The 69,507-nt window shown below is 34.3% G+C and overlaps 8 protein-coding genes and 1 non-coding gene across 20 annotated transcripts in view; 2 read left to right on the top strand and 7 right to left on the bottom strand.

Moving 5' to 3' along the window:
* Positions 1–720, bottom strand: part of LOC133286553 ((+)-neomenthol dehydrogenase-like) — a 3,218-nt gene extending 2,498 nt beyond the window's left edge. The window contains exons 1-2 of the mRNA XM_061483984.1: positions 575–720; positions 1–30 (exon numbers count right to left, since the gene is read on the bottom strand). The exon at positions 1–30 is cut by the window's left edge and continues 217 nt beyond it. Coding sequence (XP_061339968.1) covers positions 1–30; positions 575–594 — 50 coding nt within the window. The 5' untranslated portion in view covers positions 595–720. The remainder of the gene's footprint in view (positions 31–574) is intronic.
* Positions 721–1,359: 639 nt separating this feature from the next.
* On the bottom strand, positions 1,360–3,895 carry LOC133286551 ((+)-neomenthol dehydrogenase-like). 3 transcript variants are annotated; one of them, XM_061483982.1, is made up of 5 exons: positions 3,771–3,895; positions 3,348–3,594; positions 2,716–2,757; positions 2,454–2,627; positions 1,363–1,897 (listed from the first exon to the last, which is right to left on the bottom strand). In XM_061483982.1, exons 1-5 carry the CDS (start codon positions 3,788–3,790, stop codon positions 1,520–1,522), a joined length of 861 nt encoding a protein of 286 aa, XP_061339966.1. In that variant the 5' UTR covers positions 3,791–3,895; the 3' UTR covers positions 1,363–1,519. The 3 variants fall into 3 exon arrangements, with proteins under 3 accessions (XP_061339967.1, XP_061339966.1, XP_061339965.1); XM_061483983.1 differs by lacking the exon at positions 3,771–3,895 and having other exon boundaries at positions 1,360–1,897; positions 2,710–2,757; positions 3,348–3,742; XM_061483981.1 differs by lacking the exon at positions 3,771–3,895 and having other exon boundaries at positions 3,348–3,740.
* A 3,252-nt stretch (positions 3,896–7,147) lies between these two features.
* LOC133286495 (NAD-dependent malic enzyme 59 kDa isoform, mitochondrial-like) lies at positions 7,148–19,296 on the bottom strand. Of its 3 annotated transcripts, XM_061483911.1 has the most exons (19): positions 19,024–19,296; positions 18,184–18,280; positions 17,882–18,000; positions 17,622–17,789; positions 16,696–16,824; positions 16,143–16,203; positions 10,932–11,035; positions 10,760–10,843; positions 10,534–10,640; positions 10,271–10,373; positions 9,848–9,955; positions 9,606–9,671; positions 9,376–9,448; positions 9,197–9,283; positions 9,001–9,055; positions 8,834–8,905; positions 8,258–8,320; positions 7,755–7,869; positions 7,148–7,507 (listed from the first exon to the last, which is right to left on the bottom strand). In XM_061483911.1, the coding sequence occupies exons 1-19, from the start codon at positions 19,141–19,143 to the stop codon at positions 7,436–7,438; spliced, it is 1,803 nt and encodes a 600-aa protein (XP_061339895.1). In that variant the 5' UTR covers positions 19,144–19,296; the 3' UTR covers positions 7,148–7,435. The 3 variants fall into 3 exon arrangements, with proteins under 3 accessions (XP_061339895.1, XP_061339896.1, XP_061339897.1); XM_061483912.1 differs by lacking the exons at positions 17,882–18,000; positions 18,184–18,280; positions 19,024–19,296 and having other exon boundaries at positions 17,605–17,729; XM_061483913.1 differs by lacking the exons at positions 17,622–17,789; positions 17,882–18,000; positions 18,184–18,280; positions 19,024–19,296 and adding an exon at positions 14,316–14,439 and having other exon boundaries at positions 16,696–16,820.
* Positions 19,297–30,964: 11,668 nt separating this feature from the next.
* LOC133286513 (LEAF RUST 10 DISEASE-RESISTANCE LOCUS RECEPTOR-LIKE PROTEIN KINASE-like 1.2) lies at positions 30,965–38,059 on the top strand. Its single transcript, XM_061483933.1, has 3 exons — positions 30,965–31,067; positions 36,943–37,182; positions 37,305–38,059. The coding sequence occupies exons 1-3, from the start codon at positions 30,965–30,967 to the stop codon at positions 38,057–38,059; spliced, it is 1,098 nt and encodes a 365-aa protein (XP_061339917.1).
* Positions 38,060–38,858: 799 nt separating this feature from the next.
* LOC133286527 (uncharacterized) lies at positions 38,859–42,833 on the bottom strand. Of its 2 annotated transcripts, XM_061483947.1 has the most exons (3): positions 42,752–42,833; positions 42,451–42,647; positions 38,859–39,107 (listed from the first exon to the last, which is right to left on the bottom strand). In XM_061483947.1, exons 2-3 carry the CDS (start codon positions 42,625–42,627, stop codon positions 39,030–39,032), a joined length of 255 nt encoding a protein of 84 aa, XP_061339931.1. In that variant the 5' UTR covers positions 42,628–42,647; positions 42,752–42,833; the 3' UTR covers positions 38,859–39,029. The 2 variants fall into 2 exon arrangements, with proteins under 2 accessions (XP_061339931.1, XP_061339930.1); XM_061483946.1 differs by having other exon boundaries at positions 42,451–42,785.
* LOC133286555 (small nucleolar RNA snoR135) lies at positions 40,548–40,691 on the bottom strand. The gene has a single exon (XR_009748144.1). It is a non-coding gene; the product is annotated as a small nucleolar RNA snoR135 (small nucleolar RNA).
* A 2,169-nt stretch (positions 42,834–45,002) lies between the features above and the next one.
* Positions 45,003–45,735, bottom strand: LOC133286540 (NAD(P)H-quinone oxidoreductase subunit S, chloroplastic-like). The gene has a single exon (XM_061483972.1). The coding sequence runs from the start codon at positions 45,621–45,623 to the stop codon at positions 45,138–45,140; it is 486 nt and encodes a 161-aa protein (XP_061339956.1). The 5' UTR covers positions 45,624–45,735; the 3' UTR covers positions 45,003–45,137.
* A 641-nt stretch (positions 45,736–46,376) lies between these two features.
* On the bottom strand, positions 46,377–50,908 carry LOC133286530 (uncharacterized). 6 transcript variants are annotated; one of them, XM_061483955.1, is made up of 7 exons: positions 50,834–50,908; positions 49,302–49,643; positions 49,117–49,210; positions 48,770–48,891; positions 48,451–48,600; positions 47,399–47,491; positions 46,377–46,614 (listed from the first exon to the last, which is right to left on the bottom strand). In XM_061483955.1, exons 2-7 carry the CDS (start codon positions 49,626–49,628, stop codon positions 46,561–46,563), a joined length of 840 nt encoding a protein of 279 aa, XP_061339939.1. In that variant the 5' UTR covers positions 49,629–49,643; positions 50,834–50,908; the 3' UTR covers positions 46,377–46,560. The 6 variants fall into 6 exon arrangements, with proteins under 6 accessions (XP_061339939.1, XP_061339936.1, XP_061339941.1 ...); XM_061483952.1 differs by having other exon boundaries at positions 50,742–50,905; XM_061483957.1 differs by having other exon boundaries at positions 49,302–49,609; positions 50,742–50,905.
* Positions 50,909–52,456: 1,548 nt separating this feature from the next.
* On the top strand, positions 52,457–57,541 carry LOC133286498 (digalactosyldiacylglycerol synthase 2, chloroplastic). Of its 2 annotated transcripts, none has more exons than XM_061483915.1 (5): positions 52,457–52,556; positions 53,681–54,058; positions 54,443–54,709; positions 56,171–56,520; positions 56,781–57,541. In XM_061483915.1, the coding sequence occupies exons 2-5, from the start codon at positions 53,777–53,779 to the stop codon at positions 57,259–57,261; spliced, it is 1,380 nt and encodes a 459-aa protein (XP_061339899.1). In that variant the 5' UTR covers positions 52,457–52,556; positions 53,681–53,776; the 3' UTR covers positions 57,262–57,541. The 2 variants fall into 2 exon arrangements, with proteins under 2 accessions (XP_061339899.1, XP_061339900.1); XM_061483916.1 differs by lacking the exon at positions 52,457–52,556 and adding an exon at positions 52,611–52,692.
* Positions 57,542–69,507: the final 11,966 nt, after the last annotated feature.

Genomic DNA, 69,507 nt, shown 5'->3' with positions numbered 1-69,507 from the left:
CCTTTGTTTGCCCCAGTAACAACAGCATACCTGAAAGCAAAAACCAATAACAATTCCATCTGATGCTACAAATTATGCAAACTGTTATGGACTAAATTCATATCCTAATCATATCTCCAAGTAAAGATTAGAGTATATCCAAAAAATATTTCAAGAGAATCTCAACAACACGATATAGAGGAAATCAAGAGATAAGATCCCTTGATCCTATCAATCAAGGCAAATATCATACTAACTACTGGGAGATCTGACCAGCCCAAACCCAAGAGGTAACCCTCGTAAATAAAAGGCTAAAGATCTAGGTACATACTTTTTGACCTATTTATTACTATTGTCAATACTGTGCACATACCCATGTCTTGGCTACACGACTATTGCTTATGTGCAGTGATTAAAACAGTATCTCTTTCATAGGTACCTCTAAGCGCATACCTTACAGTATAGGACCTAACACAAACATACACACAAAAAGTAAAATTGAATCTTTGCATGTGGAACAATGGTGTGTAGGAATAGTGTGGCCCCAGAAAAATTGAAGAAAGCACAGTCTAATTAAAAGTGGTGTAGTACTAACCTTAATTTTGCCTCTGCCATAGATGGTGAAACTCAATGAATATGTAGAGGAGAGGGATAGATATTGGATGATAAATATAAAGTAGTGGTGTAGTTTTGGTGTCAAACGTAGTAAGTAAATTGGGTTAATATATGTAGAAATTTGGAGTAGCCGCCACAACAGTGAGGAAAGAGAATACAAACATCCAATCAATGTTCCACCTAATCTCGGATTGAGATTCCTAGATTATTATGTTTGCAATCAGTGATATTTAATTTTAACATAAATTACACTAATGTATTAATGGATATTATGCTAGATAGTGAGTTTGTTTCTTATTTTCTTGTTATATATATTTTTTTTCTCTTTTCTGTTTTCCTAAATAAATGAGAATCATAGTTAAAAAAAAGTATACATAGGTTTATTTATTTGTTATTTTCTAAGAAGTATCTATCCACCCTGTATACTACTAGAAAATGGATTTGTTTGCTATGAAAAATAATTATTGTTTTGTTTTGATATTATTGCAAGAAAATTTCAGTATATTAAAGCTATTTGATGAAATTGAACAATTAATAATTGAATTTTAGTATTGGATTCTAAAATTCTTGTTTTAATCTTCTTGTGATGTGACAGCAAAAGATTTGTTTTAGCAAGAAGTTATGTGGGTCGGTTCCTCTCCATTGACAGATAGATGAGAAGGCCTTACAATTTATTGGAATTGATTTGTGAAATTTCTTAACTGAGGAAGGGTTATGTCATGTTCTAAAACAAGTTAAGTCCATAAAACATTGCAAATAGGAGTAACATTGATAACGCGAAGCTGAATTATGGGAGAGATATAAAGGTCCAACGTGCAAATATTCCTCCACAATTTACTATGAAGATAAATTTACTCAGCAAGAGGCACAAACTGTGAAGTTTTTATTCTTGTATCTTGCATGGTCCTAATACATTTGAAATCATTCAAAAGTTTGACACTTGTTGCATAATAAAGAAGAGGCCAGAAGGGGAACCATCAGGAAGCAGTGCCAATCTCACAACACTAGCAGCACCTTGGTCAACGGATAAGATGCCAGTGTATCTGTTTATGTCTGTTTTGACAAAACCAGGGCAGACACAATTAATGCAGAAATTTGGATGCTTCTTGGCTAGAATCCTTGTGTAAGAATTCATGGCTGCTTTTGAGACCCTATATGCAGACAGGTTGGTTGGCCAACCTTTGTTTTCTATTGAACCTTCTTTGAAGTCTATGATAAACTCTTTCAGCACCTCATCTATTCTCTCTTCTGTAAGATTTTCAGCATCATCAAGCACCCCTTTAGCCCATTCGTATGATATGTTCTGAACCACAACAACAACAACAATTTTGCCAATGTTAAGAATGCAATGTAAAATCATATTTCAAAGGACAAACCCCTCAATGCACAAGGCTTCTCAACTTCAAGAAGTTGGGGTTATTAAAATAATTGGACCTGACTCAACCCCAAAAGCTAGCTTGTGAAGTGAGGATTTCTCAATCATTATAAAGGATACTTAGCCCATATCTATCTTAATACCCCCTGTAATGCTCAGGACAATTTATCTGGAGCAGGATTATAAGCCCCTCCCTCATGCCCAAGAAAGGTTATTTGCCCAGTGGAAGTGGGGGGATAGCTTTGATACCGTATCATGAACAACTCTTCTAGTACCTCTTATAATGCTTGAGCAATCCTCACCTTACAAGCTAGCTTTTGGGGTTGAGTTATGCCTAGGGTTGATGGTTGATTATACGCAATCTTATCCTCGCATTTTTGCAAAAAAAATTATTTCTTTTATAACAGCTCCAAGACTCACCCTCCATGTAAAATCATATTTCAAAAGACTTAAAATTCAAAGAAAAGTTTTGGCACTCTTGTACCTTTAATAGCCCTGCTTGGGAGGAAACATTAACAATCCTAGGTGAATTGGATAACTGGAGAAGGGGAAGAAATGCCTCAATTGTTTCCTTAGCACCATAGTAGTTTGTTGCTACACACTTTTCAGCCATCTCATAAGTTTGAGTCAGTTTGTCCCAGTAAATTGTTGATCCCACCTGCATTCACATACAAGAAACTCAAAGCTTTAATAGAGGCTTCACATAGATCAATACTCCCACACTGTAGACAAATATGCACACTGACCATTTCATCCAGATTGACACCATTGATTCCTGCATTGTTCACCTACACAAGAATTTGGAATTCTTAAAAAGTTAAAATGGTTCATTCATATAAGGATAACAAAGAAGATGATTTCTAAGCTACACCCTTTACTTTTTGGGGTGTATTATAAGTTTATAACTAGAGTAGTAAAACATATGTTCACCTACACAGTCACAATGAGCCAGATACTCTTATAACTTATAAGCATGTGGGGAAATTATCCCAAGTACTCTTATGTTTTCTGTAGAGTAATGACTAAGTATAAATATTGATCAACCATAAGATGAATTGTTAAAGACAGATAGAGAAATGGGTACTAAATAAGATTTTTAAGTAGAGTTATAGGAAAAAATCTTGGGTACACAAGTGTACCACTATAGATGTGCACCAGATAAATAGTAATAGAGAATCATACAGTATTTTTCATGATAACTGCCTAGTCCTATTAGGAAAATGCACAATCCAAGTGGTGCAAAATTTATACACAGGACTCCCTTGTATTTAAAATTACAATTCATCAAATTGCCTTTTAGCTGAAAAAAGAGAGTAAGAAATTGAAAATGAATTCCAAAGTTCAGAATATTCAGTATTATATATGCATGTCTTATTACCAAGATATCAAGTCTCCCAAATTGGGTCTTAACAAACTCTACTAGTGAGGCAATACTTGCAGGGTCAGTCACATCAAGCTGGTGAAAAATCACAAGGTCAGAGAAACCACACTCTTTCAATTTCTGAATGGCTTCATGACCCCTATTCTCATCTCTGGCTGTGAGCACCACCTTGACTCCATTTGAGGCCAACTCTTTAACAGTCTCAAATCCTATCCCTTTGTTTGCCCCAGTAACAACAGCATACCTGAAAGCACAAACCAATAACAATTCCATCTGATGCTACAAATTATGCAAACATTGTAACATACACAGAAAAAGTAAAATTGAATCTTTGCATGTGGAACAATGGTGTGTAGGAATAGTGTGGCCCCAGAAAAATTGAAGGAAGCACAGTCTAATCAAAAGTGGTGTAGTACTAACCTTAATTTTGCCTCTGCCATAGACGGTGAAACTCAATGAATATGTGGAGGAGAGGTATAGATATTGGATGATAAATATAAAGTAGTGGTGTAGTTTTGGTGGCAAAAATAGTAAGTAAATTGGGTTAATATATGTACAAATTTGGAGTAGCCACAAAAGTGAGGAAAGAGAATACAAACATCCAAAGAATGTTCCACCTAATCTCGGATTGAGATTCCTAGATTATTATGTTTGCAATCAGTGATATTTAATTTTAAGATAAATTACACTAATGTATTAAGGGATATTTTGCTAGATAGTGAGTTTGTTTCTTGTGTTATTAACATGAGTTTTTTGTTTTCTTGTTATTTTTTTCTTTCTCTTTTCTGTTTTCCTAATTAAATGAGAACAATTAAGTTAAAAAAAAAATCTTAGTTATCAATAATTTAACCGAGGGGACATAAAAAAAACTCTTTCCATACCAGATATATGTGTCATGTACATGGTACGATGTTCAAATATAATAATTTGTTTATTAAATTCTTATTTTAATCATTTAAAGATATATCTATTGTCATTTAAATTTTCAATTTTTTTAATAATGATTTAACTATTTAATCATGCAAAATAACATCACCTTCCTTACGTTTTAATTGACCTAAAAATAGTTAATTTGCATCCAATGCAACTAATTAATTGCTTTTGTGATTCTTACACGTGTCTTTCTCTTCCAAATGACAATCTCTCTTTCTTCCCTTATTTGAATCAAAGCTTTTAAGCTCATCCTTTGATGGCAACAATCATGCACATGGATTTGGATCCACGATAACAAAAAAAAAAGTATATAATTTTTAGGGAGAAGTATTTGTTATTATAAATGATATAAAATTATGTCATTTTAAGAGAGATAGACACAAGAAAATATTTTTTTATTTAAAATTTAAATTAAAAAAAATCACTCATTTTCTCTTCCATGATTTTCATTTCTTGTGTCTATCTCTCTTAAAATGACAAACACCAAACTCTAATTTTTAAATGAGTGGTTGTGATCAAATAACATGATCACATAATTACTTTTCATATAAGGATCCAAATCTCATGCCCATAAAAGTGGTAATATGGGTCGAACGCAACGGGAAGAGTCCCTATTGGTTGTGGGTCAAAATGGGTCAGCAGTGGGTTGTGGCAGGTTGGCCTGCTGGGTCAATTTTTTTTTTTTTACTATTAATTAGTATTTTATTTGTCATTAAATTCTTATAATATCCAAAAAAAATTATTTTAGTACTCTCCTAAAAAATATCTGACTAGATATTAATATTCATTTAAAGTTGAGATTGAAAAAAATTAAAGAAATATAAAATGAAATTTAGTAATATTAAAAATTTGTAAAATATAATTTGTTCTTAAAATTTAATTATTTTATATTTTTAAAATAGCAATTTGACGGGTTGATCTATCAATCCATCAACCCACGTAGGGTGGGTTGAATTTTTGAACCCAAATTGAAATGCCGGTCAATCCACCCCACCTTATTTTTAAAGGAAGTTGATATTGGATTGGGGTGTGCCATATTGCCACCTCTACATGGCCATACACAAAGATGCCCGCAATCTTTATATGCAGTAGAACTACACGAAAATGAAACCTTCCAACATGCCACAATTATTGCTGCTTTTCATCTTGTTATACCTCCCTCTCTAACAAGCACCATCATCCTCTATTTTTTCAACTTTTAGAGACCCCACGCAGCAATCATAAGTCATGACAACCTGACCTACCCATTGGCGGCCGAATTTATGGAACACTGACCAAAATGTCACTGTTTACCAAGTTTTTTACCTAAATGTCATGCGAACAATGTTATTTCTCAATGTGCCACGGGGACAAGTTCGCTATCCGGTGTAGCGAACTCGGTTTGCTGACGTGTCACATTTCTAGTGGACACCAAGTTCGCTACCCAGTGTCGCGAACTTCAAATTTTTTTTTAACTTGGTACTTGTTATCCACTAAAAAAGTGACAAGGCAGCAAATCGAGTTCGCTACACAGGGTAGCGAACTTGCCCCAGTGGCTGATTGAGAAATAACACTGTTCGCGTGACATTTAGATAAAAAATTTGGTGAACAGTGACATTTTGATCAGTGTTCCCCTATTTATTGAGTTAGGATTAACAAAATTTTAAGTGGACTTAACACTAAATTTTATCAAAAAAACTTAGTCAGAGTTATTTAATCAAGTTAAAAATGTGACTAATTTTTGAATTTTAACGTAGACTAAGACCCCACCCTGCCCCTTAAGTGACTCCACCTACCCATCTTTTTTTTAGTTTTAGTATCAAGTTGAGGCGTCAACAATTTATTTTTAGTAAATTACTTTTAATGAACTTCCACTTGTGAAATCAATAACTAATGAATACTTTTTGGATTTTTTTTTCTTTTTTTCTATGTTTTTATTAACAATTAAAGAGAAAAATATTTTTCCTGCAATCGAAATAAAGTTGTCTTCTACCACTTTTTGGGATTTGAGAATAAAAATTAATGGTATTTTAAAAATTTTACTTTCTTATATTGTGAAATTTACTAAAATATCCTTTGTTCTTATTCCAAAATTTTGTGAGCGATATTAGTAACAAAATATACTTCACGTTATTAATAAAGTCCGATATAGTTGATAAATGACTCAGTACTTTAAATATATTGACAGGAATTCGATCATTGACCATGTGTATGAAAAAGACTTTGTAACTAGAGGCAAAATTAAAGAATTAATCTTTAACTATTAGCTGGGGATACCAGAAAAATCAAAAGAAAAAATATACTTCACTTTTATTCTAAAAATTTTAAAATGACATCATTTTGAGTTGTAACAGATAATTTTATATCCTGTTGTAAAAGAAACATTAATCTAATAATTAAATAATATATTTACTACCGAGTAATTTTTAAACACTAACATCCATCAGTTCTTTTTTTTTTCTCGTAAAATACAGATTTAATAAATCTGACTGTTCAACCATGTAATACTATCTTGATAATCATGCACATTAAATTTTAGATAAATTAAACATTTATAAACTTATAATCTTTACTTATATATATTTCAAAAAATACCAAACATTAAAATGAAGTCACGGGAAAATATCAACTAATTTTGAAGATTTATAAAACTTTATAAACTTTATCTACTGAATAAGAATTTCCTTCTTAACGAGTGAATTGATGAAATTAACGTTCGTAAAAAATATTAAACAATGTAAATATAACAGAACTTACTTCTGAAGGAACTAAATCTTCAATTACACACACACACAAATATACTGACTAACATAATTTTTTATTCACTTTTGGAAAGAAATATTTATTAACGTAAATAATAATGTAACAATCCGTGAATTGCACGGTTGTAATCACTAGTTAGTATGAATAAGTAACCACCTTAATGCACATAACACTAAAGAGAAATTAATAGCGCGTAACTGTCTATAATACTAGTGGAGCTTCTAAAGAAAGAACCAAGAAATGTTAAATCCAAACCCCATTATACTGACAATTCATGACTGCAACAAATGGAGACATCTCTTTACCCTTCTTCTCACTATTTGAAACTTTGCTAGTTATGAAATGCTAAGATTATAAACAAAAATAGTAAACGGCTTGGATGCAGCACTTTGCAAGGCCTTCACAAAAGTTTATTTTTCATGAACAAGGGGACAATACTCAGGGTACCACATATTGTTTCTGACGTACTCAACAGTATCCTCCTGCAACCAAAGCAACAACCATAACAGCAGCAGAATATAAGTGAGACCAAGGTAGCATTGACTTGTTACAAACCATAGCAGAAAATATGGGGTCTAGTAAATTTTGCAATGTTTAGATGCCAACTGAAACTGATTTTTATCATGGACAGTTCACTCTCTCCTGATGGCATGCAAACTATACAAGCTACTCAAGCAGAATATGTAATGTATTATGTATCATCACTGAGTAATCTGAAATTTTACATACTTTTGACATGTACCCAAGTTCTTTGCCTCCTACATCACCGTGTCCTTCAGCCAGATTTTCTGCAACTGCCGCACGTAGAACAGCAGCCCCAACCTCTACCGTAACATTTCGTATACTGCAGGACCAAGTAGCGTCAATCAGAGAAGGTCATAATATCAACTACTGAGAACTATTTATTATATTCCAACATAATAAAATACACAGACCATCTTTTCTTATAACAATCTTGGTTACATGTCTTCTTAATCATACTATAAAACATTATATCTTGGGAAAAGGCTGAACATCTTTGATAAGGGATGAGTAAACCAAAGCTATACTTTAAATATTTAGTACCAAACTCACATCCAAATCCTAAATGCATTCAGATAATCGGGTTTTGCGTGGCTAAACAAATAGAATTAGAATTTTATTTCTCGTAGTAGTTCAAATAGGTGCTAGGGAAAATGAGAGCCAGGAGGGAACGAATATCAAATGATAGCAAGAAAAAAAGGGAAAATTACCAATCAGTGGATGGATACAAGATTCCCTTTTGGATATCTTCCTCTGTCATGTATGAAGCAAGGCTGTGAGGATGACAGCATGTTAGTAATTTATTTAAAAAGGCACTGAGTGGCATCCCATTAGAGGGAAAGTTAAAATGGGCAATGTAATCCAAAAATAATAAATAAAGTAATAAGCTTTTCACAATATAACTTTTAGAATAAATGTGCAGAAGATAAGTAGTGTAGAGCCTATGGCAAGTTCAAGGGACTAGCATGTATGTTAATCTCGTTATTTACTACTAAACATCAAACAAAATCCACACCATATTGTGCACGTGCATTAGTGGTCTACAAAAAAGAACTGCTCAAACATCAAGACACAAAAAGAAAATATTTCAAAGAAAGGAGGTAGAAATACAGATAAAATGATTAGAGAACATGTAAGACAAGGTCAAACTGCTCGATTGAAATGCCTAACATCAGAGCAGCCCTACAAACATCAAAGAAGATAATTTGATAAACTTCTACTGATGCCAGGTCTAATAGCTTTTGGTAGAACAAAAGAAGCAAGTGTCGAAATCAACATGAATGTACCATTCAGCTGCCGCCTGCAACATTCCATCTGTTATATGACGAGCACCTGAAAGCAATGTTCCCAAACCAATCCTGAAATGAAAGGTTACGATAGAGATTATGCCAATGTTTCCACTGAGAGGCATCATGATTCATGAAGAAATATAAGCCACAAAGTCACACCCTACCCTGGGAACAGGTACATGTTGTTGGCTTGATTTACATGGCCAACTTTTCCATTTCCTGTGCACAAATTCATTTGGAGGTCATGGAAAAACAAATAAAATAACAGATCAATCAAACTATATACCAACAAGATTCACCCTATAAATACTGGAAAAGAAACTCCAAAACCAATAAATCATACTATGAAGAGGTAATTACCAAGATCTACATTTTCAAAAGGGCTTCCACTTGCAAACACTATATTTTCTCCAGCATGATTAAAAGCATCAATAGCAGTGCACTCAGCTGTCCCAATGATAACAAAACAAATGTCAAAATGAAAAACATGTAGATTATTAAGCAATTGTGAGTGCTTAATGAGCCTTGTACACACAAACCATTCATGGTGGGATTAGACATGGCAAAGATAGCAGGTTTTGTTGAAACAGATTCTCTCATTGCCTTAAGCACCTGAGTTGAATCTCAACCATTAAAATGAAGAAACCCAATGACAGTAAAATGCAGGATGCAGGGCCTAAAAGATGTCAAAAAAGACATTTTCAAGCATGCCTATTGCATTTAATTATAGATCATACATCACTGAGGTAAGAGTATTAAAGGTAATTACCTCCTCATTGAAAACACCACCCACCCCAGACAATCCAAGGAGCACATGTGGCTTAACCTTCTTAACCTAAAGATCATTAGGCTCAATAATTAAAGCATGGACATCAATGAGTATGCATAATCTTGAAAATTAGCTTCATGTAAGTATCCTCTTATAGAAAAATAATTGTTTACAATATCATAAACATAATTAACCAACTAAACCCAATGGAGTTTTCCTCAAACAAACTCTGTAGCATTTACCACTTCAATTATACTAGCACCCTCTGCAAGCCCTTCGAGGTCTCTTGTGTTTTTAGCAAATGGAACTGCTGCTGGATCTAGATTGCTCCTTTCTGTCGTGACAAGACCCTGCATTCAGGTATAATGTCATTATTAATAGACTTAAATGATGTATCATATCAACCATTGAGTCACATACATACGATGAAATAACAGAATCCAAAAAAGGATGTCAGAAAGCATATACGGATTAAGCCATCAACCTTATATTTGAAGACAAATTAAGACACGGAATTTGATGATAAGAAATGATAATATTTGGATTACAAAAAGTTGAGTCAAAATCATGAGGGACTGAATCAAATATTATTATGAACACGAATTGGTTTTTGAGTGCTGCCACTTAAAGCACTAACAATGCAAGTACAGACAGTGGAAGCATACATTTTTGTCAATTAAAAAAAATTGACTTTTGGCAGCTGTTTCACTGCACCCTGACATCCTTGAAACTGTCTGCACAGCCATGTTAAGAACACCAAGTCCTGCACTGCAAGCCAGGCAAGAAAATATCACGTAAGGCACAACTGGATAGTCTTTTGGCAGTGATGTCAAGGCAGAAAGTAGCAATAATAAGGAGGAGCATGATAGAACAATAACACGCACTGGACACCCAATAAAGATTACATCACAATTAGTTTTGCAGGTACCTCCCAGCTCCAACCACAACTATCTTTTGTTTCACAAAATCAGACAATGGTTGACCTTGGGCTCTTACAGTTCCCAATAGTCCGGCAAGTGCAACACCAGCTGTGCCCTATTAGACAATGGAAATGACGGAAAATTGAAGTTTCAGCAGTTACTTCAAGAACACAGCACATCACATAACACCTTGAAGATATTTAACATTAACAAAATATAATATCACTTTCTCACCTGTATATCATCATTAAACATGCAAAACCTTTTGCGATAGCGTTCCAAAGTTTCAAAAGCCCACTTCATTTGGAAATCCTCAAACTGATAAAATTAGCCAATTATCCAGTTACTAAATTAGTAAAATCTAAACTGAACATTGAGAACAACATGCTCTAAAAGAAATGCAAACCTGCACAATAGCCTTAGGCCATCGAGCATGAACAGCTTCCATGAATTCATCCACGATTGATAGATACTCTTCACCTTCCAACCTAGGTTGTCGAACTCCTAAATCTGTCACATGAAAATCATGTCAGATTACAGTAACTTTCATGATTTCAACTAGGAGGAATAAGCATGTTAGCTTTCTGCATGCTCAAGAGATCAAGAATTTCAAAGTAATTAAAGAATCCCACTGCAACACATCAAAAACCTTGGAGCAGAAGCTAGTCAGATATACTCAACCAACAAGAGCGGAAGAGCCGTTATCTACAAGGTTATGTTACTCAAATGCAACCTATTGAAAAGAAGTTTTTTGTATATTGATCTTGAATAATTTACATGAGTGAGTATTTATACAAGAAAGAATCGCTAAGAATGACTGAGCGATGACTAAGCGATGACTAATCAATCCTAATCACAATCAATTCTAATCAATCACAATCAATCCTAATCAATCATAATCAATCGTAATCAATCCTAATTAATAGGAAATAAAAACGGAAACATGTTTGAATTCTGATTTTCTACACTCCCCCTCAAGTTGGGAGGTAAATATTGATCATTCCCAACTTGCCAATCAAGTCTTCGAATGTTGGACGGTGTAGGCCCTTGGTAAGGATATCTGTCGTTTGCTCTTTGGTTGGAACATATATCAAACGCACACTTCCATCATCTAATTTTTCTTTGATGAAGTGACGATCAACTTCCACGTGCTTTGTTCGATCATGATGCACAGGATTTTGAGCAATGCTAACAGCTGCCTTGTTGTCGCAATATAGTTTTATTGGTAGAGAATATGAAATCTTCAACTCTTGAAGAAGTCTTCTCAACCAGATTCCTTCACAAACTCCATGAGCTAAAGCTCGAAATTCTGCTTCAGCACTACTTCTTGCAACCACTGTTTGCTTTTTGCTTCTCCAAGTAACAAGATTTCCCCACATATAGGTGCAATAGCCTGAGGTAGATCTCCTGTCTACTGATGAGCCTGCCCAATCTGCATCAGTGTAGATTTCAATTGTCCTTTTATACCCCTTTTTAAAGAATAATCCTCTTCCTGGAGTATTCTTGAGGTATCTAAGCACCCTATAGACTGCACTAAGATGTTTCTCCTTGGGTAAGTGCATGAATTGACTAATCATACTCACCGCAAAGGCAATGTCAGGACGCGTATGAGATAAGTAGATTAGTTTACCAACCAATCGCTGATATTGTTCTTTATCCACCTCATTCCCATCTTCAATACCTAACTTGGTATTAGGTTCCACAGGTGTCTCAGCAGGTTTACACCCTAACATTCCTGTTTCCAACAAAAGATCTAGAACATATTTCTTTTGTGTTAGAGTGATGCCTGTTTTGCTCCTAGCAACTTCCATACCAAGGAAATATTTGAGAGTGCCAAGGTCTTTGAGTTCAAATTGAGCTGCTAGAAATTTCTTCAAGGTGTTCAATTCCTCAATATCATCACCTGTAAGAATTATATCATCTACATATACAATAAGAATAGCAATTTTACCATCCTTAGAGTGTTTGTGGAAGAGAGTATGATCAGTCTGTGCTTGAATGAAGCCTCTTCTTTTGACTGCTTGTGTGAATTTGTCGAACCATTCTCTGGGAGATTGTTTCAATCCATATAGAGACTTTTTTAGTTTACACACTGATCCATTTCCCTTTTCAAAACCAGGTGGAGGATCCATATAGACTCCTTCATGTAAGTCACCATTTAGGAATGCATTCTTCACATCTAACTGTTGCAGAGGCCAATCTAGATTGGCAGCAAGAGATAAGAGAACTCGGATGGTATTGACTTTAGCAACCGGAGCAAAAGTCTCATGATAATCTATCCCATGAGTCTGAGTGAAACCCTTTGCAACCAATCTTGCCTTGTATCTGTTGATGCTATTATCTGCATTGAATTTTATTGTAAACACCCATTTGCATCCTACTGCCTGTTTTCCTTTGGGTAGGGTCACTATCTCCCAAGTTCCATTTCTTTTTAAAGCATTCATTTCTTCAAAGACAGCATCCCTCCATTTTTGATCATTAAGAGCCTCATGTATATTTCTCGGTATCTTTGTACTATCCAACATAGTATTGAAAGCACGAAACCCTGGGGACAACTTTCCATATGAAATATGATTAGAAATAGAATGAGTAGTACAAGATCGAGTACCTTTTCTGAGAGCAATGGGCAAGTGTAGATCATTTTCACCATGACACTCAAGTATTGGGGTGCTGGAACTAGAACATGGTTCAAAATCCTGGCAGTGTAGAGGCTCTGGGTTATTCACACTTTGAGGAGGCTTTCGCCTGCTATAAACTTGTCCCCATTTTGAGGAGGCTCTTGATGGTGAGGATTATGTAGCTCCCCCTGTTTCCAAAAGTAGAGGTAATACCGTGGCATCAGTAGGTTCCCATGACTGGTCTTCATCTACTCCTATAGACTCCCCTTGAAGAGAAGTCGAGGGGAAGAAAGGGTCATTCTCAGAAAAAGTGACATCCATAGAGACAAAGACCTTACGAAGAGAGGGTGAATAACATTTATAGCCACGTTGAGTAGGAGAATAACCAATAAAGACACACTGAAGAGACTTAGGATCAAGCTTAGACCGTTGATGGGAGGGAATATGGACAAATACAACGCAACCAAATAACTTGAGAGGTAAGGAGGAGACACCTCGGAAGGAAGGGAAGATACGAACAAGACTAGAAAGAGGAGACTGAAATTTCAGAATGCGAGATGGCATTCGGTTTATCAGATACGAGGCAGTGAGAACTGCCTCTCCCCAAAGATATTTAGGAACACTCGTGGTAAACATAAGAGCCCGAGCAACTTCAAGGAGATGTCGGTTTTTTCTTTCCGCAACTCCGTTTTGTTGGGGTGTGTCAGGACACGAGCTTTGGTGAAGGATGCCATGTTGGGAAAGATATTCTCCAAGAATAGAGTTAAAATACTCTTTGCCATTATCTGTACGAAGAATTTGTATAGCAACTTGGAATTGGGTTTGAACCATGGCATGAAATTTTTTAAACACGGATGCAGCATCGGACTTATCCTTTAGAAGATACACCCAACAGACTCGAGAATGGTCATCAATGAAGGTAATGAACCATCGAGTACCTGAAATATTTTTAACACGGGCTGGACCCCATATGTCACTATGAATTAAGGAAAATGGGGAAGAGTCATGGTGAACTTTAGAGGGATAATGAGCACGAGTATGCTTGGCAAGTTGACAAATATCACAAGAAAACAAACTTGGACTTTTATTAATAAATAAGTTTGGCAACAACTTCTGAAGATAAATAAAATTTGGATGGCCTAGCCTACGATGCCACAGCATAACATCATTACATGAATCAAAAGGAAACATAGAGTTTTTTTCTACGAAAACAGCTTCATGAGTCACATCCTCCTCAAAGTAGTAAAGTCCACCATCCTCTCTAGCACTGCCAATCATCCTCTCCGAGTCTTGTTCCTGAAAAACACAACCATGTGGAAAGAATTTAGCAAAGCAATGCAACTCAGAGGTGAGCTTGCTAATGGAAATGAGATTACAAGTCAGAGAAGGAACATAAAGAACTGATGTCAAAGTAATCAGCTCAGAAAGTTTAATGGTTCCGTGTCCCGCAATCTGGGAAAAACTGCCATCGGCGATCTTGACCCGAGAAGGTTCAGAATATGGAGTGTATGAACAAAACAAGCCAAGATTACCTGTCATATGATCAGAGGCTCCAGAATCAAGGATACAATGATTTTGACTATCAACATGGAAAGTTGTACCTTGCTGGACCACATGACTAGTGGCCTTAGGAGGTTGAGTCAAAAATCTCTGAAGTTGTTCAAACTGAGTCTTGCTAAGAAAGACACCATCAGAGTCAGAGGATGCATGAGGCTCATCAACCTTGTCATCAGTAGAGACCTGATATGCACGACCTTTATTTTGTCCTTTGGGCTTCCAATTTGCAGGTTTCCCGTGGATTTCCCAACATTTCTCACGGGTATGACCAATTTTATTGCAGTGGGTGCACCATGGACGACCATCTCGTTTTGATTCTCCGGAGGAACGGTCAATGGTACGGTTGGCAGCTAATGCAGACATATCATCAGACTTATCAAGCGACTCCTTTTCTCCCAGCATAACTCTTCCGCCTCCTCATCTGCCCCAAATTCTCAGTCCTCTGGAGACAACTTAGGTTTGCAGATCACCAATCACCGGTTGAACGGTAAGAATTTTCTGCAATGGTTTCAATCAGTTAAGTTGGTCATCCGGGCAAAGGGTAAGATGGGCTATCTTGAGGGAAGAATTAAGAAACCTACTGAGAATTCTCCTGATTATGACGATTGGGAGATTAATAATTCCTTGGTCATGGCTTGGCTGACTAATTCCATGGAACCACAGTTTGAGGAAGCCATGAATAGAAAGAGAAGGGTTGACCGTTGATGAAAAATCAAGTTTTGTAAATTTTTGATCTGACCACTGGAACAGGAAGGGGAGAAGCCGGCGAGAAGGTCTGTGTAGGTCGCGGCGGAAAAAGACGTTGGGAAGGCGGCGCGTGGAGCTCACGCGCCGGAGACTGGCCGCGCGTGTGACGGCGCGTGGCGGCGCGTGCGGCGGTTGACGGCGATGGGTCCAACGGCGGTCGACTCGTCAGATCCTTCTGAGTCGAATGGTCACCTCACTTTCTTGATCGGAGGTCAGTAGACTAGGTTTCTGTGTTGGACAGATTCAAGGAGGTGTTTAGGAGGTGTTTGACGGTGATGGAAGTGTTTGGATGGTTATTTCAGATTTGAATTAGGGTAGGAACGAACCCGCTCTGATACCATATTGAAAAGAAGTTTTTTGTATATTGATCTTGAATAATTTACATGATACAAGAAAGAATTGCTAAGAATGACTAAGCGATGACTAAGCGATGACTAATCAATCCTAATCACAATCAATTCTAATCAATCACAATCAATCCTAATCAATCATAATCAATCCTAATTAATAGGAAATAAAAACGGAAACATGTTTGAATTCTGATTTTCTACACAACCACATAATCGAGGATGCTAAAAAACATAGAGATCTTCCTCAATTTACAAAGCAAACATGTCCCCATTAAATGAAAAAAAACAAAGGACAACTCTGGAAATAAGCAAACGAAAGATCTAACAGAATTGAGTTTTACTTACAAAGCCGATCTTCAAGTAGCTTTTGATTGTTTGTGCCAACATCTAACATAACTGGAAGTATCTGCCACAGTTGGAAAAACAACATACATTATAAGTTAAACCATAGTTACTGACCTTACCAAGTCACATTTTATTAAAAAGGAAAAAAGAAATATTAAAATTAAAATATTATTCAAAACCAATAATTGTAAGTTTAAAAAAGTCAAAATTTTCATGAACACATTTTCAGCTCATTTATTGATTTCCCAGGTAACCACGAGAAACTTACAAATATAAAACATAATGAAAATCTTTCCAGCATCCTAAAACAATCCATAGACGTTAAGAATGAATCTATCACTTTTGCCCCTCCTCCCCATTCGCCAAAAAAAGTAATAATAATAAGGAATGCATCTATCCCAAGCCTAGGCAACCAGATAACGATCCTTAGGTTAGCTTTCATGTGGTGAATGCAAATATATTGAATATTAACTATAAAGTTAATCAAACATGTAGAAAACACGAGGTAAAAGGAAATTAGAGAGACGAAGAGAGAGTAGGGGTGAAAAAATACCCTTTGTGGGTTGATACCAGCAGCAGCAACATATATATCAAGTTTTCCTATAGGTATTCCAATGCCCTGAACTCCAAGATCACCTAAGCCAAGAATACGACTACCATCTGTCAAGACAATCATGTCTACCTGAAACAGGGAAACAAGATGAATAAAATCACTAATAATAAATGAATAAAACTAGCCAGGAAATGTTTGCTACTAACGAACATAAAAGCTCCTAAATTATGGCAACGCATATAGTCATGTAATAATTGAACCGTACCCAATCACCAAGATATTTGTCATTGTAGTCAGGTAAAGTCAAAAGAAATGAAGTAGCTACAATCAAAGCCGTATACCTAAATCATTGAAGAAGTTCAATAAAAACTTGAAAATGAATAAAATACTCCAACCTCCTCTATATTTTCCTATTTTTTTCACCTACCTCCCCTCTATTTGGTAAACCTAATATCTACATAAAAACCTCCTTCTAACAGGGTAACTTTGTGGAAACAAAAAATAAAATCAAAAATCAAAAGAAACTATAGCAACATTCATGTCCAAGAAAAGTCCTCAATGATACTAATAATGCAAAAGATCTTTGAAGAAATCAAATGGATCCATATAAGCTCGAACAAAGAAAACTATATTGCAATCCACATACTTATTTGGTTCCTTTACGGGTATTACGAAATTTTTACATATTTGGTAAGTTGATTTCGAATTTACACCTCAGAGTGCAAAATTTACTAAATCCAGCAACCAAATTACAGTATTCACGTAAGCGCAGAATTCAATAAATTAGTTCTAATACTCACAATCTTGAACAATACCGTGTAGTTATTAGAAGGGAGAATGGAAAAAGAAAGTCACTTCCATTTTTCGATCATGAACGAGGAGAAAAGGGATACAGGCTACAGCATTTACCTAGATTAGTTCAATACCTGATGAGCTGGCCAGTTATAAATCATTGACATCATCTCTCCTTTATCTTTGGCACTAAAATACATTCCACGTGGGCGTCTATATAACCCTGAATAATTTTGACACACTAACCCAACTGTAGGAGTATAGATTATTGGAGCAAACTCTCTGATATTATCAATAAGAACCTGAAGAAAATGAAAGGCAAAGACATAAGAATCACATAATAATAAATTTAATGATACTCACATTAGCAAGCCAACTTCATCATCAAACTTACTCTGTAGTACAGAGTCTCATTCCTGTCATGCAGCCTATTTAGGATCCTCCACTTGCCTAAGGAAACAATTCTATCTGATTGGCCCCGAGTATTCTTCTCCAAAGATCTATATGAATTCACTGAAAAAAAATTATATATACTACGGCCATCAAATAATACCGAAGAAGGAATTACACATGGGCAACAAACATGAAGCTAAACACACTAGCACCGCACATAATATAGTTTTAAGATAGGCAATAATTACTGAAACTGGACAACAAGATACATATAGTAGCAGAAGATTAGGTCTAAAAACTTACTAAATCGGTCATATTGATGCTCAAATGAGATGACACGAGGAGGAAGGAGACCCCGAAGCCCCAATCGATCCCTTTCAGTCAAAGGAAACCCAGTATCCTACATTTCGAGAATTTAAAAAATAAAAATAAAAGTTAGAGTTTTAGGATCCAAAACAATGACCAAGCAACAGCCATAAGCAGCTTGAATTTTTTTACGTCAGATAGTTAATATATTAAATTTATCTCGATTAACAGCATTTTGTAATGAATCCACATCCAACATTTATCCAAACAAAAAACACATGCCATTTAAAATATGAATGTCAATAAGTAGGTAACATCAAAGAATTCGCTCCATTTAATTACCTTTAAATTCTACATTTATATAATATTATGCACGTCACATGAATAAAATAAAACTCCACTGCAAACTAATCTGAGTGTTGTTAACATCTGTTCTCGCCAAATCACAAAGTCACCAAAATTTTTGGATTTCAAGAAAACATCAACAAAGTGACAAACAACACTCAAAATGACGTCATCACCAGTCTCTTCACTTCAGTTTAGAAAAAAATTCATTCCAGATGATATTTAAAATTAAAAAATAATTTTTTTTCTATGAAAAATAATATAAAATTGATAACATATGAAAATCTCGTCCTTTAATCTTTTTTCAGGTTAAAGTTGGTTCCTCTCTGTCAAATTTAATTAAAACAATAGCAATTTCATCAACATGAAAACAATAAATTTAAAATAAATGCAACCTCGAAATTCAAATTCAAAACAAAAAGTTAGCGAACTCAAGACTAGCATAGATTGCAAGTGAAGTCGAAGAGGAAGAAGAAGAAGAAGAAGATGAACCTTGTTGAACCAGGGATCGTGGAGGATATCAGCACCGCGCTTGTGAACCATGCATGGACCAGGAATCGCCGTCGAGAATCGCCGCGATTTTGACGCAGCGAATCGCGCAAGCTTCCACATTCTTCTTCGAGACTGTACGAAACTCCACTTCACAACTTACTCAGCTAAAGCGAGATTAATAATAAACAAAAAAAATAAAAATCGCTAATGTGCTTTTTTTTCTGAGTGGCGAGAAGCACATTTTCCCGAGAAAATGTTTTATAGTACAAAATTTGTAGGTGGGAAATGAGGTAGGTATTATTTGGAGTGCGAATAATTTATAGGGTGAGGAGGAGCTTTCTCTCTCTAACTTTCTCTCTCTGAAACGCGAAACAGTTTGAAGCTGTTGTTGCAGGTGCTGCCCGAAAAGGTTCGGGCAGAAAGGGGAAGCTGCCCGAGAGAGTGAGGTTAGTGGTGTTGAATAAGATAGTGATTAGCGACTAACCTCAGTGGCGTTATTCATGGCATCAACCTCAATAATCCTATCAAGTATCAACCAAATTCAAGATATTTTTATTATTATTATTTTTAGATCACAGAAAATATTTAATATAAATTTCTTTAATTAACTACAAGTAGTTAAGAGGAGATTTTAAACGTTTTAATAAAAAAAATTTGAATATCTTTAAGAAAAAAGTTACCATTTTATTTTAGGGAAAAGTTCATCAATACCTCTGTGGTTTGCTTCAGAATCATTTATGCTCATGTGGTTTTTTTCCTATCACATATGCTCATGTGCTTTGTAAAAAATAAGAAACCACGGGGGTATATGTGCTAAAAAATATACCTTCTTACAAACTACAGGGACATATGTGATAAGAAAAAAACCACAAGGACATAAGTGATTCTGAAGTAAACCACAGGGGCATTGGTGAACTTTTCTCTTTATTTTATTAATTGAATACAATGAGTGATTTAGATCGAACTTAATTATGTACATGATGAAGTACTAGACTAGTAGTATACTAAAAATACTTTTGATTTAAGCTTGAATAATTAATTAATTTTCCATTTTCACAAAGCTTCTAATATGTATCTAAGTTTTTTTTTTTTTTAACATTATATATATATATGTGTGTGTATACATATGTATATACATATAGGGAATTATTCATTTACAAATTTTTGCAAATTACACAATTCTCGAAAGTACATAGTATAACCAAGTGTACTTTCAAAAGTACATAGTGCAATTTGTAGGAGTTTCAAACAAAAAGTTAATAAATATAACACTCCCCTTACATATATATATAAATATATATATATATATATATATATATATATATATATATATATATATATGAATTTGTATATTGAATTAACTAATTTGATAAAGCTCACTTAAAGGTTGTGCATGACAACCTTTCCGAAATCAATTTTTTTTAATTTATGTTCCCGGGATGAAAACTCGTTTGGTAAAACCGGTTCATATTTTTGTTCCCGGGATGAACCAGATTAATTTTTGTGCTGGGGAATAGAAAAAAGAATCAAAAAATTTCTGCTTTATTGTTTCCGGGCACAAAATTATAAACCTATTTCTCACAATCACTCTTCACCACTGTCATCATTATCATCACCATCATCATCCCGACACGACCATCGTCACCATCATCGCCGCCGTCAATGCACCACCAATGTCGTCGTCACCATCATCACCACCACGACGTTGTCACTGCCACCACGATGATGCCATCGCCACCACCTCCACCCATAACCACCATCGCCACCACCATTACCACCACCACCGCCACTACCATCACCGTCACCAACCACCACCACCATCATCACAGCCACTGCTGTCACCACCACCACCAAGTCATTGCCACCACCACGATGCCACCACTTTCCATCACTGTCACCAACACCACTACCATCGCTGCAGCCATTGCCACCACCACCACCATCCCATTACCACGCCATCGCCACCGCCACCTTCACCAACCACCACTATCATCGTCGCAGCCACTGTTGTCACCACCACCACCGCCACACCACCACCACCACCATCATCGTCGCAGTTACTGCCACCACCACCATCGCCACCATTACCACCACCGCTATGCCGCCACCATTGCCACCATTATCGCTGCAGCCACACGCCACCACCACTACCACTGTTGCCGTTGCCACTATTATCGCTGCCGCCACCACCACCACACCATATGGAAAGGAAAGTGATGATCCGGAAAAAAAATTATGCTTATAGGAATAATTTTTTATTATATTATTTGTTGTGTTATGAAACACAATTCTCATTCTCAGAATAGAAATAGAACATTTTATCAAACACATTTTTTTATTAGAAACTGTTCCAATGCTCAGAAATAGAAAAGAATTATTTTTCTCAGAAACAGTGCTAGGGAACAGAATGGTTGTCATGCATACCCAAAGTGTGTTAGGATAAATTTTGAAGAAAAAAAATATTTTTGTGATAGGGAGAGGTTATAGTTACTACCTCTTTTTCTTATTATCTCTGACTACTAAATCTTAACCTTTGATTTTCGTCAATCTAACGATTATAATTTATTAAAATAATTAATTAATAAGTATGACCTAATAAATTACAACCGTTAGATTGACGGAAATCAACGATTAAGATTTAGTAGTAAGAAAAAGAAGTAGTAACTATAACTTCCTCCTTTGTGATATAGTTTTTTTATAAATATTTTAGAAATTAAAATTTTTATTTTCTAAGAAAAACTATTTTTTCATTTTACATTTTTTTAAAAATATTTAATTATCATAAATATTTTTCTTAAAACAACACAATCAAATAGGCTTTAATTTACCCAAAAAAAAAATTAGGCTTTAATAGAATTTATATTTATATTTTATTTTTCCATCGATTCATCAAATCGTCAATTAATTCGATTTGAGCTTTATTTTTAATATTATTTTCTCCACATTCAAAATTTGAATTTGAAATATCTGATTAAGGCTCATTACCATTTTAACCAATGAATTTTGGTATAGATTTTAGATTTCAAAAATGCATTCTTATTTTATTTAATGATTAAAAGGGAAATACGTGAGAATTGTATAAGGATAATTTTATGTAAGCATAATAACTAAAAAATGCAAGTTTTCTTATGGTATGAGAAAAAAAATGTCAATGCTTAAATTAATGTCCAATGCCCAGTTGCCAATTGATAGAATGAGCTGAAAAATTTCAAAATAATGAAATGTGGAGATTTGGTTAGAAACTTTTACAAGGATCAAACTATTTCCATCCATTGCATTAATGGAATCAAATTCTTTGGTTCCAACCACAATTGTCCTATCCAAGAGAAATGGATTTTATTCTATGAGCCAATTTTGAACACTAGAAATCGAATATGTGGAATATATTCCAATAACATGCATTTTTTGTTGTATGTGGTTTTAAGCTACCCCTCGTTTGCATGTGTTTATAGGTTTGGTTTGTTGGCCATCTAATGTGGATATGGCATATTCTTAACTTCATTGCTTCAAATTTAAACAATGCGTATTCTTTGGTCTGTCAAAGTTATCAAAGAGGAACTATATTTATGAAAAGAAAATTAAAGAAAATGAGCGAAAAGAAAAGAAAATGCAATAGAAGAGAATAAAATTTGAACACTGTACAATGTTTATACGAATATATATCGTATAAGATAACAGTATCTATGTTCTTCAACTTGTTTTTGCCTTATTCTCATTTTAATTTCTTTCATCGTTGGCAGCACATTTTTAGTAATGTTACCACTCATTTGGATCAAACATAAAGTGCGAAGATTTTTACTACTTACCCTAAGTTGTTTCGCTTAGAAATAAAACATAGTAGTACTTAGCTTACTTACCAAAAAAAAACATAGTAGTACTAAAGAAATTTTTAGTAGTGTTGAAATATCTAACATGTTTGAAATCCACAATCACATAAAATCGACAAAACAGAAAAGAGAAAAGAGAAGAGAGATTGACACGGTGATTTATCCTGATTCATCCAATTTAGGCTACGTCCAGCTTGTCTTACTATATTTACCTCACCGCCACTCTTACAAGGCACTCGTTTACAAGGAAAATATAAATAGGATTAGAAAATCCTAACAACAGCTATTCATGGGCTCAAGCCCAAACTACTACTAAGAGAATTACAACAAATCAGAGGCACATAACAATACCAGCTTCTACGGGCCTGAGGGTGCTGCCCCCCGGACTCCAGCAACAAGGGCCCTCATCACCATGTTAAGTATGAGCCATACCCAACATAACGTTGGATCAAATGATAGTAGCTCAGTTGACTCTAGAGAATTGAGCAAGTGGGGGTGAGAGTATGTGTTGGATCCTCCTCAGTACCATCTTTCGGAGGGGTTTAAAGTCTTAATCTCGGAACCTAACAGAGAACCACCATTGATGGTGTGAGAGAGAAGAGAGACGAGGAGTAGAGAGAGATCATAAAGATGAACATTGTGATTAGAGGAAAAATGAATAGTGAGTTAACCATTACACTGTACACTTATCTCTATTTAATAGAGAGGTGGTTAATGCATTGCTGACTCAGCATCTAACAAACTAACAAACTGAACTAGATACAGTTAAGCACTTAAACAAACTCACTAATACAGCTATACTAGTTATGCTAATATTCCCCCTCAAGATCAGCAGGGTTGGCGAGGCAGAGCCGAGTTCAACACTCTGAGCTTGTGTGTGAAATCACTGAAGGAAGCCAGAGGTAATGGTTTGGTGAGGCAATCAGCCAGCTGATCTGCAGCAGGGATATGATGAACAAGGATATCCTTTGCCACAACCTTTTCACGAAGGAAATGCAGATCAAGTTCTAGGTGCTTTGTTTTGGCATATAGGATGGGATTATGTGCTATAGCAACAGCACTAATGTTATCACAAAGAATTTGTGGAACAGAAAGTGACAGATGTAGTTCATGAAACAGTGATTTAATCCACAAGATCTCTGCGCAAACAAGGGCCATGCTTCTGTATTCGGCTTCTGCAGAAGATCTAGCAACAATGGATTGCTTCTTAGACCACCAAGAGATAAGATTAGGACCTAGGAAGATGCAAGCACCAGAGGTGGATCTCCTATCATCAGGATCACCACCCCAGTCTGCATCACAAAAGGTTGTAAGACCAAAAGAACCAGATGCAGATTTAACTGGTTGGAAATGCAAGCCATGAGTGATTGTACCTTGTAGGTAGCGCAAGATACGTTTAACTACTTTCCAGTGTTCCACATATGGTTGGCTCATGAATTGGCAGACCTTATTCACAGCAAAAGAAATGTCTGGCCTTGTAATTGTGGCATACTGCAAGGCTCCCACAACTGACCTGTATAGATGAGGGTCCTCAACAAGGATGCTACCAGATTTGGATAGTTTGCAACTAGAAGCCATGGGAGTGGAAATTGGCTTAGAATCACTCATATTAACCCGAGAAAGCAAGTCTCTGATGTACTTGGATTGATTGAGAGAGAGAACCAGCAGAGTCCCTCTTCACTTCAATGCCAAGAAAGTAGTCTAGTTCACCTAGATCCTTGAGAGCAAAGTTGGAGTTGAGCTGAGTGATGAAATGTTGAATAAAGGCAGAATTGTTCCCTGTGATAATTATGTCATCTACATAGACAAGCATGTAGATGCGCATTGTACCAGTCTTGTAAATGAATAAAGAAGGATCACATTTACTTGCATGAAAACCAAGAGTCAGAACAGAACCCTTGAGCTTATCAAACCAAGCTCTAGGGGCTTGTTTAAGACCATACAAGGACTTGTGAAGTCTACACACCAAGGACTTGTCTTTGGATTCAAAGCCTGGAGGTTGCACCATATATACTTCTTCTGTAAGATCACCATTCAAAAATGCATTGTTAATATCCAGTTGTCTTAAAGGCCAACTATATGTGAGAGCAATAGAGAGAACAACCCGAACAGTAACAGGTTTTACAACAGGGGAGAAAGTCCCATTGTAGTCAAAACCAGGTCTTTGATGGAATCCCTTTGCCACAAGTCTAGCCTTGTATTTGTTCACACTGCCATCAGGGTTTTCTTTGACTTTGAAAACCCATTTGCACCCAATAGCCTTTCTGCCATGAGGTAAAGTAACCAGGGACCAAGTGTGATTCTTTTGTAAAGCAGAAAATTCTAACTGCATTGCTCGGTGCCAGCAAGGACTAGCAAGAGCCTGCTTAACAGATGTGGGTTCAAGATAAGTAAGCAAGGCAGTATTTCTGGCAAAGGCTTTGGATCTAGTAGTAATAGAATGACCAGATAAGTAAGAACTAAGTGAGCCAGATGGGACATACTCAGATGGGGATGTATAAGGAGGAGCAGAAGAGAAACTGGATTCAGAGTCACTACTACGAGAATGACTAGGAGGAGAAATAGTGGGACTACCAGGGATAAGACCACCAGTATGGGAAGTCACATGTGTGGATAGTATAGGAGAAGGAGGGTCACGGGTAGAAAAATTAGGTGAAGGTGACTCATGTGTAGATAGGATAGGTGAAAGAGACTCTTGCATAGGTGGAATAGAGGAAGGGGCCAGTGTATTAATAGGACAAACAACAGGCAACAGTGACTGTGTTGAACCATGCTGGACAGCTACTGCAGTAGGCAACGGTGTCTGTGGTGTACTTTGTTCAACAGTTACTGCAGTAGGCAACAGTGCCTGTGCTGGACTATGCTTAATAGCTACTGCATTAGATGCAGAAGTAGGAGAACCAGTGGGGTAGGAACTCGGTGATGTGGGATGAGTAGGTTGTGGTAGTATGTGTAAGGGAAATGACACAGGGGTAGGTAATTGTGACCTGAGAGAGGATTTAGTAGGATTTTCCCATTCCTTGTAAGGAAAACGAAACTCATTGAATAGTACATCTTTTGAAATAAAAATCCGCTCTTTTGGACTGAGACAGATATAACCTTTGTGACTGGATGAATAGCCAAGAAAGATGCACTCTTTAAATCTAAATTCCAACTTGTGTTTGTTGTAAGGACGGAGAAAAGGAAAACATGCACAGCCAAATTTTTTCAGAAACTTGTAATCAGGCTGTTGGTGTAAAAGTCTGGTATATGGGATCTCAAAATTAATGGCAGATGAAAGAAGTCTGTTTATTAGGTAACAGGAAGTAGTGAAAGCATAATCCCAATATTTCATTGCAAGAGAGGAGTGAGCTAGAAGAGCTAACCCAGTTTCCACAATGTGACAGTGTTTTCTCTCAACTACACCATTTTGATGGGAGGTGTGAGGACAAGTTACTCTATGGGCTATTCCACTCATTTGAAGATAATGGGTAAAGGCTCTAAACTCACCACCCCAATCTGTTTGTAAGGCTTTTAGAGGAAGTTGAAACTGGTTAGATATCATGGCATGAAATTGTTTAAAGACTGTGAGTGCATCTGATTTTTGTTTTAAAGGATAGAGCCATGTGTATCTGGTATAGACATCTACAAAAGAGATGTAATAGCTATTACCAAGAGTTGATTTTAGAGGTGAGGGTCCCCAAAGGTCACTATGTACAAGAGCAAATGGTTCCTTATATTCAGTAGTAGAGGGTGTTGACTGCAACCTATGAGCCTTAGCACAACAGCAAGAAGCACAAAATTGTGGCATTTTATTATTGTGATGTATGTTACAAGACTGAAGTACTCTCTTGAGAGAGTCTAAGTGTGGGTGCCCTAGACGGCAGTGCCACAATGTGTACATTGAATTGTTTACAAATGCAGAAGATGCATTGCTATCATCTATTACATCAACAGCAGACTTAGAATACTGAATACTGGAATTGACAGGTATATTAGCAAGATTGACAGACTTGGAAGCAGATTTATTTGGAATTGAAGTAGTGTCCTTAGCAAACTGGAGATCTGGAAAACAGTACAGACCATCATCACCAACAGTACCTTGAAGCAAGATTTTATGGGAATCTTGACATTTCACAAGACAAATATCAGAATGGAATTCAAAGAAAACTGAGTTATTTTTAGCAAACTTGCTAACACTGATGAGATTCTTAGTGATTGATGGAACTAAAAGAAGGTGTTTAAGGTGTAGACAAGTCATATTATCAACAGGAGATAAAAAGGAAGAAGATCCAATAGTTGTTATAGGCAAACCTTGGCCATTCCCAATGAAAATATGATCAGTACCACTAAGCTGATGTCCGTGTGTAACATTCTGAGAGGCTCCAGTCACATGGTTGGAAGCACCTGAATCAGGTAGCCACTCAAGAAGTTGTGCTGAGTTAGTAGCTGATGGTGCTGCCAGGTAAGCTTGTGCATGTGGCTGAGCCTGTGGTCTACTGTATTGGAAGGACCTGATACTCTGAGCTTGCGGATGAGTAAAAAATTGTGGATAAGAAGTGTGTTGTGGTGGAGGTAGGTTTGGAATGAAATTTTCCTCAAACCTGTGCCAGCAGTCACGCACATCATGGCCAAATTTGTAACACAATTGGCAATGGACATTTGTTCTATTTCCACGTCCTCTTCCACGACCAAACCTCCCTCCAGGTCTTGCTCGTCCTCTGCTTTCACCAGAGGAAGTGTGATAGCGTTTTGCAGTGAAAGATTGATGATCTGGTCGATCTTGTTTTATGTTTTGAGAAACAAAATCATCATCTTCTTCTGGTTCAGTACTCGGAGGAGCTGTACTGCGTTGTGTAAGATTCACAGATGCTCCTTCAGCTAGCAGTTGTTCATTCTGCTTAAGGAGAAGTTGTTCATGAGCCATAAGTTCAACTCCAAGATCTGCTACTGAGTACGATCTGTCTCGACCATGTATTATCATTACAAAAGGATTGTAATCAGATGACAAACCTTCAAGTATAGTCTCAGTGTGTTCTTCCAGAGATACTGGACTTCCAATCGATTTGAGAGTCTCACAAATTGTTTTGATTCGCGTAAGATACTCTTTGGCTGTTTTCGTTCCTTTCTTCATTGTTTTGAGTTCATATCTGAGCTGTCTAGCTCTCGATTTCATAACTCCATGAAACACCTTGTGTATGTTCTCCCAAGCTTCGAATGAATGCTTGACTGGAAGAATGTCATTAACTATTTGTTCAGAAATTGTTGATAATAACCAGGTCAGAAGCATTTGATCTTGTGTTAACCACTCTGTATATTCTGGAGTGGAGACATTATCTTCGTGATTCTGTTCAGAACTGAACTTCAAGGGAATCTTAGGGTTCACCAAGAAACGCTGCAACTAGTGTGATGTTATAATCGGTTCAATGATTTGGTTCCAGAAGAGATAGTTATCTTCTGTGAGTTTTTCTGATATTGAGAAGTTGAAGAGTGTGGATGGATCCTTGTTTTCCATTGTAGATCTGGAATTTGACTTCTCTGGTTGTGTTATGCTGTTGTCATTGAGATTGGTAGCGGAAGACATGATTGAAGCTTGTTGAATGGATCAGGCCCTAGGAGAGGGCTCTGATACCATAACAGAGAACCACCATTGATGGTGTGAGAGAGAAGAGAGACGAGGAGTAGAGAGAGATCAGAAAGATGAACATTGTGATTAGAGGAAAAATGAATAGTGAGTTAACCATTACACTGTACACTTATCTTTATTTAATAGAGAGGTGGTTAATGCATTGCTGACTCAGCATCTAACAAACTAACAAACTGAACTAGATACAGTTAAGCACTTAAACAAACTCACTAATACAGCTATACTAGTTATGCTAATAGAACCCACCCCAAATCAGATTAATCACAAAGTGATAAACCAATTGGAATATTTCAAAAAAAAAAATATCTACTGGTAAAAAATGTAATTGGCCATTGCCTAAGCAATGAAGGGAAGTGGTGGTGGATACATGTTCTTTTGAGTGATAATTTTGTGCCTTATTTAGGTATGATTTGGGTGCCCAAGCCTGCGTGAGTATAATTTTATTTTGGAAAATCTGAAAATTTTTGTAATGAAAAATTTAAATTCCTTTGTGAGTAGGTCAAACATTCATTCCCAAAATAAATGGTTATATTGCACCTGCTATTTGTTATTCTAAAGTTTGTTCTGATTTTTGTTTAACTTATATGTGGCATATACTCTGCATCATTAGCACATACACTCAGTTTTGATGGCAAACAACAAAGTAGTAAATGTGGTTTTTGAGAGTGGCAGTTCGTATATGTATTTTAAATAAGAGACATACTTAGATCTTGTTGCTTTTGTAAGTTTTTAGATCTAACCATCTATTACAATTTTCTAATATATTTTTTTATTTTTTATTTTTTAGTCCAGTATTGAGCTTCATATATTTATTATTTGTGTATATTACTTTTTTTTAAAAATAATATCACATTAATGCGGTCAAAGTTGTATATTGACGGCGTTAGACAAGTCATGCACATAAACAATGCGGCAACAATGATTGTCATATATAATAACCCAAATAATTAATTACATTAATTAGAAGATAATTTATTTATCTTCTAATTAAGAGTAATTATAGATGAAAAGTCTAATTCAAAATTTATGTCACTTCTCAAGACAAAAATTTAAATAATGAGAGTGTTGGGCAAAAGTGTCAATAATACAAAGTGGGTGAGACCGAAAATAAATTAAGTGAGTTACACTTTAATTAAATCCAAATAGCCCAAACAATTTAAAATAAGTGGTTTGAATGAGTGGTTGTAAGAGAAGGAAATGAGAGGGGCAAAATGATAATTTTACCAAAAGAGATAGTTTTCTAAATAACATGACAATCTCGCTCCTCTCTCTCTCTCTCATTTTTTCCATTTCACTTTCTTCCTCCCTCATCTCCATCGATCTCTTCCTTTCTTTTTCCCTAAAAAATATCTTGACCTCCATTGTTGATCCAAGCTTAAAGGTTGAAGCTTGGATATCACTCCCACTTGGTTCCACCATAGAAACCTAAAGCCCCTTCACCCTTAAAGGCTAAAGTTAAGAACCTAAGCAGAACACCTATTTCCCCTTTTGAAATCCATTTTCGCATACCACCTAAGGTTGAAGCAAGGAAGGAGTTTTCTCCACCATAGGAGCTTAGGAGTTTTGATTCTTCAACCCTTTGGTTGATTTAAGGTGAGCTTTGATGGTTTTACCTTGAGTTTCTATGGATTTGAACTTTGGGCTAGGGTTGTTATGGAGAATTGGGGATTTTGAGAATTAATGCATGAATGTGGATATTAATGCTTGAATCTTTATCATGATGTGTAGGAGTGTTGTTGATGGTGTTAAATAAGGGTGTTAACGGGCCGAGCCGAGCCGATCTTTGATCTTATCGGGCCAAGCCTGTATTTAAACGTGTCAGACTGGCCTTAGCCTGTTACCTGTTACAAATATAATATTAGCATGTGGCCTGGTTTATTTACAAAAAATAAAAGCTTGTCTTAAGACTATGGCCTGGTTTATTTATTAAAAATAAAAACCTTAGCTTGCAATTTGCAGCAGTATTTAGCACATTAATCATGCACTGATATGTATTTTTTGTAAGAAAATAATAGTTGTTTCTTATATAATAAAAAACATATTAATATTAAAAAGTCAAAATAACAAGCAACAACTTTACTTTACGTCTTTGCTTTTCGTTCTAGAATTTTCTTTCACATTCTAGGTTTGAACCCCACCATCGACCTTAGTTTTTTTTTTGTTATTTTAATCTTTCTACATCTTATATCTTCATCTTCATATCTCTTGTTCGACAGAGATACAAAGTGCAACAAACCAATCGCCAGAATTTTCATCTTCATATTCCATGGTGGAATGTTCATCTTCATAGATCCGGTTGCTTTTCACCGGTGACCGTGCCTCCGCCTCTGGAATCATCACCACCACTTCGCTCCGCAGCCACCACACCATCTCGCCACCTCGCATACCACCTCGTCTCTTCCCCACTGCGCTGTCCATGCCACTGCTGCAGTTGCAAGGAAGAGGACCATGAGTGGCTGAGTTCTAAAAATCATTTTATGGCAAGGAGATGGCTATGGAGGAAGGTGATTTGGGCGGTGGTTGGTTTCTTGGTTGGGTCGAGGAGGTGGGAGGTGGTCCGGTTGTGTTATTGGGAGTGGTCTTGGCTGGCGGTGGGTGTAGGTTAGGGTTTCTAAAAAAAATAAAGAAAGAAATAAGAGAGGAGAGAAAGAAGAGACCGGTCACGTTAAAATGATTAATAATAAAAAAGAAAAATTAATGTAACGGGCCAGTCTCTCAGGCCCCAAGGTCGGGCTTATCCATGAAAGCCTGAGGCCTTTTAAATAAAAAGGCTTTTATATGTGTTCAAATTTGAGCCCAATAATAAAAAAGACGGGTCGGGCCAGGCCTAAGGCCCCTGGCCTTATTATCACCCCTAGTGTTAAATTTGGGTTGGAGCAACCTTGAGTTAGGGTTGTGACTCTTGAAACTTCAAGGGTTCGGGGTAAGTTGCTAAAATTTGAGTTCTTGGAGAAACTATAATCATAGATGTGATGATGATGTTGTATTTACGTATTGTTGATTGAATTTCCACCTTATGCATAGGTTCGATTAGTGTTGGATTTGGTTGGCATTAACTCACTTGGAAAATAAAGTGCTAGAGTGTATTGCTTCAAAGAGGTAAATTCTTGGACATTGGGACTAATCCTCTTTGATGTTCCACCATACTCTATTGGGAGTCATGGTTTATGTGAAATGACGTGTTTTGTGTATTAGAATAAGTAATAATGCATGGTATGAGTAAATATGCTTTTATATGAATGCATAATTGATGATGTTCCCTGCCCAGGAGAATATGTATGTATGGACTTCCCTTGAAACTAACTTATGTAGTAATTACTTGTGATTAAAACCTGAGACAAGAAGCCCGTAGAGACTTTTCTCGGAAGTGCTATACGAACACTCCCTTATTTGGCAAGTTGGCCAATAGAGTGGCTCTAGTGATATACGTTTATTTGTATAAGATATTCCATGCTATGCTTGTTTTAATGCATGTACATCATGTAAGTGAACTTAAGGGTGGATGAGTCTCCAAGGACCCTTAGTTTACTGAGATTGTTATCTCACCCCGTGTAGGGAATTATATTTCAGGTACCTCGAGTGAAGGAATTAGGACTTCCCATGGCAAGAATCCGGTTTAGGACATGATAGCCTTTACATTTTAATTTGGCCCCTTTTGATATAGGAACATATTAGGGCTTTTGTTTTGAACCTGCATATTTGGATATTTGTAATATGAGAAGTTGTATGATTGGTCATATGTGTGCCTATGTCAAAAGGAAAGTCAAGTATGTGATAAACTTTATTTTGGTGATGTTAGCGACAAGGTGATATATAATTGAAGGGCTTGTATGCCTTGTAAATATTGAGTACATGAGTATTTATTTTGATATATATTACTTTTGGGTATCATTCATGTAATGATAATGATGTAAATGAGTTTGATGGCTTGATGTCAAGGATTGGAAATTCATGAATGAAATGTGTATATTGATGCTTGAATATCGCGAAGAATGGTTAGTTGTAGTTGATTGTCATGGTTTATTAGATACAAGATTGAAGTTATACACTTAAAAAGTGGTCTAGGACCTAATTGGGGAGACTAAAACTTAAATTTTTGAATGTCCAATGTTCCATGGCTCCTCCAACGCTAAAAAACAGAAATAATCGAGTCACGACGCTTCCAGCACTAAGTTGGAGCTTCCAATGCCAAGAAGTAGGGGGAAACATATCACGGCACTTCCAGCGCCAACATACAACGATTTCAGCTTAGCGTAGTAAAATGCACATATCTTGAGTTAGAGAACTCAAAATCGAGTGAGGTTTGAACCTATATAAAGCTGACTCAAAGATCTACAACCATATAAAATCTTAAGACCTATGGATAAGTGGATAAATCCTAATTCTATTTTAAAGTTGTTGTTCAACTTTCGAAAGTCTGATTTGAAGTAGTTGATAAGTGTCAAAGACACTATGTTTTTAATGTCAAATATAGTTCAAATAATAATTAATATAATTAAAAATATAGTGTTAATTAATAAAATATTAAAAGTTAGTAAAATACCAACAATTAGATAAAATCCTAATCTTTTTTATTGTTTCAGGTTGTTTCATACTAGGAATAACAAATTACTAACCTGATGAGGATGAGAAGGCAGTTGGCATCGGCTGAATATCAAGGAAAGATTGGAAAATAAATAATTATAAAAGATTCGGTCACACTCGCTCTTGTGCTCGCTTCAGCGAGCAAGTGAGCGAGAAGCATAATCAAGCTCGCTCTGCTGCTCACTTCAGCGAGAAAGTGAGCTAGGAGAGAAAAATTTCTCGCTGAGCAGCTCTCTTCAGCGAGCTCCTCATTGAGCTAGTCCAGAAATTAAAGCCCATTTTAATTCTTTAAATAGAACGCGATGAAAGTCGAGAAATCAATTCTGGAGAAACGAAGAAAAGGAGAACTCAGAGACGAAGACGAAGGCAGTAGCGAAAGAGGAATACTGGAGCTTTGCAGAGGAGAAGGAAGAAATCAAATATGCATCATTGATCATCACCATTAAACAAGTTTTACCATGAACCCTATCTATTTTACAGTAGCTTTTAATTCTGTTTTTATAATTATGCATAGCTAAATTTCTTAAGTACTTAGGGCGAGACGGAACCATGAGTTCTTAAACGCTGTTTTTTTTTATGATTTATGTTCTTGATTTAAAGTTATGCAATCAATCTGTTATTTATGATTAGTTTTGTTTATGACTTGATCACTCGTAGATAAACATATGAGTCGTGCATGACAATAGGGATGTTGGTGTATGATTTTGATTGGTTGATTGCTGGAATTTGTATGATTTAGGGATTGACTTATGAATTCTATAACTGTATGTTCTTGCGTTAATGCTTACTTTATGGAAAAGTATTAAGGGATTAGGCTTTTGAGTTGAGTAAAAGATTGTATTACCAAGGGATTGAGATTTAATCGAATATAGAAAGAACTGTTAATAACTGGATCATGAATGTAGTTATAAGAATAGGTAACTTAGTTTGGAAATCATTGGGGAAGTTAAGTCCTAACTACATGTTTTATAAAAACTTAAAACCAATTTCTAGCATTTTAAATTCTGAATTTAATTTCTTGAATATTGAAAACTAAAAATAAGTAGTTAAAATTCTGTTTTAATTTAATTAAAATATTCTCAAGAAACCCGTTCACAATCGATCCAACTTTAATTACATAGATAAATTAGTGATTGGTCATTAGCCCTCGAGGAATCGACAACTTATTCTTATCACTTTATTACTTATACGACCGGTGCATTTGTCGAAGTCGAAACAGCAGTCATCTTGTGAGTTACATAACTTTGGCTATACTTAACTAAATGATTAATGTTATACTTTGTTGGAAAGTTAAAAATGTTAAAACTTAGGTTTCTTTTATTTTGTTTAAGGGTTTTATAAAAGTTATGTTGTAGAAAAAGTGATTGTGTTATGTTATAGAGTTTCGTTTTGCGTGCCGTAGTTTTTTTTCCTTCAAAACATGTGGGCCCCATAAAATGTTGTATGTGTAGGAAACCTTTTGTGGTCAGGTTAAATGATGAATGCAAACTCCTTTGTTTAAGTAATAAAAAGAATTACAAAGTGATTATAAAAAAAAAAAAAGAATTACGAAGTTAATTTAAAAAAATTATTTTTCTTCTTATACAAGTATTTTTTTTTTTTTTTTTGGTGATCCCGTTTTCCGAACCAGAAAAGATTATTTCGTCATACATTGGGCAACAAAATACTTTAGTGATTGCAACTTCAATTTGAAGAAGAATGCAACAAAATGCACAAAATCAAAATCCAAATTGAAATTGTAAAAAAGAAAAATATGGCTGCATCATTAATTTGATGTTGGTTTTTCAATAGGTATCTTATTAATCTCATGCAACAGAGATAAGATAGTATGGTCCACTACTTTTTCGAAAAAAGAAAAAATAATGGACTCCACTATTTTGTCTCTGTTGCATAAGATAATTATTTTCTTTTTCAATATACACGGGTAATGAATAATATCATGTGCAAAGCGTTAAATAACATGAGTAACGGGAAAATTTTATAGAAGATTAAAATTTTGTATGTATCTTATAAGCTTAAATTTTATAGGATTTTATAAAAGTTATGTTGTAGGAAAAATGATTGTGTTATGTTATAGAGATTTGTTTTGCGTGCCGTAGTTTTTTTTTTCTTCTTCAAAATATGTGAGTCCCACAAAATGTTGTGTGTAGGAAATTTTGTGTGATCATGTTAAATGATGAATGCAAATTTCAATTTTATATGCTGTAATGAAAAAATGCTGATGTTGATGTAAAAAATAATAATAATCTTAGAATCCAATCATATATTATCATATCACTAAAAATAATGGATGCTAACTAAGTAATAATAATATTATGAGTTGTAGGTCAACGGATAAAGAATTAGAAATACCGTGTATGGATTGAACTTTCTTATTTGCTTCTCCATATATATATATATATATATATATATATATATATATATATATATATATATATATATATATATATATAAAGCAAAGGATTAAAGTGTATAAGTCCATATGAGATTATTTGAAGAGAAGAAAAAAAAATATAAATTTATGTACCAAACAAATATATATATAAATTTTAAAAACTTTTATGTGTGTATAGGAGATAAAATTATATCTTCTAATGTGAGAAACAATATACTAGTAAACCAAAACATTGAACCAGACACGGAGACTTGGTAAAAAATGCGATTCATATACAAATTTAGGGATACGGAGACTTGGTAAAAGAAGCGATTCATGTACAAATTTAGAGAAATATTTTTTAAGGTACATGATCATCTCATAATTTAGTGCTCTCTCTCACATCACCAATTTTTTTTTTCCTTTTTTATTTATTTTTTCTCAATTTTACCTTCTCATTTACACTAAAAGATCACCTAAAAAATAGTGCCTCACACCATAATAAATTCTCTCCAAATTTAGAGTTGTAGGAGTAGCACTCAATTATATGTACATATATGGAGGAGCAGAAGGAACATTGAAAACACATGTCGCCTATATATATTAAGTAATCTACATTCTACTTTCACTATATAGATATATAGGTCACCCTTTTGAACATTGAACAAACACTAGTAACTCCACATTATCTCGAGGACAATGTCCCTTAATTGACGTAACGTACTTGTTACTTTATACTGAAAAAAGAAAAAGCGCGTTTGGTTGAAAAAATGGAGGAGGCACCCCCTCTTTGGAAAAATGGAAAATGAAAGAGGACCATAAGCACAATATATATAGTGAAGAGCCACCCCAACTTCATTGCCTCATCTTCTCTGTTACTTACAAAGAAAAGGGAGGAAAATTAACATTACCACAACTCTCTACATCCATCCATCAACAAGGTATATATACATATATGCTCCCTTGGTCCTCTCAAATATAAGTTTTAATATTAGGCCTTATTCTTTTGTCTTTGGTTGATGATTGTTTTTCTTGGAATGTTGCTGCTAGATGTATGTGTATGTGCTCTCTTTAATCCAATGTGATTGATACATATGTGGGTTACTAATATGAAATGTAAAGATGTTGGTGGATTCTATATATATATATATATATATATATATATAGAGTAAACACCATTTTTAGTCCCTGTCAATATCTACGAAGTCCTTTTTAGTCCCTGACAATAAAAAAGGACCAAATTGGTCCGTGAAATTACAAAAAAAGGGTCATGTTAGTCCTTATGTCAACTCCCAAATATGTAGAGTGACCCTTTTCTTGTCCTTTCAGGGACCAATTTGGTCTTTTTTTATTGCCAGGGACTGAAAAGGACTTCGTAGATATTGCCAGGGACTAAAAAGGGTGTTTACTCATATATATATATATATATATATATATATATATATATATGTTTTTCTTTACCTTAACACTTTGTTGCTTTTATTGTTTACTTCTTCAATTAAAAATAGTTGGAATTTCCCTACTACAGGTTAATTTAAGTGTTACAGTAGTGCTAGGAATTATGATACTTGGACGCCTCTTTAGAAGAAAACAAGGTCCTTCAGCCTTGGAACAAAGATTGATTGATCCTCACTCAAATCCAGAACCAGAAAATGGCTTTGGAATCCCTTTCTTCTCTTACAAGGAGCTCGAAAAAGCTACAAATAATTTCAACCGTGCCACAAAACTTGGAAAAAATGTTTACTATGGTAAACCTTTCCCCACACTCTCTCTATTTGAACATGGATTGAATATTATATAGTAATTGTACTTGTATGATTGTATCATATATGTTGAATAACTAGTTATGTGATCATTAACAATTAACCAGGAAAACTGCAAGATGGTAGGGAAGTTGCTGTCAAGCGCCTATTATCATATGACTGTGGACATAACTTCAGGCAAGAAGAACAAAAGTTCAAGAATGAAATTGTGATCCTTAATAACATGAGCCATAGAAATCTTGTGTCCCTCTATGGCTGCACTCCATATCATGACACAGATGGGCTACTGCTTGTGTATGAATATGTTCCAAATGGGAGTCTTGCTAATCATCTCCATGGGGATTTAGCAAGGTCTACCACACTGCCGTGGCATGCCAGAATGAAAATTGCCATAGAGACAGCAAGTTCATTGGCTAAACTGCATGCTTTTGACATCATTCACTGTGAAGTGGAAACCAAAAACATTCTCCTTACCAACAGTTTCAGTGTTAAAGTTGCACACTTTGGCTTTTCATGGTTATTCCACGATATGGACCATACAGTTGTAATGGCCCCAGGTTGCTTTACCCCAGTACTTAACTTAAGTAGCAAGAGCGATGTATATTGTTTTGGAGTTGTGCTCATTGAGTTAATATCATCTAGGCCTGCTTCTGAGCATAAGTATATCATTGACTTCTCAAACCTAGCCATAAAGAAGATTTCATTTAGCAAGCTGGTAGATCCTTCTCTTGGTTTTGATTCAGACAAGGAGGTTAAGACCATGATAGTTTCAGTGGTAAAATTAGCTTTTCAATGTTTGCAATGGGAAAAGAAATTGAGACCTTCCATGGATGATGTTTTGAAGGAACTCATGAGAAATTGATAGAGAGAAGAAGTAGAACCAATGATGCATACTGTGATGATGACATTGGATAGTGAACGTCAGTGGTCAATGGCATAGCCTCGCACATTGCTTACTGCATTCTAACATTGTCAACTACAAGTATATCATTGACTTGTGACTAGATTTTAACTGCACCTATCATTGTAAATAAGTGAGTTCAACTCATATATCATATATCTTTCTTCCCATCCAGCACACATGATTATATTATTATATGCTGCACATCACCATTAGCCAAAATGAGCACCAAAATTATGGCAAATAATGCCAAAACCATATTTCAGTTTTTAATTAAACCAAAAACTATCGTAATCCCAACTCGAGAGAGAACAAGGTTTTAAAATCACAATTTGATACCATGAATATGAACAAATTAACACAATGGAGGAATACCGTTCACTCCAGCTAGAATTTAGAATGCAAGCTTCACATGTCATTCTTGCAACTAGCACATTAGGTCTGCTGCATATATCGCCAGCATAAGTTGAAATATTTTGCATCCATCCAAATACAAAACTCCAATTTTTCTACCGAGATTCCAGCATTTAAAATCCAAATGGGGAAATCGCATGCGATAATATTTATTAGAAACTCAATTGCGGAGTATAAAAGAAAATGGGGAGCCAAAACAATTGGTGTAGACAAAATTGACAAGCATCAATTCCCGTTAACTATAGTATAGTAACTAGATACCAGCTTGAAGAAGCTCTCAAATAAAAAAATCCAGACATGAGCAACTTATTTAATTTCATCAGTTTTAAAATAGATGTCCATTAAATGTAACGAAAGAAGAAAAGGATGTTAACCACATTCTCGTAGATCCGCAAGTCTTACATAGAATTGACAGCAGGAACACTTTAAAGCTGTTCATATTCTCTGCATTTAACAGAGAAATTTTGTTTGACAAGATGTAAACACCCACACTAGTGATGCAATTTATAATCCTGAATTATTTATAGTCTTTAGTTCCAAAGTTCTTGCACCACATTTGGGAAGGGATTGGACGAACTGGGTGATGTGGTCGTTGCTGAAAAGATTAAGAAATAAAATCTTCTTAGCCAATGTATACAAGTCATGGTAAAAAAAAAACATAAAACATAATAAAACTTTACCGAAAAAGAGAACATAATAAAAAATAATTCTGGCATTTATAACAATAATAATAATAATAGCAACTTGAAAAGTTGAATCAGATTCTTCCACCACTTTTATAAATGAAATTCAACTCATCCATCTATTCAGGCATTTTAAAGTAAACAAATATTCTACTTTATATGCACGGAATTGTAGAATCCACAGAGCATGATATTTACATGACTGAAAAAGATATTCTCCATAGGAAGCAACTATTAAGCATTATTTAGATCCCCAATAATTTTAAAGAACTTAAGGATCACATACACAAGGCTAATGTTTTCTACTGGAAAATAAATAACTGTCTGATGTCCAAGTGGCATCAAAGGGGGAAAAAAAGTAGAGCCAACATACACAGAGCCATCTGAAAATCAAATGTAAACTTTACCATCGTCATTTGAAATTCATATATCTACTAATGTAAATATAACTTCGTTCCACTTAGAGATTCATATTTCAGCCAGTAAATTTTTGCACTTTTTAGAGAAAAATTAAAACAAAGACCAAAATTCAAAGGCAGGAGAAATTTACAATCACTTAGGGTTAGGGTATGAAAATCCAAAGAAACTACAGCAAAAAGATTTACGTCGCATTTTTGGTACAACTCTGACAAAAACCGCAATATTTAGTAGATTTAATAAACAATGGCCATTGATGCCAGTCAGTAAAAGTTGTAGAAATATTTTAAACAACAGAAATAACAAAAACAGGTTTTGTAATGAAAAGGTAGTCAATCCAATCCGTACTCACATTTCGTTCCATGTTAAATTATGTAAAAATCACTAAACAGTTTATTATGTAAAAAAATATTTTTGATGTAATTAAGGTTAAAATATCTAGAAAATATCTCATAATATCTTGATTGTATCTTATAAAATAATTTAGAGTATCTTAGAAGATCTCTCCGGAGTGGTTTTCATTTTTCATTATATTTCTTGATTTGTATTCTTACTTGATTAGGAATTGGAGTCTAGTACTCGTATAAATATGGATTAGTATTTTGTATCACATCATAATACGCATATGAATTTAATATATTTTTCTGGTCCATATTCTCTCTTCTTCTCCTTCTTTACCTAGACCATACAATTTCAACAATAAGCAATAAGCTTGGAAACAAATATAAATAGTTATTTTTTATAAGTTTATCAATATATTTTAAGTATTGTATTTAATCAGGTCTCAGCAACTATCCACAACCTTGTGGAAAAGAATATTCCAATGTATTTTTTGAAAAAAATAAATTATTTGAAAGATATCTATAGAAGCACCAACAGAAAAAGTTTACTCAACAACTTGTTTCTTTTTTTTGAAATCAACTAAAGAAATAAAGAAATGTAGGGGAGATGATTGTTGCTATTTTCAACAGTAAAGATGAAACACAACTGCCCATCTTCCCCAAATTTATGTTGCAGGGAACTCTTTCGGAAGAGTGCAATGATTGCTGCACAACACCGATACACACAATCCCTGCTCAAGAGAAAAGGCCTTATTCCACTCCATTTTTTTCAACCTCTATTCTTTGGGATTTATTCACACTCTGCAGCCACATATATCACACAGGAATAAGAGCCCAATTTTTCTACTTCTTTTGGGAAAAAGAAGAGGGGGAGGCAGATACAGGATAGATAACATTGACTGACGTATACTATGCAATCTAGACAACTATATTGAAACAAGGTTGCTACTTCATTCAAGGTTTGCCTAAATCTTCTCTAAAGAGGAAGCTAAACTCCTCTAACCTCATTATCAATAAAAAAAAGAGAGACCAAATCCACTCAATAGCATTTTCAAGTTTTATGTAATAACAATTTGCTCTCAAATCGAGACAACTTGGCAACAGAACCAGTAAAGGAAAACAATGAAATTGGAAAAAACCATTTATACCATTTCAAATCTCAAATTCGATAAAGCACTATATATCATAGAATTTACACTTATGAATTAACAATAATATGTAAAAAAAAAACCAACCTCAGAAGATAGCACAAAACCCCACAAGAACCAAAATTCCATGACAAAAATCAATGTGCTAGAATAGAAGTTAACACAGAAAGTTCACATGAAGCTAAACTTATAATGACAGAAAACAAAACCAGTCCCACTACAGCAGATAAAGACACCGGAGGAGTGAGAAAAAGTCTAAACAGAAGCCCGATCAAGGTGAAAACAAGGTAAATTGAATAAAAAGGTAGCTCATCCTTGACATAAGCTAGAAAAGAATCACATTCACTCCATTCTTCCCTGCTTTGAAATTCATCTAGAGTAACTAAAAGTTCATTTCAGCCTCATAATTTCAGGAATCACATTCAACTCATAAAGGAATTTGAACAGATTGACATAAATTAAAACATGGCTTTGGTTTTTTAAGTATGGTTTCATTAAAGGTTCGAGAGAAAAAAAAAATACAAGGGGAGAAAGCAGAATTAGTTATGTAGGGAAAGTGGAATAATGGAGAAAAGGAAGAAAAAGAAAAAGGGACAAGTATAAATAAGTAAATAAAAATAGGGAATGAATACTTAGAGAGATAACAATGGACAGAAAAACTTCAACCCCTCATTGTCATCCTCTTCAAATGCCAACCCCCTTCTGTGCTTTAGGAAACATCAACTTTAAGCACTACATATAAGTATCTGACCTCTCCAACACCACAAGCTTACGGTGCTCTGCTTATCAGTGCAACCATCACATACCCTTTAGTTTCCAAATACATATAATCATCAATATATAACAAGGTTCGAACCATATTTTCCAAACAAATATAATCATCAACACACATTGTAGAACAACACTCCAGTAGGCTAACCAACATTGAAAAGTAAACACTTCCAGATCTCAGGGTCCAAAAACAAATATAAAATAAAAAGCTGTTCAGTACGGTAACCTCACTCCCCCTCCTCACCCAAAAAAATAAAAAATAAAAAATAAAAAATATTTTTTTTTTAGCCACACCCCCTTTTCAAACCACGAAAAGAGAAAATGGGGCGAAAGCCCCATCTTCAAATGCTTACAGCATCATTAACCTCAGCCAAAAACATTCTTAATTTCGTCAAAAAATAAAATAAGATCCTAGAAAATCCAAATTCCATTAACGGGTCCGTCTTTTCCCAATAACGAAAACATATCGTCAAATAATCAAAAACATCGACTAACACTAAAATTTGCCGAAAACATTATTAATTTCATCAACAAAAAAAAAGCAATAGAGAGAGAGAGAGAGAGAGAGAGAGAGAGACCTCGAGCTGAGCGGATTTCATGGCGATGGGGATGCAGATGAGGAAGACGCCGAACATCGCTATGGCGGTATTGCGCCTCCAGTGCTTAGGACGACAGTTAGGGCCACCAGTCATACTCCATACATTGTTCCTGAAATCGCCGCCATTTCCATGCCCGTGATCACCGCCACCTCCCATTTCTTTCCGATTAGATTTTCCTTCCAAAATGTCACAATCGAAACCCTAAATTAGCTCAATTTCTCACACTCGTTTGCGATCTGATAGTGAAGAGAGAGGAATGAGGGTTTCGTTTGGGTCGTACCTGAACTCCGGTCGTGTGTGAGAGTGTCCACAAGCTTATGCTGCTATAACTCACAATATAAGTGGTGTTATTTTTAATTATATTTATTAATATGAATAAGATATTGTTCGCAGTTATATTTATTACTCAAAAAATTTATTTTTTATTATTAAATTAATTGTTATTATTTCTTTCCATCTAATTGTTATAATTTATTAAGTCATATTTATTAATTAATTATTATTCTTAAATATTATAATTATTAAATTGACAAAAATTAAAAATAATTAATTTAATAGTAAAAATTGTAAAAAATTTCGATAATAAATATAACTCTTCCGAGATTACCAAAAAAAAAAAAATATATATATATATATATATAACTCTCCTTAAGATATTATGCATACTTTTTCTTTTTTCATACATATTTCTCTTTCACATCATTTTATCATAAACTCAGTCCATGTTTACCCTTTTTCATTCCTATTTTTCTGATGAGATTATGATATGACACTGTTACAAAAGAGTAAATAGAATAGGTATGAATACGGGTACTAAACAAACTATAAGCATTTGATTCGGCTCGTGAAGATCTGAGCTTATATGTTTAAAATTGGTTGTTAGAATTACATTTGAACTTGTATAAAAGCTTATTTAATATAAATGCGACTCCAATTCAAAAATTCGGCATTAGAACCTCTCAGACTGATCATTATACTAATTTGTATTTGTATTTTATATTTTTTATACTATTCATAATAGTCTTATCTCTCACTTCTACCCATTTAACCTCATTTTATTGGTTAAACATACTTTTTGAATGTTTTTGTTCTACATTATGCTTCTTGGATATATATTGTTTGAATAAATTTTTGTTGTCTTGTTTTTTTTTTTTAAACAGGCTAATAGATTAAATCAGACTTTTATTTTTTGTAAATAAGTCAAGCCACGTGCCGATAGTTATATTCATAACAGATAACAAGCTAGGTCAGGCTAACACATTTAAACACAGGCTTATCCTTTTAAGACCAAACCCGACTCGACTCGTTAATATCCCCGCATGAATGTCATCCTCTATTAATAATAATAAAAAAAGCGTTATCCTAGATAAATATGTGTAGGTGAAATTTTTTGGAATAAACATTACGAATTAAATCTAAGTATTACTTCTCAAACAATCATCTTAACCTTTCATTAACTAGATTTTTAATTATTATTTTTTGGAATTTAAACTTTTTTAATTACTCATTCATTTTTATTTAACTTTTCTCACTTAGTTATATTCGTTTTTTAAATAAAATTAATAATAATATGAGACACATCTTCATTTACCAATAATATATAAACGTGTCAAAACAAGTTATGACACACGGGTTGATCCTCGATACGGTACAAAACTTCGTGTTCAGATTGACTTATACATGTCGTGTCAAATTCATGTCAACCCATATTTTTTAACATATTTTTTCAGTTTTTTTAAATTTCAACCCATTTTTTGATTTTTTTTTGTCAATTATTATTTTGACTCAGTTTGTGTGTCATTCACGTCATGTCGTGTCAATTCACAAAAAAATTCATGTCGTATTCTTGAAGATTTGACACAATTAAAAATTTGTGTCATAAATTTATATGGTGTCAAATTTATGTTATTTCGACCTGACACCCCTAATAATACATCTCACTTCTCTTTAATTTTTCAATTGTCTATGTTGATTATGGTGATCTTATTAAACCAATAATTTTGATGTAGCTATAATCTTTTAGTTGGATTGCATAGGTGATATCGAAATTTCAAACTCAAATATTAAAAGTTCAATATTTAATTAATTTTGAATTAATAAAAAAATCAACAAAATATAATTAGGATCCAGCGATTAAAGACACTGGATAAGTGGATAACCTCATCTTAGACAAAGCCACAAAACAGTGGAAAAAAAAAACATTAGACACGTTTTAACATTGTGGTGAACAACAGAAAATGGACAACTTAGAGAGAGTGTCATGAGATGAGATTTGGATTCTATACTGAACTTTCTATTTAAAATTTTCAATTCCCATTTATAAGTGATGCCAACTTGATTCTATTTGGCAACAATTGAGTGAGCATAGTATATGAGCATAGGATTGAAATAGAAAAATATGATTAATCTTGTCTCAATAACAATACTTTTGAAAGATTTTCAATCATCAATTTAGTCGTAAAAAAATCATTACATTAACTTATTTTTCAATATTTATTAAACTAACTACAAAAATCTCATAGTCTGAGAAAGAAGATTAAAGAGGGAGATATAGCAAACCTCATCACAGTTTGAATTGTCAGAAATCAGAATAGCAGAGATACATATCAAATAAAAAATGAACATGCTTCACAAAGAGAGAGTTGAACTATGATTCTTTGGATTCTTCACAATGGCTTTTGGCTTTCTTTCAAAATCAAAGGGTCAGAACTTAGAACAGTTCCTGGTTTGGGAGGTGGATTTTCTTCAATGAACTTTATCAACCCTTTCTCACCTCCAGGAAAGCCTCCAGTTAGCCCCATCATTTCTTTCTCAAAAGCATCTTCTGGAACTGCAACACTATTAATACCACCATCACCACCACCAGAGTTTTCATGCTCTTTGCCATGTTCTGCTGTTACTACTACTTGTTGTGGCTGTTCATCAACTTGTCTTTTCAGCTCTTGTTCAAGACCCATTTCCCCTTTGCATATTCCTCTTCCCCCCATGATTTCAACTATGTTGAACTTGGCTCTTGGTTGTAGTTCACAAGTTGGTTTTCTTTGATGCACCAGTGTAGAAGGTTGTTTGAGAGGGAAGTGATGATCTTGGCCTAGAAACTGGGATCGAAGAAGAGAGTCATGCAAGCCATGAAGAGTAGCAAAAGCAGCCATTCTTTAACTGTTTAATAAACAGGAGACAAACAACATTAATAGCAGGAGTGAGTGGAAGTGCTGAAAGAAAAGAACAGTTTTCATTAAATCCTTAACATTTTGATGCGTCTTTGGATAGAAATCTTCTTTGTCAATGAATAGATTCCTCCTTTAATTCTAACCACAAATAAAATATAGTACAACCAATATGTGGTTGTCATTGATTTTAGCTGTGCATGTACTTTAGTAATCCTAAGGCGTCCACAATTTTAGATAATAGTTCATTGAGTGAGGTAACAAAATTAATATATTATTGAATAAAAAATAGGAGTAAGAGTAATTATGATTCATTTAAAATTGCTTTGTAAACTATATGTTAAAAGGAAAAACTACTCTTGGAGTTTGAGAATAGTTCTCTTTCCTGTAAATCCATCAATTTTTGTGTTGTTTTTTTTTTTTTTTAATAAATAAATGGACTCTACCATATAATTGTGTTTATGATAGGAAAAAAAGTATTGAGATTAATAAAGCTCATGTTTTGAAGTTATCAATCATATGTTTTTATTTTGTTTAAATTTTACATCTCGAATATACTTTTATTATAGAGCATATTTTATACATAAACAAATTTAATTTAAATATGCTTTCAAATTATATTATGTGGCTAGTGGTATAATTGTTAAGATGCCCAAAAATATTTTTGAGACTGTAAATATTGACGAATGGAAGAAACTTGGAAAAACAAATAAAATGTTAATATCAAAACATGAGATTCTTAACATCTACAATCCTCAGCCAGGGTTGTATACAATCAATCAAAACAGTAACTGAGTGGCAATAAGATAATTACAATATCATATCCTATTTCCATAGTTATAAACAAGGTACTACTAATTTGGAAACTCAACTCCCTTCAATTCAATTCAATTCTTGTGGCGCTGACTAATGGTACCCTACTTCAGCTGCTGCTGGCAGGGGAAGCATGTGACTTCTCAATAAGCAACTCAAGTCTCTGGTCACAAATGTAGAGAAAAAAAAAAAAGAAGGCAATTAAAAATTAAAGCATGAATGCAAATAATCAAAAACAAAAATAGAATAGAACAGTTCCTAGGCCTGCTGTTCTGTTGTGTAACTATCAACAAATAATCACTCATGTGCCAGTAGTGTGAGGGAGGGAGAGAACAAAAGTGGCCAAAGTGTCACTGTTGGATAAAAAAAACACCAAAATATCACACCAACAGTAAATTTTGCCAAAATGTCACGTGGCATATTTCGCTACACTCTGTAACAAAATATGTGTGCAAATAATTCGCTACACGGAGTCGCGAAATATGCCGCATCAGAATGCACAGAACCAAAAATGCCACGTGTCAGACCGGGAGAATTTCGCTACACTGTGTAGCGAAATTCTCCCTGTTTGACACGTGACATTTTTTGTTCTGACGTGGCATATTTCGCTACACCGTGTAGCGAACTATTTGCACACATATTTCATTACACAGTGTAGCGAAATATGCCACGTGAAATTTTGGCAAAATTTACTGTTGGCGTGACATTTTGGTATTTTTTTTTTTGCCAACAGTGCCACTTTGGCCACTGTTCCGAACAAATTTGTATTCAATAAGAGCATGTTATGAATTTGAAGCCAGCAAATGGTCAATGAATATAGAAAATTTTCCAACAAAAATGCAAGTATGGTCTGGTGCCCTAGAACAAGAGGAAGCTAAGAAAATGTGTTTCCATCTAGTTGAGAGTTTTTCAATAGAATCCATGCTCTATTAAGAGAAGATACAAACCTTAACTGATTTGTTGACTTCTTCAAGTTTATTAAGAAGCAATCCTCCGCCTACTCTGCGCTCTAGTGAAGAAGAACGCGGTGAGGCTGCCATCTGTAGATGAGGGTAAAACAGAGGTTTATATTAGTGAAATTCAAGCAATGCATCTGATACTAAAATGAAATTTCTTTCTTTCTTTCTTTTCAAAAGAGAGAGAGAGAGAGAGAGAGAGAGAGACAACTCATCATTCTTATGTAAGAAAAAAGAGAACCCTGATCCAAGCTTTCATTTCTGTCAAAGCTGATCAACAAATTTCAAATCTAACACTAACTAAAGTTGTGCCAAATTTTATAGGATGATCTGAGCAAATTAATAGATAACTGTATGAATATATTACTCTCCTCCAATATTATGAAAATGTCTAACTCTGCATTTTCCCTTCTAGTAGGTGCATATTGTAATATTCAAGTAAAAATTTAAAAAAAAAATTCTTTGAAAGCATCTTTGAAAGAAAAAAAGAAAAAAAAACTTCTATATTGCAAGGGATGTAGACCAGGAATACTCCTCGTCACCCAAAAATAAAACTAGGACTCGATATTGCAAGGGAAAAGAACCTCTAGCACTAGAGTTCCTAAATTGTATTGTTTTATCCAGAAACTCTCAGAACTTCTTGTGCACCTTCAACCTTCAACTCAACCCACAAAACTATAATTCAAACATTTGCAAGAAAACAAAAGCACGCTTCTTACAAAGACCACTATATGGCTATCATTCTAGGTTAATAGAGGGCCATAGGTTAAACTCCTACCAGCTCAAGCTCATACATATCTGGGATGATGAGGTAGACTAACTACCAAACTTACTAATTGTCCACAAGTGTTACTGTAATAGTGGAACCTTATTTCCTTCACAAGTGTTGCCGTAACACTGTTTCAGTGATAACAGCATTCTAGAACAGATCATTTCTTGTATGGCTCTTAGAATTACGTTGAAACATTTTAAGCATTATCCAATTCCTTTAGTTACTAGGGGTGGCTCATTGCTAAGATGCATGGCTGGATGTCTTCAATTACCTTCCAACTTTTTGATGGTGATCTCAAATAAACTGATCCCTCAGCTGTTGCTGGCATACGAGTCAAGTTTTCCACATCTCTGCTTGGAGCAGTAGGCTTCCCGCTTTTACTTACATCTCTTGAGATCTTCGAAGCTTCTCTTATGATCACCTGCAAATCAATTGCATTATTTCAAGCTGATAAAATCCCCTTTATGAGTACTTAGCAGTACAATGTTAAAAGAACAACTAAAATATAAGTGTTAAGAATAATATTAAGTATTAACATCTCAGTCTCCGAAAATAAAAAGAATCATATTGAGAAACATATTTTGTTTCACCTTTCTCAAAAGATCAGGGTCAGAAATTCCTTGAACTTGTAGTTCATCTACAGGAGCAGCTTTTCCATATGCAATACTTTCAACTCGAAAAGTATGGATACCATATATAGATTGCAGGCAACCTGGCAAAAGAAATGAGGAAATCTAGTCAAAGGAAAAATATAAGACATAACAAACATCATATAGGTAAGGTTTTAATGACAATATAAAATGTCTTTTGTTATGTCTATTTAGTCAAAGCTAGTAACTTTTAGCCCTTTAAAACCCCTGGATAAATGCAATTAATTTAAACAAAGGATATTAAACTAGGGTTCAATAAAACAATCTGGCAAGGCCTGCATCAGTACCTTGCTCAATAATAATGTCAATCACCAGAGCAAGCGGTACACGCCTCTCAATTGTTACGGTGCCCCAAAAAGGTAAAAATGAAGGCCTTGACACCTTGACCAGGGGAGAAAGGAAAGAAAAAATCACTTCCCATTTCAAAAGTCATAATACAATACCATGATCTTGCAGAACTATTCATATATACCTTGTAAACTATTTCAGTATGTGTAACAAATAATCTTCGAGAGGACAAATCCTTTCGAAGCACATATCTCCTAATGGGAAGGTAAAGCAACATAATAAGACCAATTCCCCAAGCTAAAACCAGCAGTAATGATATACAAAGCCAAATGACCGTATCATATTTAATGCTACTGCTTGCAAGTTCTTCAAAGGATGCTGAATACAGTATCTGTTCCAAACAAGCTTCCTCTGAGTCTTCATCATCGCCAGATTCCGATAGAGGGTCTGCAAGTATCTGATCCCTTGATGACCTCAGCTCTGATAGGTGATCTGTGTGACCAATCAACATCTCTTCAACCACAAACTAGTCAAGAAGAAAGGAAAAACATAATAAAAAAATTACCTCAAAAAGAACTATAAAACCCCTTATCCAAGGGAAACTACTGCTGACATTTTAGAGTGAAATGTGAAAACTCAGAAGGCTAGCAAGTCAAATGACATTTTCTGCAGCATATGCTCACATGGATTGAACTGAATTATATAATACTGAAAACTCTAACTTCCAAAACACTCTTCAGTATTTTCAAATGCATTTATATCTCTCTCAAAAAATGCAAACAACTGCTGTGACTTTCCCATAGTATTCAGTTGATCAGTTCCAAATAAAAGACAACAAATTAAATAGCAGAAACAAAAAACGACCTGTTTGGCAACCGAGAAAACAGGATGAATGAAAATGAAACAAACCCCAACATTATAAACCATTTATCACCTTAACACATTCTCTGAAGCAGAAATTCAACTAGGTAACAAGCAAAGTTATCAAATGTGGATTGCGGTATGTCGCGGCCAATCCCGAAAAACGCAATAGCTCTATAGCGGGTTTCGGTTACGGAAATAGCGGAATAAATATATAACATAAATAATGACAAAAAAAAACATTTTTCAAAGGCAGATATAGCAGAAGTGACAAACAGAGATGCAGATAGACTAAAAAACCCTTAAAATTTATTCTGTTACACACATAAATTTAGAATAAAATTGACATTTTGCTTTACGACAACAATATGGTAGTGATTTGGCTGCAAATGTGACCGTGATGGCCGCTATTGCATTCTAGTGCGACGCGGCTTGGCCCGCAACGCCCATACGGCGCGGCTCGCGGCGCTATTGCTTCGCAATTAACTACTATGGTAACAAGTTTACTACTTTATTTTTTGTTGAGTAATCTCAAGAATATCCTCCGGAGTAATCGAAGACTGATCTCCATCGAGCACTGTCGGACTCTTTCAGGACGGCTCTCCTAATTTTATTTTTTTTCATTCCCAGACTCGAACTCGAGACCTGGTTAAGGGGCGAGGCTCTTACAGTGCCAAAGGAGTTTGGTATAGTTTACTCCTTTACCTAACAGCAGAATATGAATAAAAAAGCAACAAAAAAACAAAGAAGAAAAACTCGGTACCCATTTGCTTTTAGACCCTTTTGAGAACTTGCAACAAAAATTGAAGGAAACAAACAGATTAATAAAATCTGAGACAAAGGTGAAACCTTTACTTGGTATTTCCGAGAAATTTGCTGAAATGGTTTTGTGGGTTTGTGAATGGAATGGTAGTTTCAGCGGTCTGATTCCTTGTCTCACTCTCTTGCGGGTAGGTTTTGTTGTGAAAGAAAGGTGCAAGTGAAGTGGAAAAGTGCACCAAACATTCAATTCAAAGGGTGGTTTGGTTGTTGCTAGTTTCCTCACAACGTGGCAAACACATAGAAGAAATTGGCAGTTGGCAAAATGCAAGAGGTTTTATTAAAGTTTCCTATTTTTACTTTTGTACAACTTTTAACAACAATGTAAATAACAATTTAATTTAGGTATAGTTTAATTTTAAAAACAAATCTAATTAAAGATTAAGTAATTTTTTTTTTTAAGTTTTAACTCGTATGTTAATTAATTATGTGTTAAATATGAGACACGTGGATCAATTGATAAGAAATTAAGCTTAACTAATAATTTGTGTTAAAATATTAATAAGGAGAGTTTTCTCGCCTTGTAATTCTGTTATGCTAATCATAGATATACCGGTAACTTGAAAATACAATTCAATGCTAATATAGTACCAGATTTTTTTTTTTTTGATAACAATATAGTACCAGATTTAAATACCGGCTACAATTGTGCTATCTTATTGGATATAAAAATTATTTCTTACACATACATAAAAAAAAATATGTAAGGTACATGTGAGATCATATGAGAAGAAGAGAGAAAAAAAAAGAAAATATGAATTTCATATATTTTTATCTGTATATAAGAGATAATTTTATTTTCTACAACATGAGAAATATTAAATCTAAATAATTTATATATAAAAGAAGGGTTTATTATTTTTCCTGTCACAGTTAGGGATGTAAATGGGTTAGGCCAGCCTACAGGGACCTACAGCCTAGCCTATAGTAGGTCAGATTTGGCTTATTATAAATAATAAAATAGAACAGATTTAAGCTTTTAAAAAAAATCTATTTAGAAAATAGGCCATAGGCATTTTTTGTACATGTCAGTCCTATAAGCTTACAGGGCGGCCTATATCATATTATTTATTTTAAATAAAATAAATAATAATTTTATTTTAAGTATTCTTTTAATTGTTGAATGTTTAATATGCTTAAACATGCTAACAGGCCTAGTCCAAGGCTTTTATTTTTTAAATATAGGTCAGACCAGACTTGTAATTTGGGGCCTACACAAGCTAACAGGTCAGACCAAACCCAGTGTTTTTTACACAGGCTTGACCTATTTAAGACAAAATCTAACCTAGCCTATTTACACACCTAGTCACACAGATAAAATTATTTCTCGTAACCCTAAAACGACATCGTTTTGACTTTCGAGGGTTAAAGAAATTAATAAAGAATATTTTGATAAAATTTATATAATGAAGAAATAAACTAAATTACTTAAACACCCTATTTGTATTTTCATTATTTCCATTATTTATATTTTCGACCTTAAATTATTACTATCATTTAATGTTTCTTAATAATAATTGTTCTAAAAATAAAATAAAAAAATTACATTGGCTATTTCCTCCTTGGCTGTGCATTGGTCGAAAACAGTACAAGAAATTCCGAAACTGACGTACAGGAAACGACACCGTAAAAGAGCATATACTTTTCCCTTAGTTTCCTTCGTTTCTCTCTCTTCGCCGTTCATTTTCCACAAACATCTCTCTCTAGAATAGCTTCCTCACCACTGTTTCCTTCTACCCTTCTACTTGATCCATTCAAGGTCCATTCTTCATCTACAAGTCCTCACTTTTATTCCTTTAATTTTACTTATTTATTTTCATTTTTTGTAATATCTTATATGTAAAGTTTGAATCTTGGGGTGTTCAAGTTTGGAAAAATAGAAAGAAGGCAAAAGGGTATGTGAGATTTTAATTGGGTGAGTTTTGGTTTTGGAAATTAAGTTCTGGTTTTTCTGATTTTTGAAGTCTGCTTTTGTTGGGGCTTACTAATCAGTGATCGCTAATCAGTCCTTTGTGCATAGATAGAAAAACAGAAGTTTTATGTTGGTTTCTGACGAATGAGATTGTAGTTGTTCTTGTTCTTATTGGCTTTCTGGGTGATATATTTCCTCTACTATGTTTTGTAACATTCACATTTTCTGCTTGTTTTGAAAGAAAAGATTGAGAATTTGGACACGTTCCTTTTTATTTATTAAAAGATGAGAACTTTCTTGATATCCAATGCATGATGGTTAATGATGATTATGGAACTCTTTATAAAATAAAGAGGAAAGCCTTTTTGTTCCCTAACAAAAGGTGTCTACTTTTGTTCCTTACAAAAAAAATACCTGTATTAGTCCTTTTTTTAGGATTAAATTGGGTCTGAGGGATCATATTTTCAAAGAACCGAAATTGTAGAGGATCAAAAATTGACTTGGGGATAGTATATTTTTGTTAGGGACTCAAAATGAGTTTTACTCTAAAATAAAATAAAATGAAATCCTATTTCTGTTTTTGTAATTATTCATAAATTCGTATCTTTCTTTCTTTTTTTCAATTTGAAAAAAGAAGAAGAAGAAGATAAATAGGATTTATGAATAAGGATAAAATCCCTTTTATCTTTGAAGGCAGGCGGGGATAAATTTTCTATAACACTATTTCTCAAGCAGTTTTAGTCTTTAAGACGTGGTGCTAATGTGCCTGACATCTACTTTTAGAGGCTTCAATTTGTGTTTAGACTTATAATATGTACTAATGTGTATTTTTATGTATAAAATTCACCTAATTTTTAAATTTTTCTTTTTCCTTTTTTGTTCCCTCATAATAATTATTCTATATTTGGGATAAAGGTGTTGTTGATGTTGATGTTGATGTTGATGTTGATAATAATTATTCTATATTGCAGATAAAGTTGTCATTTAGTTATCCTCTAAAGCTGTGTTTTGCTCTGCAAGGGAGTTCTGAAGAATGATAAGATTTCACATTTAAACCCAACAAACAGATGGATAAGAAACAGCATATTGCAATTTTTACTACTGCTAGCCTTCCATGGTTGACAGGAACAGCCGTGAACCCTCTGTTTCGTGCTGTATACCTTTCCAAAGGTGGGGAAAGAGATGTCACCTTGGTGATCCCTTGGTTAACTTTGAAAGATCAAGGACTAGTATATCCCAACAATATTACATTTGCTTCACCCGCAGAGCATGAGAAATATATCCGCCAATGGCTCGAGGAGAGAGTTGGATTTACATCTGATTTCAGCATACGGTTTTATCCAGGAAAGGTGATAATTTCTCTCCGCTTTTACGTTTTCCATTAACCGGAAAAATTGGAAGCATACAGACAAAAACCCTGAAATATGCACATGAAGTCCATTGTCTGTGTTTGGCCATCATGATAAAACATTATTATAGTAAAATGGTTTGTTAATAGGCTTGTAATGGGGACTTGCAATCTTCCATTACTAGTGTTTCAATAGTAATATGTTTTTATGTTACCTATTTGGTCTATAGTATGGAGCATCTATCAGTTTTTAGAATTCTCCCATTTCGGTTTTATTCAATTATCATTTACTTACAATATGTGAGATCTGAGTGTTTTCCAGTGGCCATCATGAACTATTATTGTTATGTAAGTAGTACTAATTTATGATATACTTATATTGTAGTTTTCTAGAGATAAAAGGAGCATTCTTGCTGTTGGAGATATTTCTGAAATTATCCCTGATGAAGAGGCAGATATTGCTGTTCTAGAGGAGCCCGAGCACTTGACATGGTATCACCATGGGAAAAGATGGAAGACTAAATTCAGGCTAGTTGTTGGAATTATTCACACAAATTATTTGGAATATGTGAAGAGAGAGAAGAATGGAAATATGCAAGCATTTTTGCTGAAATATTTAAACAATTGGGTTGTTGGCATCTATTGTCACAAGGTAAGTTATTATATTTTCATGGACAATAATAAATATGTATCCAATGTTTACCTTGGCATACTGTGTTTTTACTTCTGCAATAAATGAAGCTAGAGCTTTGAAATTGTCACATTTTTTAATTTTCACATGTGAAGATGAATTGAATGGTTATCTTGTCAGCGGTATTGCTAACAATTAGATTAGCAGTTGATGCTATTGAATAAATGTTTTCTGGTTGATACTCAATAGCAAACAAGTGTTATATTGTCCCGCCTAAAATATATAAAACCGGGCAGGGATCCACTTAGCAAGTTTTGTCATATTTACACTGGTTAATAACTTTTTATGGACGTTGAAATTCATCAATCCAACTTTTGGATCGAAAATTCTCATTCAGTAGATTAAGTCTACAACATTTCATATAATTTAAAAACTAATTGATATCACACAACTTCATTTTAGTGTCAACTATAAGATTACATAATTTATCTTCATGACTGAATGGTCATGGGTTCGAATCTAGGAAACAGCCTCTGCAATTATGCAAAAGTAAGGCTGCGTACAAGGATTTCCTCCACCCCATACTCGTTAGTCGGGTTTAACAGGGAGTGATTTTTTTTATAAGATTACATAACTTATCTAAAATTTAGTGTTCATGATCGTCAAGATAATATCTCACTATCCAACTGTTAGATTTATTAAATTCATATTCTACAAAAAGTTATTAAAAAGTGAAAGTGTCCAAGACTTACTCCTGGAGTTAGAGGATCCCTTCTCATGTATAACATGTTTGAAAGAATGTAAAATCTGCGATTTCCCATTTTGCATGTGCTTGAGGGATTGAGAAATGTGCAATCTAACTTCCATTTGGTGTTTTTGGTTAGTGTGGAGCACATATTTTTAAGGTGTTTTCTTTGGTTGCTAAACTGAATTAGGATAAGCTCAGGCAGTTGACTTTTATTTGGTCCAGATAGCATGGTCTTTTTTGAGATGGTTTCTTTAGCAGCTTTGCTTCATTGATGTTTCCTCTATTTCTTTGTTGTTTTATTTTTCCTTTCTTGTTATGGGTTATCGCTTATCTTTGTCTTAATTAATTTGTTCTTTGACAAAAAAAAATTAAAAATTAAATTGAACACAACAGATTGGTTCTTTTTAATTTATTAGGCCTATATATATGTGTGTGTTCTGGTTAGGTAAAGGCAATGCATTGATAATGTTTCTCGGTGTGTTCATTTATGTAAGTGAAACAATTACTTTATCTAAGATATCATAAAGCTGTCCTCTATGTGGCAACTTTACATGCTCAAGTTAGATAAGTGAATATCATCCTAGTGAGAAATGAGACTACATTCTTATTTATTTTTATTTTTTTGATAACAACATTCTTATTATTAGTTGTGACAAAATAATATTAACAATTATCATAAACTTGCAAGAATTGCATGCTTGTTCTCTTGGAATTGATTAGCTGTATAATTGCAGGTAATTAGACTATCTGCTGCGACCCAGGACTACTCTGGGTCCATAATCTGTAATGTTCATGGAGTTAATCCAAAATTCCTTGAGATTGGCAAGAAAAAGAGGGAGCAACAACAGAATGGAGATCAGGCCTTTACCAAAGGTGCCTACTTTATTGGGAAGATGATATGGAACAAAGGCTACAAGGAGCTGCTCAAACTTCTTAGTGATCATCAAAAGGAATTAGCTGGGCTTGAGGTTGATTTATTTGGCAGTGGAGAGGACTCAGATGAAGTTCAAAAAGCGGCGAAAAAGTTGGAATTGGCAGTTAGAGTTCACCCAGCTCGTGATCATGCTGATGCTCTATTTCATGAGTAAGTTTCATACTTCATCAGCTGTGTGCTTATTAAAATTCTGTGTTTCATACTTCATACTTCAATAGCTTAGCAAATTGACATATAGTATACCAATGCTCATGTATGAATTTTTTCTCTAAACTTCTCCAGTTTTTTGTTTAAATATTTTACAGTGTGTTTTTAATCACCCTATGTGAAATGAAATACCTCTTTGACAATTGTACTGATGGGGAACATGTGTATGTTTACACTTAACACTTCATTTCCTGCCCCCCCAGTTTCAAATTGTTTCTGAATCCGAGCACAACAGATGTGGTTTGCACAACAACAGCAGAAGCTTTAGCAATGGGAAAAATTGTTGTGTGCGCCAACCATTCCTCAAATGACTTTTTCAAGCAGTTCCCAAATTGTTGGACATATGATGACAGTAAAGGATTTGTTAAACTAACACTTAAGGCACTGTCTGAACAGCCTGCCCAGCCTACTGACGCTCAGAGACATGACCTTTCTTGGGAGGCCGCCACGGAACGGTTCCTTAAGGCCACTGACCTGGACAAGCCATTTGAGAGAAAATTGTCAAGAAGTTCTTCAAACTATATGTCTACCTCATTGAATTTGCAACAGACAGTAGAAGATGCATCAGCATTAGTACATCATGTAGCTTCTGGGTTTGAAATATCAAGAAGACTATTTGGTGCTATACCAGGTAGCTTGCAACCAGATGAACAGCTACGCAAGGAGCTTGGGTTGAAAAAATGATATTAACAGTTGTAGAAATTCCTGTTTACTTTGTTCCTAAAAGTTCAAAGTGGTAATGCTAAATGGTCTCTTTCTAATCACATAGGAAAAGGTTTGGTGCTTGGAATAGATATGTAAAGAAGGCAACTTTGCATAGCATCAAGCTTGTAAATGTTAGAGAACATGACTATTCCTCTATGGGATGACTGTTATATTTCATATTGTTTGTTCTAATAAGTTCAACCCCTATATTTGTGAGGTTTGGCACCCTTTGAGGATTAAGCTTGTTAAACTTATAATTTTTGTTGATTATTATATAGTTCAGATTATTGAATCTTGGCTTAGCGGTTGGTGGTGTTGCATGAATATGAAACATTGGTAAACCACCAAATCAGGCTCTCTCAATCAAATTATTTGACATTTTGACTTTTATTTTTTTAGAAGTAAAAAAATAATAGCTTAAAAAAAAAAGGATTTTAATTTTTTTTTAATAACTTTTGTTTTTTAACTGACATACAAGCACTCATTTATAGTGATATATATGGAAACTGCAATGAATTGGAGATTTATTTGCTTTTGAATGTATTAATGATCCTTACCACTGCCTCCTTCCTATTTCATTTCCTTTTCTTTTTCTCTTTTTCATTTTTCAAAATTGATTTCATTTCAAATTTGGAATATGTTACAGAAATCTCAACTGCATAAATGATTTGGCATATATAATAAGGCAAAAATATTTTTCCTACTGCAGCAGACAATACTTTGTCTGCCACAAACACTTATTTATTAAAATTTGTTGTCCGGATTTTGGTTTTTATAGGTAATAATTTATGTTGTACATATAAAAAAATGGAACCCATATAATAGTTTCTCTTATATGGAAACATTATAGGTAATATTTTTTTTATGTTGTAAAAAAAAAAAATTATATGCTACACAAATAATAAATAGGAGAGACAAGAGAATTGGAGGTGAGAGAAAAATTTTTATGGGACTCATTTTAAAAATATGAATATAAGAGATAATATTTTTCTTATGCAACATAATAAAAGTATGGGAAAAGTGTTTGTCCTTTTAGGGCATGTTTGGTACATAGCATAGGATAAAGCCTAATAGTATAAGACTTGATAATATAAGCCATGATTGTATAAGACCTGATTAAATTTTAATACTATCCAACGTTTGACATGATATTGTATAAGATAATATATTATATAAGATAATATCATCAAGTGTTTGGTAATACACTGTATAATACTAGATAGGTTAAAAATAAATATTTTTGTCAAAAATACCTTTTAATAATGAATTTACATAATTCTTCCAAATATATCGCATGATATTATTTTTTATAGAAATATGTTGATCAGTGTGTTCAAAAAATATATTAATTTTTATAAAAATAAAAATCTCCAATATTTTAAAAAATTATATATTGAAAATTTATTTTTTATTTTAATATACTAATATTAAAATAATATATTAATTCTTGAGAATTGCATTGGTTAATACATTAACCCCTTATCTGGCATAATCCTACTCTCCTAGGCCTGATTAAGTTATACATAATTTTGATGTATAAAAAGATCTTGTTGTATAAGCTTATACTATACGATGGTCACACCAAACAACTAAAAATGTCATAATGTATAGTATAAGCTTATACTATCAGGGCTTAAACATCACACCAAACATACCTTTAAATGACACAACTTATATCATTTCACTTTCCCAAAGAGGTGAGACCCACATATTTATATTTTTTTGTCCACTCTCTCTCTCCTCCTTTATCTATCTCTTTCTCTCATTTAAAATGACACAATTTTACATCCTTTAAAATAATACACACTTTTCCCTAAAAGTTTTACCCTAACATTATAACCTTGCAACGATCTTGGTGTATGATATTTTTATTTAAATAGTGAAGAGATTGAAATGTTAACACTCTTGGAGTGATATTAGTAAAAAGGATATGTTATTCCACCTACCATCTTTTCTGCCTACTTTTGCCTACTACTCTCCAATATCGTTAGATTAGAATCTTAACTAATATTTATCTTTCTCTCTCTTCTTGAGATTCTGATCTGACGGTGTTGGAGGGGGTAGGCAGAAAAAATGATAAGTAGAATAACCTATCCCTTTATGGGATTCATACTAGTATAGGTATTAATAATAATATTTCCCTCTTTCCCTCATATCTCTAGGAGTATAAATAGGTTAGGTCCGGCAAGACTTTGACTTAAATAGGTCAAACATGTGTAAAGTCTGGTCTGACCTATATATTCATACTAGTATAAGTATTAATTATAATATTTCTCTCTTTCCCTTATATCTCTCTTAGGTAGGAGTATAAATAGGTTCATTTATGCAAGACTTTGACTTAAATAGGTCAGTCTGGTCTGACCTATATATTCATACTAGTATAAGTATTAATAATAATATTTCTCTCTACCCAATGGGTGCAGCTCAGTTGGTAACTTGGCACTGAGTTAGTGGGGTTGGATATGTGTTCGATTCCCGATGAATGCATTCTTGGGGAGGGGGCTAAACCTTTAGCCATCACTGTTCCCCCGCACTCCGGATTAGTCCCATAGCCGGCTCAAAGAGTCAAAGCTCGTGGGGATACCGGAGGGAGCCAACTCGTCTCAAAGAGATAATTAGGGTTGGGTAACTCCAAAAAAAATAATAATAATAATATTTCTCTCTTTCCCTCATATCTCTCTTAGGTAGGAGTATAAATAGGTTCGTTTAGGCAAGACTTTGACTTAAATAGGTCAGGCATGTGTGAAGTCTGGTCTGACCTATATTTAAAAAGGGATAGGTTATTCTACCTACCATTTTTTTTGCCTACATCTGCCTACCCCCTCCAACACCATTAGATCAGAATCTCAAGAAGAGAGAGAAAGATAAATGTTAGTTAAGATTCTGATCTGATGGTGTTGAAGAGTGATAGGTAGAGGTAGGCAGAAAAAATGGTAGGTAGAATAACCTATCCCATTTAAAAAATAAAAGCTTTGGCCTAGGCTGTTAGCCTATTTAAGCTTATTAAACATTCAACAATTAAAAGAAGGGATATGTTATTCTACCTACCATCTTTCCTGCCTACCACTCTCCAATACCGTTAGATCAGAATATCATGAAGAGAGAGAAAGATAAATATTAGTTAAGATTCTCCAATACTGTTAGATCAGAATCTCAAGAAGAGAGAGAAAGATAAATATTAGTTAAGATTCTGATCTAACGGTATTGGAGGGTGGTAGGCAAAGGTAGACAAAAAAGATTGTAGATAGAATAATATGATATAGGTCGGTCTGTAGGCTTGTAGGCCCGACATGTACAAAAAAAGCCTATGATCTGTTTTCTAAATAATTTTTTTAAAAGCCTAGGCCCGTTCTATTTTACAATTTTTTATAAGCCAAGCCTGGCCTAATGTAGGTTAGGTCATAGGCTTCTGTAGACCGGTCTAGTTCATTTACAGGGAGAGTGACCATTTTGCCACACCTGCCAAAAAAATTTACCAGGCTGCCACGCTAACATTAAATTTTTCCAAAATGCCACGCGGCATATTTCGCTACACTGTGTAGCGGAATATGTTTGCATATAATTCGCTACACAGTGTAGCGAAATATGCCATGTCAGGTTGCACAGTCAGCAAAAATGACACGTGTCAAGCAGACAAAATCCAAGCATAATTTGCTACACAGTATAACGAAATATGCCGCGTGACATTTTAGAAAAATGTACTGTTAACGTGACAGTCTAGTAAATTTTTTTGCGAGGCGTGGTAACAAAATGGTCACTGTTCCTTGTTTACACCTCTACTCTCTGATGTCATATTTTTTTGTTCCTCGTTTACACCTCTACTCTCTGATGTCATATTTTTTGGTTGTTCAATTACCAAAGCAGGAGAGAGAATATTAAAGGAGAAGAAGATAATTTTACATATTTTAAAAGAAGAGTAATTTTATAAATATCATATTCCCTAAAATTTAGCTCATTTAATAAGTTTTTAATTCCTTTGCTTAAATCAAAACGTTATTATTGTTTAAGTTAACAACCCATCTTTTTTAATTTGAATAAAATATGGAATGATTCACTCTGATTTTTTTGTTTTTTTTGCTTAATACTACTCTTTACCGTTTTAAGTCAAAATTCCTACAAATTTGCACACAAATGTGGAAGAAATTGTACTTTTTGTAAAATGACTAGAAAAGAAATCATAATAACTCCTTTCAAACTTTATCCTATAATTTTTTTTTCTCAACTTTATCAAAATTCAAAAAAATGAAAAAGAAACCAAGATAATAAATATACTCACTAATTTTGTAAAACCATATCACATAATAAGTATGTAAAAAAATTTATTTAGGTTGAACTAATCCAGTCATATATACGACTACTCAAATTGGATATTTTCATAAATATAAACCATACACAAATAATATAAAATACATTTAGGAGATAATTATTTCTTACATATACATAAAAATATGTGGGGTCCATTTTTATTTTTTTTTCTCTTCTCTTCACATGGGCCTCACCCATTTTTATGTATATAAAAGATAAAATTTTCTCCTACAATATGAAAAATATTAATCCCTTAAAATATTCATTAATTTTCAAAACCATTTTAGTATTTTAAAAAGTATTAAAATATGAATTTTCAAATTTTGTCCGGAGTGTATTTTTTTATTTTATTTTTCAGTTTTTGTTGACCACAGGGCATAACTTACTAAGTAGTAACCTATGTAACCTTAACATTCAGAAGTTCAAACAAGTAACGGTTGTTTCCTTAGTTGTTGGGTTCAGTGGATGATGAGCTTGCCAACTCAGAAGAAACCCAGAAAGACTAAAATCACTCGCTCCCAAGTTTCAAATTCACACGCCAACACCACAATTTGCTTGCAGTGTTTCTTGAACACGTTGTGGGCATTCCCTCATTCAGGAATGTGTCACACGTGGCTTAAACAAGCGTTACTCACTACCCCATTTATGTTTTTACGGTGTTTGGATCATTTCAGGGTTAAAGTTGTTGTCTTTGATAGCCAAGAGGTGTGTATTCTCGTGTTTGAGTCCCCAACATGGAACACTTTGAGCCCCAGTTCAAGTTGCCAGCTGACTGGGTCTATGATTCTCAAACCAAGGTATGTTTTGTTGATTGAATCATTTGTCTTCACTAAATTTGTTGAACTCAATTACTGGGTCTGCTTGAATTTTAATGATCATGGAAATGGGTTTCGTTTTATTCTTTTTTTTGCTGTGTCCTAGATTGTTTTTCCTCTTCCATTAGCTGAATTTTTAAAAAATGGATTTTGGGTATTGACTGTTGTGTATCAGAGCAGAAATCTGTTTCCTTTTTTTTTTTTTAACCTTTTGCTTATATGGAATGGAATTTTCAATCTATGTGAATTTAATGCTCAAATCCATGCATCAATTCTGCTGAATCTTTGATATGCTTGCTAACCTCTTTTATCTAATTATTAGGCATTTGGCGGGCTTGGTTTCTTGCTTTTAATCTGTAACATAATTTAGGATTGTTACTGTATTGTTTTCCCAATGTCAGTGCTTTTCGCTGAAGAAAGGAATTGGTGTCTGTTTGGTTGGATGGATAAGTTACTTAATGAGAGAAAGCATTTTGCCATATACTCACTAGAAATCATGATCTATGTTTGATGATCTGTCTGGTTCACTGTTTAAATTGTCATCTTCTTTATACTGTTATTGACATTTTGTTCTAGGATTAGTTTTGCATGGTTGGACCTCATTGAGGGTGCTCAAACCCCGAGCTGATCCTAGAGCTAGCTTCCCAGCTGAACAAATCTCTTCCTTTATTCTCTCAGAGAATGTTGGTGTGATCGTGGGTTCTTAGGGTTCTCTCTTGGTCTGGGATCTTTTGAGTGTTTCTCTCAGATTGAGATTCTCTTCTCTTAATGTGCTCCTCTTTTCTTAACTGTGCTTGGATGCTTGTAGGCTGATTTTGAACAGGTCTTAGGACTAGGAAAGTCAAAGGTTAAGATTTGAGTGTACTACTGAACAAAAGAGTTGGTGCATCGGTCAACTGAGGCCAACAGATGATGTCATTCACAGTATATGCTGGAGGGAAGCTTAAGGGTGTTCTATACCTTCCTTGTAGCAAGGGTCTCTTGCTCAAGGTTATGGAGTCTTGGTGAGGTACACTTCACTATTAAGCCTACCAAGTCACATGGGGACGTAGTTCCTAGGCACAATAGTTTTGGACGGACCTACATGAAGCGGGAAGTAGTGTCCAGTACTCCGGGCTACGTACATGTTTTTAGTTATATGAAGTGTTTTAGAGACAGACTTTAGAACCAAAACACATTTTTTTTGTGCCAAATTATCAAATAACTTGGTTAACATGTTTGAAGAAAAAAATAATTGAAATTGTGTTATATGTAGTTCATGTAGTTTGTCATGTGTTTTTGTATTCATTTGCTATTTTTAGTTCAATCTCATGAGAAGTAAAGCTTTTGTAGAGGAAGTCACTAAAACCTTATTGTGCAGGAAGCATGGTAGCAGGCATTTATCTCATACACTTAATAAGAACCTCTAACAGAAGTTACAAAGTTTAACCTAAAACCAACCAGTCAAACAAAAAAAAATTAAACCTAAAACCAAATTCACAGAACTAGAATTAGTGCTGGTTTTATAGGATCCTCAGTGGCTAAAAATGAATACATTGTAAGAAATACAGGCTCTTGTCCTGTGTATGAGCTGATTAGAATCTATTTTTGAATGGGTTCATTTGCTTGTTAATGGTGACGAAGGAGACTGCTTTACAGATAGGTAAACATACGTGAGTGCTCTTTTGTTGTCAATTTGTAGAAGTTCTCAATTTCTTTTGTGGTGAAGTAATGACTTTGCTGTGCCATTTTCAGAAGCCTCGGTTTTGATTCTTTAGGGTAGGTCATACATGCAGCAAATTAGTTTATTTTTTTAAAATGACTTCTTTGAATTTATGATTGCAGTGTTACAAGAATTTGGACGCAAGGGATACAGTCTATTTTAGTGAGGAGCTGTTATGCTTTATAGATCTGCCTCCTAATCAAGATCTGTTAAAAGATGTGAGTTTTAACTTTTTCCTCTTTTGTTGAATCATTTTCTTTGTGCGCCACCAGCATAGCAATTAGCATGATTGGTGTATGTCCCGTTAATTTATTCTCTTTATTTGTAATTATTTTCCAACTTTCCTGGCTTGAAATACTTGTGAAATGTTAAATGCAATCTATCATGGTTCTATATTTTTCCCCCATTTTTCTGCAGCGATGCTCTTTGGGAAAGAGGAGAAAAAAGGAAACTAGTATTTTATATATGTTTTCTCTAGGACATATTGACTGTAGGCATTTTTAGTCAAATAAATGAGTACATTGTCAACCCATTAATCACTTCTTAAAAATAGTTAACCACTTGTCTAGTTAGTTGATCCTAAAATAAACATATTTTTGTCAAGAATAGCTAAATTCTTTTAGTCTCCCTGAAAGCTATTTCTACAACCAGTGAATCTTATTTATTAGATATACAGTAAGAGTTTAGCAATTTTTTGTTACAAGTTCAGTAATTCAGCTATCAATGAGAAACAAAACAATAATATAAATCAACACATTGGAAGCAGGAATTTTCTATTAGCTGAATTTTTTTTAAATATTTTTCTTCGTACTTCTTGTTAATTTCTTTTTTTTTTATCAACGCTAGCAATGCAATTTACAATTTTTTTTATCTCATTAAATATTGAATAAAACATAACTTACCTAACAGAGTGAGTGCACTAAAACCATATTGCTTGGGAAGCTTGAAGTTAGGTATTCATTTTTCAAAAAATTGAAAAAAAAAAAAAAATCTTTACCTCTTTTAAACCCTTTTAAGTAATATATGTCACATGCTGTATAAAGCATGTGAAATGCATCTACTTATTTATCTCTTTAGAAATCACCACAAGAAGTAACTAGTTTGATAGAGGAAGTGCAATAAAACCACAATGCATGTCACATGCTGGAATAAAGCTTGTGACATGCATTTTTTCCCAAGCTTATAAGAAATTGCCACAATAAGTAACTTCTTTGGTAGTAGAAGTGCTCTAAAATCAGTGTACACAGGATACTAAAAGCTCGCTATTCTGAATTAAAAATTTTCTTTCGTAGCTTTTTGCGAAATGTTTATCAGAATCTGCAGTGGTGTCACATGCCAAATAAAGCATGTGGCATTATTGTAATTATTATTTTGTTTCAATCACATTAGAAACAGTCATGAGATGTAACCTTTTTGATAGGGTAAGTGCTTCAAAACTCGATACAAAGGAAGGATGGTGGCATGATTTTCTCTCAGAATTTATAACAACTGCATAAGTGATGAGTATAGACTAAAATCAGATGTAAAGAAATAGAACAAATGCTTGTTTCATGGAATTCACTGTGACTTATAGTATGAAGGTAGAACCCTATTGGGTCAAAAATGAAAGTATTATGAGAAAATGAAACACTTGTTCTGGGAACAAGCTGATTATATATGTATCTTTGAATGATTTCATTTGCTTGCTAAAGATCTTATAGTAAACTGCTTCATGAATAAGTTCCTCAACTTCTTTTTGGTGGAATAAGACTTTGATGATCCAATCTCAGAAGACTTGGATTTGATCTATAAGGATAGCTGGTAAATGCTGTGAGTTATTATATTTCTGCAAAATTGAAAGTGTGCAAGTTGTGGTTGTAGTGTCACACTAATATGGAAATGGGGGATAACTTCTCTGCAACAGAGAAACCATCTGATTTTGTTGACAAAACTGCAGCTATGGAAACTGTTGGCAAACGAGTGAGTTTTATTCTTTCTTTCTGTTTACTTTTTTTTTTTTTACATTACCAACATAAGAATGAGCATAGTGGTGTCTTTCCTTGTAACCTACGTCTCTTTTGTGTAATTACTTTCCAAGTTGCCTGGCAATTAATGCTAGCCGCATGTCAAACCTTGTCTAGTCATTGTTTAGCATTTGTTTCTTTCTTTTTCAGTGGTGAAGCCCTTATTCATAGATGGTAAATGCAGTAATTTATTATATTTCTGCAAAATTGAAAAAAGTGTGCAATTTTTTGGTTGTAGTCTCACACTGATATGGAAATGGGGGATAAATTACGTGCAACAGAGGAACCAGTTGATTTTGTTGACAAAACAACTGCATCAAAGGAAACTATTCCCAAACGAGTGAGTTTTTAATTCTTTCTTTCTGTTTACTCTTTTTTGTTTTTCTATCACTAACATAAGAATGAGCAGAATGATGTATTTCCTTGTGACCTACCTTTCTTTTATGGTAATTACTTTCCTAGTTGCCTGGCTTTAAATGCTAGCTGCATATCAAACCTTGTCTAGTCATTCTTTAGCATTTTTTTTTTCCAGTAGTGAAGCCCTTAGGCTAAAGTTAAATAAGCAATTTATATGTTATATGTTTTTTTGCCTCTGGCTTCAACTGGGAAGTCTCAAGGAGTTACATTTTCATTTATAGAAGTGATTGATGAAAATTTGTTTCCCTTTTCTAAGTAGATGCTCAAGGAAATAGATTTTGCAGTTTTTTGGTGAAATATAATGGTAAATTGTACTTGATATTGAACATACTAGTCTATGAAGTACTTTTGATAAAGGAGCCAACCTATCATATCTTCTTCATCCTAAATTATATTCATTTCAGAAGATGTGGAATTGAAAAGAAGCGGAAGATTTTGTTAAGCTCCATGATTCCTGCTGTAGTTTGATGTACTTGGTTTGTGAAAAAATGCAAGGATTTTCAACTGGAAGGGTTTAGCCTGTTTGGATGTTATGTGGGATGGGATTGTGTTCTTGGCTACCTTGTGATTCCCAGCAAATGTGTTTCTGAAAGGGATTCTGTGATGGGGCTTTGAAAAATCTTGGCGTTTCATTTGTTTGATATATTTTATTTTGTTTTCCTATAGTTTATATTCTTTTCTCATAATTTACTAGGAGTAAATCTTATTTTAGGAAAACTTATATTTGGGAACAAGTTATTCAAACGACCACTGTGGTGATCTACTCTCGTATTAGAACTGTCTTGCAAATTGATTGTACTTAGTGTCCATTCTAACCTGTGTAGTTCTTTTCCATCCCTTTTCTTACCTTTGCAGATAGAACGTCCATTGCGTTTGTATTTTGGGAATGGTCCAAGACTCCATAAGCAGCTGAGTATTGAGTATGGTGTGGTTGATAAACGCTGTGAAAATTGTGGTGAAGTTGGTCAGCTGACTTGCTTTTCATCTTCCTTCCGGAAGTGGGTATGTTAACTCTGCATATATTCCTCTTTGCTCTGACTAAGTGACCTTGAATACAGTTACTTACATGAGTCTAGTTTATGATAATTTGTTTCCTTATTTTTCTTTTCCCAAAATGTATAAGCTCTTTTGACATTTCTTATATACATTTTTGAATATAGGCTTTAAGGAGAGTAACTGAAGAAGAGATGAATCAAACATGCACACGCTGTAATGGACGTGGACACATCAGTCTGAATTGCGACATTCCTAGAAGTTACAGATTGGTACTTTACTTGAAGCATGAACTGCTTTTTCACCCCTCACTTTTTAATAATTATTAGTATATTACCCTCACGTTGTACTGGGTTTAGGTTTAGAAAGAAATTTATTATCAAATTACATAGCACGGAGAAAGTATACATGAACAATAAACTCAGCAGGCAGCAATGGAAGTAATAAATGCAACAGATATGTACTTTTGGAAAGAGAGAAAGTTCAGTCCTTTTTGAGTTTTCCATTTAACAATGCCTAAAAACTAATTCATAATGTTTGGAGATGACAATTAAATGGGACACATGGAATTATGATAAAATGACAAGGAATGGTTTTTAGTGTGAAACTTCCCATAAAGAGGAGTGAAATATTTGGAGGAAAATTGGTTTACAATGAATTTGACATGTGACATTGTTGGCAGGTATTGACTTTTTTATAATTTATATATATAGATACTAATACATCTCATTCTCAATTTGTAGGGTAAATTTCCTGCTCTGAAAGAAAAGAAGACAGTGCGTTGCGGACTATGTGGTAAAGCAGGACATAACCGGCGATCCTGTTTAAGAGCAGTTTGAAACCTTGTTGTCTGTTTTGCTCATGAGAACAAAACCGTCATATTTATATGTTTGAACTTTTGTAGACTTTTGGATGATTTATGCTTGGTGCACAACTTTTTAAGGTATTTTTTCCTCGTTCTCTGGTACACTAGAGTATAAATGATGTTTCCTTGAAATCTTGATTTTATAGGAAGAAATTCAGACTGAAGCCCGGTTTATGGTGATTTGTTCTGCTATATATATATATATATAACCATGCAGCATATTCGGGGCATCATGCAATTTAAAATGTTAGTAGCTCATTCTTTTCCCCCACTATTCAACAAATTTCCTGTCTTCCGTACTTTTCTCCTTGAAACAATATTGATTAATGTTTGATTCCTTCTAGTGGTTTTTCATTCATAGGTTTTTTTTTTTTATGAGTACTATAATAAGCCCTTGCCCTTTTGCCCTTTCTACAATAAGCCCTTGTTTTGGGTTCGTTGCAAAGCCATGACCTGGAAATTGGGCAACCTCCACTTCCCTTCTTATCACAAAAATAATAGATGGAAAAAGAGATTAGTTAAAATAAATTCTAAAACAAATAGAATTATTAGTAACAGAAGTTAAGTTTTGCATAGGGATAAACCTTATTTATTAGTAATAAACTATTGCTTACCTAATTTATAACATAGCCACAGGTGGAAGATCAAAATGTTTGAAAAAGTTATTTCAACCATTGCATTCTCAGTATACCATAATGTTGTATGTAGCATATTCCTCCATCGTGAGACTTTGAGATGTATTCGAACCTCTAAATGTTCAAAGGTACTTAAAACTTGGGCCAAAGCCATTCTTGTTCATCATTGTGCACCGAAACTCAAACATTTTTAAGCTTTGAGATATGCCTGATTAATGCCTTTGCAATCACTATGTCATATGTGACATGTTTTCTGTTCACTAAAACTTTTGCTCCAACATGTGATAAGATGTCATTACAATTGATTGCTACGTTTCTTTGCAACGAATTATGAGCTGTTGATGTTTTGGACATCACAATTTTTCTGCAAAGGATTTTATTTCTGCATCAGATTTTAGATATTTATGAAGTTGGGATTGGGATAGATTTTGTTTTCACTTAAAAACTGAAATATATATATGGTTTTGGCATCATTTGCTTTTGATAGTGC

Source organism: Gastrolobium bilobum, unplaced genomic scaffold (assembly GCF_033153095.1).
Source record: "Gastrolobium bilobum isolate Gb01-03AN ecotype WA unplaced genomic scaffold, APGP_CSIRO_Gbil_v1 utg341, whole genome shotgun sequence".
In the NCBI taxonomy this organism is placed as follows: Eukaryota; Viridiplantae; Streptophyta; class Magnoliopsida; order Fabales; family Fabaceae; genus Gastrolobium; species Gastrolobium bilobum.
The sequence above is the reverse complement of the archived record's forward strand: the minus strand, read 5'-3'. Positions and strand labels throughout refer to the sequence as shown.

Bases quoted from the DNA above. Each gene is read 5' to 3' on its own strand.
- LOC133286551 (XM_061483983.1), bottom strand. From the start codon at position 3,623: ATGGAATTGTTATTGGTTTGTGCTTTCAGGTATGCTGTTGTTACTGGG. The intron at 2,758-3,347 runs GTAATAAGACAT...ATTCTTGTGTAG, and splicing joins TTGGGAGACTTGATATCTTG to GTGAACAATGCAGGAATCAA. The intron at 2,628-2,709 runs GTGCATATTTGT...ATGTGAATGCAG, and splicing joins ATCTGGATGAAATGGTCAGT to GTGGGATCAACAATTTACTG.
- LOC133286495 (XM_061483911.1), bottom strand. From the start codon at position 19,143: ATGTGGAAGCTTGCGCGATTCGCTGCGTCAAAATCGCGGCGATTCTCG. The intron at 9,672-9,847 runs GTAAATGCTACA...AATGATCTTTAG, and splicing joins GTGCTAGTATAATTGAAGTG to GTTAAGAAGGTTAAGCCACA. The intron at 8,321-8,833 runs GTACATTCATGT...TCATCCTCACAG, and splicing joins TTGCAGGCGGCAGCTGAATG to CCTTGCTTCATACATGACAG.
- LOC133286513 (XM_061483933.1), top strand. From the start codon at position 30,965: ATGGCTATGGAGGAAGGTGATTTGGGCGGTGGTTGGTTTCTTGGTTGG. The intron at 31,068-36,942 runs GTGGGTGTAGGT...AATTAAAAATAG, and splicing joins GGGAGTGGTCTTGGCTGGCG to TTGGAATTTCCCTACTACAG. The intron at 37,183-37,304 runs GTAAACCTTTCC...ACAATTAACCAG, and splicing joins TGGAAAAAATGTTTACTATG to GAAAACTGCAAGATGGTAGG.
- LOC133286527 (XM_061483947.1), bottom strand. From the start codon at position 42,627: ATGGGAGGTGGCGGTGATCACGGGCATGGAAATGGCGGCGATTTCAGG. The intron at 39,108-42,450 runs GTCTCTCTCTCT...TAATCTTTTCAG, and splicing joins TGAAATCCGCTCAGCTCGAG to CAACGACCACATCACCCAGT.
- LOC133286540 (XM_061483972.1), bottom strand. From the start codon at position 45,623: ATGGCTGCTTTTGCTACTCTTCATGGCTTGCATGACTCTCTTCTTCGA.
- LOC133286530 (XM_061483955.1), bottom strand. From the start codon at position 49,628: ATGTTGATTGGTCACACAGATCACCTATCAGAGCTGAGGTCATCAAGG. The intron at 48,601-48,769 runs GTGAAACAAAAT...ATTGATTTGCAG, and splicing joins ACCCTGATCTTTTGAGAAAG to GTGATCATAAGAGAAGCTTC. The intron at 46,615-47,398 runs GTTTGTATCTTC...ATTTGTGACCAG, and splicing joins AAGTCAACAAATCAGTTAAG to AGACTTGAGTTGCTTATTGA.
- LOC133286498 (XM_061483915.1), top strand. From the start codon at position 53,777: ATGGATAAGAAACAGCATATTGCAATTTTTACTACTGCTAGCCTTCCA. The intron at 54,710-56,170 runs GTAAGTTATTAT...GTATAATTGCAG, and splicing joins TTGGCATCTATTGTCACAAG to GTAATTAGACTATCTGCTGC. The intron at 56,521-56,780 runs GTAAGTTTCATA...CTGCCCCCCCAG, and splicing joins GCTGATGCTCTATTTCATGA to TTTCAAATTGTTTCTGAATC.